We start from the raw sequence: 71,883 nt of genomic DNA, 5'->3' as shown, positions 1-71,883 counted from the left end.
TTCAATGGTGCCATAGACCCAACATGGCTCCTGTTTCAGGTCCCCACCAAGACTGGCTCTTGCTCATGGCACAGTCTGTCATCTCACAAAAGCTCTGTTATTGTTATCAAGGTATTTTTATCTTTCTAGGTCAAAGGCACGTTGGAGGTTCGCTGACAGCAGGTGACGACTGCGCATTGGTCGCCAGGCCCCCAGGTGGGAGGTGCGGTGCCAGCAGTTCTGGGAACAGGTAACTTGCCAGGGGCTGAAGCTGGCTGAAAACCCATCCCCCTGGCACAAATCTCTTTCAGCTTTCCCTGCTCCAGTATAAAACTTGGAAAAAGGGTCGTGGAGGGTCACCTTCGTATATGGTACAGCAACAGGCAACTGAAACAGAGACACAGCTTTTCTCTTTTTTGGTCCAAGCAGTGAATGCTTTGGGCATTTTGGCATTTTGACTTTTTCAGTCAGTAATTTGAATGACTTGGTTAGGCAACGCGCTACTCCAGCCAGGTACTTCTCAAGGAGAAAATCGTAATTAAGCCCAAAGCAATGACTTTTAAAGGAATTTTATTGCTCTGTAAACCAGTCTTATTTTGGGCAGAGGTTATTAGAAAATATTTGTCTTTAAATGGGGAAATAATCAAATACATTTGAATGTGTGTCCCTCCAATGCAAATATTGTTTCCACAGGAGGTGAGATTGACCATTTAGCCTCCATTTCCCGAAGATAGTGCAACTTTTAGCATAATCATGGCTACAGGTAGGCAGGAAATGTTTCTTCTCTAATTTGGAGGTAGTCCTGTGCTTACTCCTTCCTTTGCTTCGTAACCTGCATGTGCACACAAAAGGATTAACCTGTCAAAAAGATTAACCCATGGATGTGCATGCGAAGAGAGCTGTATCCACACTGAAGTCTGCTTTGCTGTGAGGTCACGGTTTTGTAGGAAAGGCACAACACCCCGCATGTTGACAGAGCTCTACCTGTCATCTCTCCTAGTTCGCCTAGTTTGTTCAACCCAGCTCCAGCCAAAAAACGTAAATGAGTAATTTAATGCAGCAAAGACCAGAAAAGATGCATCACCCATCAATTCAGCCACACATTATTCACACGTTTTTAAGGAGAGTGAATGGAACGAACCTACATCCTCCTTCTGCCACCTGATTAAGCAAATAAACACCACATATAGCCTTAATGGAAAAAAATATATAACCTGCTTTTCAAATCAACCCTACGAGGTATAAACGACTCTTAAGCCAAACACACCGACCACATTGCACTCATCTGAATTAAAATGTGACTCATTTTTCCCCCGATTATGCAGCTACCACCGGCTTCCTCAAGCCCTGCCGTCCTGCCGGCAGGACCCAGGTGTCAGGAAGCCTCCTAGCAGGACACCGGTGACACATCTACAGTTGTAGCAGGGAAATTTCTTTAAGGTTCTCTGCCCTTGGACTCCTCACACGTCTGGGAAATTTTGGAAAACGCGGGTCTGATGTACCCTCCACTTGCTGAACAAAACTTCTGTGAGTTATCCCATTTGAACTCCCCTTTTCCAGTACAATCGCTCCACTCTGATGACTTGCAGCGTGCTGACAACCACCACTGCCCAGAGTCAGAGGGACATCTTCTATCACTGCCTTTGTGCTCGTTTTGCAACCCAACAGCGTGTGTGGCAGCGGTGGGGAAGCAGCACCTCAACACTCAAGAGCAGATCAGAATTGACCCTGTGTGCGCCTTGCAAGCCGCCTCCTGGAGTACTGGCATATATCAAGAGCAATTCCAATGGGCTCAATGAATTCGCAGTGCTGAAGCTAAAGTGAGCGAGCAAAGGGGCAAAGCTGCTATGCCCAGGTGCAGGATTTCATCCAGCAGGCTGGAATTACTGGCCTGACTGTGGTCTGAACTTCATCCCATACGTTCATGCTTGCTACAGAAACACAGGCCAGAACTGTAAAACCATGGTGGCGTGTCTTCCTTTCCTCACTCACACCATTTCATTTGCCAGGGCTGTAAGACACTGTTCCTCTTGCAACCACCTGTGAATTCAAGGCCCTTGCTGTGCACCCTGGAGCACTCTGAGCAGGCAGAGAGCACCAGAGGGCAGAATAATGACTCGCGCTTTGCACAGAGAAGCAAGGCAATGGATGGTTCTTGCACCTTCCCCTCAACCACCCAGAAAGGCCAAGCTCCAGTCTGTGCCTACAACTTGCTTCATGTATTCAGGCTTACTGACACTTTAGGACTAGCAAGTTAATTCTCACTTTTCCCTCACTGCACTGTTGTGAGCAAGATAAAAGAAAGCAAATTAAAAAAAACAGTCCCAAAGATGTAATTATGTGTATGGTGCATAAGGCCCAAGCAAAGACTCAAGAGGAATTTCTATTATAAACTGAGTTGTTAATCTAGTTATGCATCTGATTATTCTGCTAGAGATATTTTCAAAAATAAGTTGGTGTGAAAGCAAGATTAGACTCTGGCAGCGCACAGCTGTGCAGACACCTCCCGTGCAGACTTGGCACCTGCAATAGAAGGTGAATGGGACTTCAGTACCTACGGGCTTTTTTGACCTCTCTGGACCTCAAGTTCCCTCATAAAATAGAAACATCACAACTTATTTACATTTTCAAAAGGCTGTAGGAAAAGTGCCCTTACTTGATCTCATGGCTTATTTAATTCAGTATGCTCTTTTCAACAGCAACGTGATCATCTTTCACAGCTAGAGCTGTGAACAAAGAGCCTTGCTTTCAATTGCATGAAGAAGTACGTGCGCGTCAGGTGTAAGAGTAGGCATGATCATTTTCGTGTGATTTTAAATGCATTTGGTGTTTACATCTGAAATGATCAATTGTTTATAGAGCAGCCCAAAAGAAGCCCTACCCTGTGGAAGAAGCAGGGCAGGCAGTCAGGAGTCAGGCTCAGCTTTTTTACCCTCCCCACGTGCCTCTGCATCCACAACAGAAGCCCTGTCAGTGCTTTGCTAAAGCTCCTACGGGAAATAGCAAGGACGATAAGAGTGGGGAGCAGACGGAGCAGCGGTCGCTCCTGCAGAACTGACCCCGCAGTTGCATCCGGGGACGGGACAGACACAAGTGGCTTTTAGATGCTGGGCAGCCAGCACCTGAAAGTGCTCCCACCACAGCCTCCAGTCAGTACGGGGGCAGTGCTGAAGGTAATATGTCCATATTTGAAAGGCAATGCCACTTTAAAGTTCCTTCACTAGACGTTCAAATCAAATTATAGCTCTGGGGAAATCCCTGCTTCATAATTTACAAGGATGCCTACGGGAACAGAGGAAATGGAGACAGATAAACAGTAAAGCACTTATACCCAATTAAACACAATATTCTAACATTTCCTTTTTTGTTTGTTTTAAAGGCATAGCTGTAGATAAGATCTATGTCTCTGAACATCACTTTCTGTCCTTTACTCTGAGCAGGACTACAGTCAGTATACTACAGCCTAGCCAAGAGTTTCTCCAGGATGGATCCAGAGCTGAATTGCTTTTCTTCCCAAGTCAAGGCTGTTATTCATTCTTTCCCCACTCAAAAATCTTGCAACTTTCGCAAGATCCTCCAGTAAAAGGTGGCAACACGCTGTTTGCACACAAACTGCCTCTCTTAATTCCACATATATTAACACTGGCCCAGCTGGAGAAAGTGAAAAAACCACCCTAAGCCCCCGCAAAAAAGAAAGGAACCAGGATGAAAGCCACCTGAATGGAAAGAGTCACTGGAAAGAGGGAGAGGAATTTTCCCTGTCCAGGTCAGGTCAGGCCAGGATCTAAAACTGCGGGGAGAAAGAAAAAAAGCCTCTAAAGCCAAAGCCAATGCAGCACTGCAGGGATGGCAGCAGGAGGCTGCAGCAGAATTCAAGAGCAGGCAAGATAATTGTTTTTAAAGGGTGGTCTTAAAGAGCTAATCCCAGGTTGTGGCAGGACATGACATTTTGGAGTCCCTCCTTCCTTACGATTTCTGTAACAGCTGCGCTGAAATCAGTCACGCTGGCTAAGGATCAGGCCTAGAAAGCTAAAATAACATTGCCCTAGCTTCTCGTGATACGCTGTGTAAAACCTCAGCCTGAGGCTTCACTGCGGGCTTTGTTGTTCCTCTTACTTGTTCTCCGCCCCGCGCCAAAACCAAATTCTCACTCCAGCCCGAGGGCAGGTCCCACTTCTCTTTTATGTAAGTGAGAGAACAAGTCAGCTGCACCAGTGAGCCAGCAAAACCCACTTAACACTTCCCAGCATGAAATCCACCTGCTAGCAGTTTCATGCCAGAACTGATAGCCTGCTATGACATTTTCCTAAACTAGAGTTTTCCCCCAGTAAAAATACTCCAGGGATGGCTCGGCATCACTTCCCCGAAGATCAAAGTATCGGCTTCAACACTCTGGTATCGTTTGATATTTCAACACTATTTAAAACAATCTGAAAGCTGAGTACTAGAGAAATGCTCCAACTCCCTCAGACTGCCAAACCCCACAGCAGAGGCCCTCCCAGGTGTGTTTGCAGCTCCCTTTCCCTGCGACACCCTCCATGGACCTGCAGAGCAGAGGGAAGAGCAGTTTTGGAACTTCAATAAATAGGAGATGCAAATGTTGCAGCTCTCCAACAGCCTGAGGAGAAATCTTCACCTCAGCTTCCTCTCCCAGTCCTCCCCTCCTCCCCTTGCTTTAAAATGAACAAATAGACAAAACTCTGAAACAGCGAGTGAGTGCTAAAGCTAAACCGCGTAGCTCGTGTCTGCTTCTCTCGCTCCTTTCTAAGAGAGGATATGAGGGCTCAGTGATGGTGAGTCTCCGGAAGACGTAATTGTTTTAATTTACCGATGAAGAAATCTGGTAGTTTCGCCGCACTGTTGCATGAAGACATGCTTCACCTTACTTCATGACATCTGAATTCTGGAGAAAGGAAAGTTTAACCTTAGCTCTGTGCTCACACAGGAGAAGCCACGAGGCCAGTGCTTCAACAACTCCTGAAGAGGATACGGGTGGCCATGGATTTGGCTGGTGCTGTTGTAACCCGGGGGATGCTGCACGCCAGTCCACGTGGTCCTATTCTTCTACCATCGTTTCATATGCTGGCCATAGAAGAGTCGTTCAACGTGTAGAAGTTCCTATTTTCCTAGCTAAACACACAACTGAGGAAGCTCAAGAAAACTCAGGGTCTTTGGGTTTGGTCTTTTTTGCAAAATCACAACTGATCGCTTGGTGCCTGGAGCAAAGAATTAGGGTTGTGGTGTTTTATACTTCTCCAGAAATTCCACTGTAGTTCATGCTGACGGAGAGCTCCAGTCACTTACTAGAAAGCAGCATTATCAGATAGGTTTAAAGACTCATCTAGGGGAATTTTGGACATTCTGTATGTGAAAACCACTGCTCCCCACAGCTGAATCACTAAGCGACGCTTCTTTGTGTTTTAAAGAGCAACTATAGTAGTTAAAGTGACTATGAACGAAGTTACTGTCTCACAACCGCAAACAGAAAACAACCTCCACTGGCAGGATCTTCCCCAATACCTTTGCTCTCTGCAGATTGGTGAAAAACGCCACCCCATTTTTCCCTCAGTTCAGCAGTTACTTACACTTCCTTTTATTAATTTTTCCCTGTAACCCCAACGGTGTGCTGCAGCCATGTCAGCCGAGTAATGCCCTGGAACATACTTTAAGCCTGCAGAGGACTGCAAAGGGTACTGTAGAGAAGACAACTTGTCTTACGGCAGCTTGGATGTTCCATGTAGAAATACCAGACACCCAGGTGGCTCAACAGTAACATCAGTGGCAACAGTCCAGGCAGTCATTTGCCCATTCTGACAACCTGAAGTAGAAAAACTGGTTGTGACTTGGGATGTGCACAGAAATGGCAAATCTCTGTTAATGAAAGAAAAGGCTAACGATGCTTGATGGCCTGCCTTCTCTTACTTATAAGTAAGAAAACACACAATAATGAAGGTGGCACTCTGTAAGAACTGCTTCAAGAGTCATTGGAGCATATAGATACCACATGGGAGCAGGATTCTGCCTTTGATAGATCATTCGTGAGGAAAACAGACTCGGCATTCTTTAAAAGGACACTGCTATGGAGCCAAGCACCTGGTCTGTTCATATTATATTTGTCTGGGATGCAATGAAAACAAAATAGTCACATCTTACGTATATAATGTATGCAGAAAAATAGATATCTCTACAGGCACATATACACACGCATATATCCAACATGTCTGTCTTCTCTCATGTACAGAAAGAATTTCAGAGCCAGGCAGAATTAATCATTAGAAAAACGAAGAATTCCAAGTTCATTTGTATGTGCAAGCATAGCAGCTGTAGACGCATTGGGCCACTATAAAGGGATCCAGATGTTCTTCCTTGACAGGGTGAGATGTGGGGGGCTGGAAGCGAACAGATGACAGACTGTGATCACCAGACTATGATCACCATGCATCAGCCCAGAAATCCTTCACTACAACACAATCATTTACGTTGAGCAAAGGCACAACAAAAAGGCACCAAAAGAGTTAATCTAAGGGCTGCTGGGCCCTAAAAAAAGCAACTTGCTGTCTATTTATTCTCACTCAGCCCTCGGTAACTGTAGTGCTGTTGATCACATCACGTTTTAAGACTTGGTGACTACAAAAGATAAAACCTATTTGCCTACTTGTCAAGGAAGTGTATTTGATCTAGAAATCCCTAAGAGACCATAAAAGAAACATCCCTTCATGTTTTCTTTCTATACCACATTCATATTACAAGAATGCTTTTAAAACATTTTCAGGTCCAAAAAGGTGGCTCCTACTTTTTGCTAACTTCTACGATTTTAAATAATGCATGATTTCCTATTTCAATAAATACTTTACTGAGGAAAATGCTGCAACTCTTGCTCTATGAAACAAGCGATATGAGCAGGTAGGGAGTTGCCCGGTTAGAGTTTCTCACTAATTGAAGCTCTCACTGGAGGTATGAGGGGGAATGGGAGAACCCTTACACTACCTGTGGACAATGTCTAACTAGAGGGGCAAAGGAAAATGGGAAATGAAAAAGGGGAGAAAAATCCAATTTCTTGTAGTTAAAACAATGGGAGATGATGGAACATGTTCATTCACCCCAGTGGTGGGTCTACGTGCTATGCGTTAGTTCAGTAAGTGCCACAGAAAAGTACAAGGCACAGAACATGGCCGAATATTCAAACATTCAATGTGTAAAGATCATCGGGAGCATGGAGGTGTTATTGGAGAACATTTTAAAGGGTGAACTCATACCTCTCATACCTTCTGCTGTAAGGTAAAAATACACACAAAATACTAGCAGCCTCTCTGTTCAGTTCTTAGCCTGCTTCAGCTTTTATTTTCACTCTCCCTGTCCTGCTTTTAACTGAGAGCTTTGGTTTAACCGAGCCCGGAGCCTTCAAACCCTCAGGCTACGTAAGGCAAACTCATGCGATCTTTCTTGTGCGCATTTGTTGTATCAGGACGTCTGGCTGCCAGTTCTGCAACAAGGGCAGACCCCCGCGCTGGCACAGACGGAGCACTCATTGAAGCACGGGTCTCGTCACGTTTGCTCAGGCTGATTAGTACCTTACTCTGCCAGTACTACCACCAAAACCAAGAGGAATGGGGAAGCAATAAAAAACTAGCGATAGAAGGCAGCAGGATTTGCCTCTAGAGAGGACACATATACTTTTGAGACAAATAGTTTGTCACATCTTCCAGCAGGCTAATCACCAGGCAAATATATCTATGGCACTACCCAAAGCAGAAACAGATCGGTAGCAAATAAGGAACCATCTCAAAACAGCAGCGAGCGGAAAAGAAAGCAGGAAGTCCCAGGAAAACTCTGCCCCCTTTATAGGGAATTAAAGCCAGGGGGGAAATGACAGCGCCTCATCTTCATTAAATGGATAACCTGTGTGCATTTCCGATGTAACCCCGGCCTGAATTTCCATCTCATATCAAGCTTTTGCAGAAAGATCTATCACATACAGGTGCCACTTCACCCCTAGCTGATGCAGAGTGCGCAGGTGCCCTAAAGCGTTGCACTTTCAAAATGAATGTTGCTGATGTTGCTGTTTTATTCTTTCGGTCCTCTATGACCTACTTATAAGCCTCTCCGATAGCCAGCGCTTCCAGCACCTTCTACATGGACACTATTTTTAGAAAGCACACTTTATACTTACACTTACATCTGTCATCAGGAGATCTATGGCCAACATCTTATTTATGCTACTGTACTTTGACACATTGTCAGGCCTGCATTTCAGCTGAAGTTTGATGCTACGTTGAAGGTCACATCTTCACTAGGATTTGGACAGGCACTCTTCTAACGTAGGCTCTGTACACTGATCCCACCCAAATCCAAGCGCACCGCCTAGGAAAGGAGCCACCGCTGCCTTCCCACCCTCCCAGCAGCAGAAGGGCAAGTGAAGGAGATGGCCAAGGGGTCTCTTTTAAACAGAAAAATGTGGTGGGAGAGGCCAGAGCAGCATGGCATGGAAGAGCTAGACCTGACTTTGGATTGCCTTTGAACCTTTAATCAGGACTGACCGGACATAAAGCTTTCTTTTTAATTAAAAGCATGTTTTAAAAATCCCAGAGGAAAAAAACCAAAAGCAACCCTAAGGAAAAGGGAAAAGTTACACAAAATTTGTCACTTTTAAGTAGAACGTTTTCCTTTCTGCAGAAAGTACAGTCCTTTCCAGAAGTCTCACAAGAGGCGGAGGGGGGCACTCGTCACAGCTAAGTGAGAGGCACAAATCTGACTTTCCTTCCAGTAAGACTAGCGCAGCGTGGCCATCCATTGTTATTTGTATAATTCAGAGAAGATCTGTGCTCTTCCCTTTATATTTTGCCTTGAGATTGGCACGTAAGGCTAGACATAAGCCAGCAGGTCATACAGAAACTGAGAGGGGTCTTTCATTTACTTCATCCCTGTAAGCAAACAGCTGAGCGCTGCTTTGAGACAAAGGGGTGCCTCCAGGAATGAGCTGTGCTCTCGCAAAGGGAAAATACAGGGTGCTGAGAGCAGATCCCTCTACTCCGAACCCAGCCTCTGGCACGCCTGTCACAGCCATCGCCTCCTCAGCCAGGAAAAGGAGCAGCAGCTCCAGATTCCTCCCATGGTGAGACACATCCCTCCTCCTGCAGCCACCGCGCTGACACCGCTGCTTTACACCCTTCTGAGGCCAGTAAATGTCCAGACAGTGCAACCTGCGACTGCTCCACCACAAGACATAGGCACAAACCAGAAAAAAGCGAGCTGCAGCTGGGACGAGGAGACTTTATGCCCTTTGGGGTGAAGAGGAGCTCTTCCAACTCCCGGTTTGAATGCAATAGCTTGTGTCAGGCCACGCAGGCTGACTCATCTGCTTGGGAAGGGCTGGCCATCAGGAAGCCTCTTCCCCTCACTTCTTAAGGACGTTTTTTTTCTTACTTTTTACTTTAAATACTTTGATTTATTCCCCCCCGCCCACCACCACCAAAGTACAAGATCAGCAAAGCATTTGCTGAGCTACGTAGTGGGATTTGGTACAATCAGATCTCTCTGGGATAAAAAAAGAGAAACAGAAATCAACTGAGCACCGGTGACACATGAGGGCTGTAAACCCTGATGAGAATGGGCAAGTCAGCCTACTTTGAGTATCATTTGGCATAGTGAGGAGAGAAAGTTCATGCCAAGCCCATGGCATGGTTGCATTTTAAACAAGACCGTATATCTTTCACTGAAATTGAATCCCCAGAAAGCAAGATGTTTTTAATGTGGATATCTGGGTGCCTGTATGTGTCTCCTGTCCATGACTCCTACCGTAGTATGGCCACTGAAGAAGGGGAGGATTACAGAAAACATCACTGAGCATTGGTCCTTTTGGAGGAGGGAAAAGGTGAGTCTTTACAGCTCTTTGCAGGTGCCACAGTCCCTTGTTTCAGGATTGTCTGTCTGATAGGGGGGTCTGGAAACCCAAACCTCATGTTTTCATGAAAAGCTAAAGCATCTTCCAGAGGAAATACCACTGCTTGCATCTTCACAGATGGGTAGATGAACCCAGGGGCTGCTCCGAGACCAGGAGAGCTGTCATTCTATGTTATGGGCTAGCAGGAGCACCAGCTGGACCTGGTTTAGGGTAAGCCTGGTATTTCCAGGGCAGGCAGGGACTCCAAGTGTGCTCAGACCATTAGAGGTCTTTCCTAGGGCCTTCTTTGATGAGCCCCAGTGCATTTCCTAACAGAACTCTGACGTGGTCCACGCCAAAGGACAGAGCAGAAGCAGGTCCTGGATCAAGCCTGGACCTGGGATAAGGAGTGCAGGCACAGGTTACCACGTCCCAAGAGCTTCCTGCAATGCAGAATGTGGCCAGAGCCTCAGCTGCAGAGCAGAGGCAGCCATTAGTCCTATTCCCCAGGGGAGGAAACTGGAGCAGAGAATGATGGTAAGAGCAGCCACCCTGGATGAGACCGAGTACCCATCTAGTTTTATTTGGTACCCCCTACATTTTTGGGTTTGGTAATTATAGGGCAGCAGTAAAACTAAAATAGGAGTTTTAACCATACTGATAATCCCAACTACAATTAGAAGGCTTAGAAATCAGTACAGAAAGGACACCAGGAACTGCCTCTAAGAGACTAGTTTTGTTGCATTGCCCAGGACTTCAGAATAAGTTCTGTAAAAATATGCAGACTTAATGCCCGCTCATTTCTATGCAGCTCTTTAATATTCCTCTATCCTGGGTACAGAAAAAACTAGACAGCACAACTCGAACCTGCAGCATAAACCACGCGCTTGGCGGTGCTGCTGTCTGGCGATTGGTGGATCCGGCTGAAGGAAAGCAGCAAGATTTGCCTCAAAGCACTTAGCCCTCTTCCCGGTTGTCACTGTCGAACCCTCGCCTCCCCCTCAAATGACAGGGTATGGAAACTATCATGCACAGGACCCTGTAGCCTGGGAGCTAGTGCGCGTGGCTGCTCTCCTGGTAGGGAATTTAACAGCTGTGGGATTACACGATGATCTTCGTGTAAATCATCCCGTGTATAAATAAGGGTGTTTCATCCAGTTTTTGGAAACAGCGCAGCCCATTTTAGCCATGACGATTGTTTGGATGGCTGAGAAGGTTTCTTGTGTTGGGCCCGTGGGTGGAAGTGTGGGCAGAGGTGGAATTACAGGGTATTGTTTCCACTGCTCCTGCCTGCAGCATAACCTCACCACGGACATCCCCCTGTGCATGGACACTTGGCTGAGCAGCATCCCATAGGAATCTCAGTTCGATGTCTCTGTAATGCTGATTAAATACAGCAAGCACACGTGCTGGATCAAACCAACTTTCCTTTGCTCCAGGCGGCCAGTCTTCAATCAAAATCCATTTCCCCCCAAAATTCACAGTCAGCATCTGCACACAGCAAACCACGTCCCTCCTCCATGCTCACACCTCAGCGTTCAGCCCCAGGGACAGCTTTTCCCCATTCTCTAAAGGACAAAATGTTCAGGTACCATCAGATCAGGAAAAAAAAAAAAAAAAAAGAAAAAAGAGAGAATGCCCAAGCTGAGCATAAAAACTGTATTAATGCTTGTTAAAACTTTTGCTCCTTCCCCCTTTCCATAGCATCCAGTCACATTTTGCAGGCAGGAGGAATTCATGTCATTGTAGCACCAGGCAGGATCCCATGAATTATTGCCCCTTTGTGACATCTTATGACACAATGCAAATGACATCATACCCCTGAGAAGCATTATATTTTCACCGATTCCTCTGTCTGCTTTGAAAGGCCAAACTATAAAAATATTCACTTGGAAGAGATGTCACGGGAGGGAAAGGCAAAATCTGCCTGCCTGGTTTAAAGCCTGGGTTTCCCTGGAGCTGGAAACCCTTTTTTTTTTTTAAATTGAATTGCATCATACTAGAAAATAAGCACCAGGGGATTCAAAGGCTACACAGGGCTACCAACTGAGATCCTTTTGTGAATCCCATAAAAACTATACAAAGTGGGCCAAACTTATTTGTCCTCTTCTGCTGTATGTCATTTCGCAGCTACATTACATCCCCAAATATCTACCAAAAGGCACTGAGGCTAAAAAGTCAAGCACTCAGAAAGTTGTTTGGAGGGAGAAATTAAGGTAATCTTGTCTACTTATAACAGAGTCTTTAATTAGATGATGCCATGCTATTTTTTTTTTTTTTCCTAGCCTCTGTTTTGTTCAATAAGGAGCTATTGAGGCAAACCTTCCTCTTCTCCCGCACACCACATGCCCCACATCCCAGCTGCCAAACGCTGCGGCTGTTCACCTGTGGTGCCCTGCACCAGGTCTCTTCACCGAGATTCCGGAGGACGCAAGCACCCAAGGAGATCTCTGCCCTTCAGCTGCAGAGGGGCACCGGTGGGTCACCCTGTGAGATCCGACGGGCAGAGGATGCCGAGGCCCAGGTCTTCGCGCTAGGCTCTGCAGCTGCTTTCTGGCAGCAGAGGACAAAGGCTCAGCCCCATTTCAGACCCTGTGGAGAACACGCTCCAGTGCTCAGGTCCCTCCACCCTGTTCTTTCCTGGCCTCTTTCTAGGGCAGGTCTCTTTACCCTCTGCCTCTCACTTGCTGACCCCTTGCTTATTCTGAATCTTTTTCCAGTCTCAGTTTTGCCCCAAAACACTCGTCTACCTCCCACACCCCTCCATTCCCTCCAAGTTCACCATTCCCGTGCCTTTGTCCTCCTTCCCTCGCTGCATCCCAGTCTCAGTGCCTTCCCCACCAGGTCCTCACCCCAGACTACCTCCACCAGTTTTCCCAGAGGAAATCTTTGCCCTCCCCTGAATTTACACTCAGACTATAGCTTTGGCTTATATAAAGAGAAAACAAAAAGTGTTTTCTCTTTATATCTCTTTTCCATCAGCGCGAGGTACGCACTAGGTGAATGCTTAGCACCTGGGGAATCTACCCGCCCTCCCAAAATTTAAAGCGTTTTCTAGCCTGTTTATATGGTATATTTCACTGAAGAAACATATGAAGTATTGGCTTTCCAGCCAATCACTTTTAACCGTCTTCATTGCTACAAAGCAGCTGCAAGGCATCTGTCTGGACTGTGCAAGCCCACACATCAGATGTTTGTCCAGCATCAATATAAACAGACATAATGTAAAAGCAGCAGTTGATGATTAGAAGGAGCATGTCACTGCAGACAACAGAGAACTTCCCTTAAGTGGACAGATCACATCCTTTTCTTTCTCCCTCTACTCATTTTCCTCATGCAGGCAGAAACAAAAGACCTCATTTCTCCAAGAATCAGTCTCACCTGCTTCTGGATTTGGCAGAACACGAGAGCAAGAACCTCCATAAGCAAACAGTCCATGTTTTTTTTTCCCAAGACTGATTTTATTTGGAGGTTTGATTTCCAAAGCCCCTACTGTACTCCCTGTAGGCTAGAGTGTCTTGGGAAAAACATATTGGGTTTTTTTTTTTTTTTTTTTTTTTTTTTTAAGAAACTTCTATAAGCATCTACAAAGTGTCTCTGTTGCAGTGCTCTCCTGCCAAGTTACCCAGAAAGAACCTGACAGCTTGTAGGTTGCCAACTGCCCTAGGTCCTCTGTGATGCTGAGTAGCACCGTTTCACTGTTTTCTTGTCATCTCCTGTGTGTCTTGGACCATTTCGTCCCAGACTGGAGAGTTTCTTGGGAGGGGAAGGTTCATCCACACAGCACCCGGCACTGCCACGCTCTGGGTAGGAAGCAGGCAGTGACATTACCTCTCTTTCCCAGGTTTTGCATGCCAAAACTATAAGGGAACATTGCAACTGTTCCTTACTGCGCAAGTGACGCCTCTCCATCAGGACGTTTCGTATTTCGTATTCAGTTCCACCCGAGAGCCCATTGGCACCGAGCAGCAGGTAACAAACCACTGTTCCCTCAGCATCAGATGGGGCAGCAGAGCCGGCTGGCTCCCGGGAGGCAAGCGTTCGGCCGAGCAGCTCCCACCTTACCTGCGCTTTGTCACCAGAGCTCTCTGCCGACACCGCACCTGCTGCTTCTAAAAAGTGGCGGAGGAAATCTTATGATATACCCGGCTATTGCATTACAACCCGCCTGGCATGTAGCAGAGAATCGCACAAAGCCCCCAGCGACAGATTGCAAAGTTATAAATAGGTGCAGGACCTACATAACTGGAGTGACTCGTAGCTGCAGAGCCGGCCTCCAAATTAATGACATTTATGAAGTTTCTTTCTCGCTGGCTGCCGAATAACTGGCTCTGCGGACTGGGCGGCGGCAGCTTCCCTCTAAGTGGCATCGGAGACAGCTAGCCACTGACAGGGACACCCAGTCAAGGAAACTTGGTGGAACACGTGCAAACAGGTGGGGGAAAATGATTTTATGTAGATGTCTCCACTTCCAGGGGGTGTTGTGTTCACAGCACAGCCTGTGTGCTATGCCTGTATTATTTGTCCACCTAAAGCCACGCAATGAGGTAGCCCCAAGAGCAATGTGAACAGAAAATGAAGGAGTTTGATCTATTTACTCAGTCCAATTACCACCTCATCTGCCTGCTCACGTGGTTCTGACTCCTCCTCATAAGTGATTTAATTAAGAAAAAAAAGAAAAGTGATTTCTCCATGAATTTTTAACCACTTTTATACCACTTTTTATAGCAGACTCCTGTTGAGGGCATGCATTCCCTGAACTGCTGCTCTGAGCCACAGCTCAGTACCCCCCATTCGATCACCCCCAGGAGAAGCGCATTCGTCACCCCCTGCACGGTGGCCGGGCTGGGAGGTCAAACCCATCCCCCGGACCCAGCTGGGAAGCCACCTACTCTAATCAACTGGTTTGTTTTCACTTGGAGAGTCATTAAAAACCGGGCAACAATTACACCCACTGGATTATTTATTTATCTTTTGCCAGAATGACGAAACCAGAATGTTGTTTTAAATATCAGTATTGTCACATCTCAGAGTTTACAACCTGCTAAAACAGGGATTATTTTATGCCTGATGAGCTGCCCCCAGCAGCCTGCGGGCTCCGACACAGGCAGTACAGCATGCTAACTGATCGGCAACAGCCATCCTTGGGCACGCTCTCACCTCAGACAGCACACAGTGACTGAACTAGGTTAACCCTCCCTTAAAAAAAAAAACAAAACCAAAACCAAAACACACACGCTCCTCCAAAACCCCACTAAACTAACTTAAACCAGCTTGTATTTGCTGTGAGACAACAGCAAGCCAGCAGATGGCTATGACAGATTAGCTGAGGAGAGGCAATCTGCGCTTTTCCAAACCTTATGTAACACGGCTTCACATTTTGGCTGAGGTTTTAACACCTTCCTAACTCCAAGAGTTTGCAACAGCATTTCCCCTTCATGGGACGCATCCCATGAAGCTAACTCTCTGCCCGGGGGAAGTAGAGGTTTTTACTGACATAGTACTGGAAACTCTCAGACGCAATTTGGTCACATTATGCTGTGTCCATATATCTTCATCTTCCCAGCTATAATCCATCTCTATATATTCTTTCCCTGAAATACTGATGGTCTAAATAGCATGCCAAATATACTCTGGTTTCAAAGAAAGTCTTTCTTAGGCATTTAGTTTTCACATACATCAGATAGGGGCTATAGATAGCTGAATCATGCACCGAGATTTCCCATATGCCATGGACACAGGCGCTGCAAAAGGCAGGTACGGGTACTTAAATCTCTCTAAGATTAGTGACCTGGTAACGACCTACTGCAGGAGCCTTTATGGCCCCTACCTATTTGTATCATATTTTATGCGATCATGGACATTACATCATACACATGCAGCCTGATCCTTTTTTTTTTTGGTTATCCCAAATTCTGGGCTGTGAGTCCCTCCTTTAGCAGGAAGTGCCCTACAATGGACCATGTCTTAAAAACAAATGTAACAGATTCTTGGTTTCCCAAGTAGGCAAATACTACAGAGGCTACAAACCAACTCAGTCTCGCGTCTCTGGTCCAGCAGAGATATTGTGCTTCTCTTCCTTTTCATAGCCTTTTCCCTTTTTCTCGTTTTTTGTCCTCTTATAACGTAAAATCCCTTCCTCCCTGTACCCTACTCGCCCACAGTTAATCCTTTTACCATCCTCTAGATCCTCCCAGCACCACCCCACCCTGTTTCTTTTTCTACTTCAAATTCAGGCTTAAATACCTGATCCTCTCTCTCTCTCTCTGTCTCTCCCTCCTTTCCGTTTTCCTCCTGGCTCCCCCAGAAATGTTTTTCTTCTTGATGGACCCCACTGCTTTCAGCTTCCCAATCACCTCCCGCCAACACCCCCACATCACATGTCTCCCGCCCTCCCCAACCCACCTGCCCTTGGCTGGGTGCGAAATACCTAGTAAAGGCCAGGACATGTTTTGTTGAGTATTTTGAGTTGCCTACCAACTTTGGCTGGGTCCAGCGGGTTGTGTGAGAGGAGGCGGAGCAGAGCTCATCATTGCATGCAGGAAGGGTGCCTGGAGGAGAGCTGTGCTGTGGGCACGCTTGTCCAGCCATCCCAGGAGCTGGGGACACCACGCCAAGTACATCACCGGGCTCGTGAAGCCAACACACCACCAGTCTTCAGAAAAGCTTAAATGCCTGCTGGAGAGCTGACAGGCTAAAGCTTGCAGCATTAATGGCAGGCCTAAAAATACTCCCCCCTGGGAATTCAGACTGCATGGCATGATCATTAGAACTTCTGATTTCCAATAAAGTCGGAAGGTGTTTTATCTGTAAAAAAACCCACCTGATCTCATGAAAGTTTTCGAAGAAATCTTCTGGCAGTTCCAGCTGCTACTGAAACACTTATATTATGTTTCGTACAGAAGGGAAGAATAGAAATATACAAACCCCAACCCTTTCCACGGAAATAACACCTGCGGTGTCCCATGACAAAAGTTGTCCTTCATCAGCCTCAGGTCTTCATTCAATTCCTGCGCATACAACAAAACCGCCAGTGATCAGGGACTGGGAGTCATGGAAACATCACACAAAACAATTTTTGGAGAGGTCAGGATGGGACAGAGAGTTTTGCATCCCGACTTTCCCTGCAGCTGGCAGCATCCAAGCACATCCTGCAATGGCTGGTCCTTTCGCTCCCTGGAGCTCCCTGGAAAGCAGCTCTCAGTAGCGCAACAAGGAGCTGAAGATGATGAAACTGTTGGGCGTACATTAGGTTAGAAAAATACCTTCTAGCCTGCTAAATCAATGTAAGGCATCAAGCAGCGTTTTAGACACTGGACATTTTAGACACTTGGCCCTATTTCCAGTTCTGACACACATCTCCTGTCTAAAGTTGCCCTCTCGGTGACACTTCTCTCTTAAAAGCCCTTCTCTTCTCTCTTAAAAGCCCTGAAGTGATGAGAGAAGTACGCAGTGAGATCTAGGGAGCTGCTAACTGGAACTAAGACCAGAAAGAAAGGAGTAAATATTCCTTTCATTACTATTTGCCCCACTGCTTTTAAGGCAACCTCATCTCACACACCTTGAAAAAGACGTAAAAAGACTGAAGTGAAATTGTTGTCTTAATCTGCAGCTAAACTATTTAGTGGGGAAAAAGCAGCTCTTTCAGCAGTGATTGCTGCTAAGATCTTAGTGAAATCTCAAGCAGATAAGCCCCAGTGAATAGCCCACCTCAAAAACATAAATTTATAATCGTTTGGGCCTCAGGCAATGTGGGCTAGAAATTTGGTAGCAAGAGCTGACAGAAAATGTCATGCTGCTCTGTGTAGGGAGGACAACTAAAAATAAAGTAGTATCAAAGCTGAGATGACTGCGTCATGCACTTTGGACATTATTTTGATCTTTCAGTGCACTGGAAGTAAGGCTTATAAATTATAGATGCTATTGGGAACGGCATGTAAATATCACAAGACAGAAACAGGTTATTAGAGGGAAAATAAGGAATAAAAAAGATGGAACAAATTTGAGACAGCCTGGGGAAAACAGCAAAATCTGTTCTTGGCTACAACTGTGTATACAGAGAGGTTTTAATTGGAAGAAGTAGCTTTTTCTGTCAACTACGGCCTTATGTTGTCATCGACATCCCAGCAACAAATACAAATATATGAGTCAATGCTCTGAAAAAATACAGGACAGATTAATGAGTCATTATCTCCTACAGACCTCCAAATCATGCAAGACAACAAGGTGATGAGCTCCTGAAACATCCCCCTCTAATACAGCTTTCTCATTCAGCATTATGACCAGGATTTCAGCGCGAGGATCTTGTTTTGGAGGCGTCAAACTGCCAGAACTAAAATACGCCTGTGTTTTTTTAATTATTGACAACAATTTCAACCATTTCCTGACTCAAAAAGGCTGTATCTTGACTCAATCTGGCAGATAACAAGGAAACACAAAACCAAAACAGAAACCAAGTGGTTGGCACATGCGAGTGCTTTGGCTATTCATTTTGAACATCACAAATGCATAGCCCAAACCACTGATCTAACTCTACTTCCTGCCATTTCACACAGCTAAAAGTATTTGACAGTGAGATGGAAAACAGACAGATAAAAACATGAGTTATCATTATTTAAGAGCATTTTACTAAATAGCCTAGAAACAAAGATACCATATTACCAAAAAAAAAAAAATTCACTAATTTTAAAAGCCCTTGCCTTAACACAAAGTGAGCAACTCTACACTTGAAACAACATCAAAACCCCAAGCTATAACACATAGCCAAGTGCAGAAGTTGTTAACTGATAATAGAAATTTCAATAGAAAATAACAGAAAATTGAAAAAAGAAACTGAATTTAGCGCTAAATAAAGAGGATTGGGTTTTTCTGAGGATGCTAAGAAAAGCAAACAATACAGAAACTGTGTAGTTATCAGTAGTAACAAAGAAAATGCTGTAGTAGTTGATAGATATTTCTGTGCTACAGAAATAGGTAAAAGAGCATCGGCTCGTACCATATGGTGATGAAATACCCTCTGTTATAAAAATAACAAGAAAAGGTTTAATGAAAGCTAATGTGGATTCAAGTTTTAAAAAGAGTCATCCAAAGGGTTGTTTAAAACACTGAAGCTGAATCTTTAACCCTTTGAATGTTGGAGAAGCTCCAGGAGAGTACAAGAACACGATATTGTACCAGAGACACCCAATTTTGGCCAAGACAAGAGGATGGCTGGTGCGGGACTTCATAAGAGAGGTAATATAGTTTTTACCCTTCTGCAATAGCTTGCCTTCTGGACCAAAAAATGACAACACGAATCCATGTGGCACATGCCAAGCGGCTCTCAACCTGGACAGTGGCGAGATCTTCAGCAGCAACAGTAAATAGGGGATCATTTCCAAAGACAGGTGGGTTTTTGCAGGTTTCTGTAGGAACCAGTCCTCGCTCAGTGTTATTTACCACTTTTTATCAGTGACCTGTCAGCACAAGAAAAATCACTCTTGATCCAGGGTTACAAATGGTAGAGAGATCTAAAGACTAGTAAGTAAGGTGGAGGACAGGTATTGATGCTTGGTGGCCTGAATTGCTGGTGAGCCGAGAATGAGGAAACACCTCCCACTCCAGGAGAGCCGACTGAGCGGCTCTGTACCCCTGAGGGAGGAAAACAGGCCACGCTCACCAGGGAACCAGCAACTTTTAAAAAAGGCTTATGTTTACAGCAATTATCAATCCACTGTGGCTTACCGTGATCAGTATATTTAAAGCATGCAAGCAGGGGAATATCAAGAAGCCAAACAACCTCTCATTTGGCTCTGTTGCAACTACTGCTGTGCTCCATTCTGGTATCCACATGCCTAGAAAGCATCTGAAAAACTGTAAAGGGATCAGCGAATAATGAAAACAGTTAAAGAATGAGGGATGTACGCAATTCGGTCTGTTTAATTTACGGAAAAGAACACTACAAATGTTTTCATCCCAGTTTAACTTCCACAATTGCCATAACTAATGGCTCTTACATTCAGCAACCAAAAATACAGTAGGAATCGACTGACAGAAGATGAAGCTAGAAAATTCATCCTAGAAATAAAACACAAAGCAAGAGTGGAATAACTGATCGCTGGGTTTGTGTATCCCATACCTTGTGATGGATCTTCCCTCACTGGGAATCTTAAATCAAGAAAAAAAAATAATCGTCGTCTGAAAGCTATGCTCCAGATCAACTCTGAAGTGGACTTTGAGTTATAGTTAATTCCAGGGAATTGTTATGACCTTTGCAGCACAAGAGCTCATCACTTACATCCCTGTCCATTCCCCAAACATATCTGCTTGTAACCCTGAAATTTAAAAATGGAAATCAGTATAATTCCCAAAAATATATATACTTTTAATCCATTTTGAGGCTTCTGTGCTACCCCATGACCTCACAGTAGCTCCATGTGGATAGATCTTTGTACATCTGTTACCCTGATTGCTGAAAGAGTAGTGCCTGGGAAGCAGCAGACACCAGCACTAGAATTCAATACTTGGCTCAACTCTACCTCAGCAACAACGTCTGAAAAGGCCAGGGCCTTACGACACATATAATAAAAACAGCCTTTCTATTAGTCTTCGATATGTTTTGAGGGCAAGTGGGGCAGATTTTTGAAAGCACCATGAAGACAAGAGACAGCTGTGCGTTTAAGGCCCCTCAACGAGCGAGAGACTTTGGTCCACGGCCAGCAGCTGGACTGTGCCGTGAACTTCAGCAGAGTTGTTCCCAGCGCCCTCCGAGCCGTCCTGTCCTGCCTCCCCACACCACCATGCCATGAAGCTGGGCGCTTGTGGCAGCACTGCTATCTATTCCCCTCGCTCTGGTAGGTTTCAACCACCGAAACAGCCACTGCCCACATCCCCATTGCTCCCTGGAAGGGTGCACTAGAGCATCTGAGCTGGTAGAGCCGTTTTGAGCTCTGAAACCCTCCTGCTTTTCTCTGTGGTGACAGACGAAGCATAAAGGGGGAGACACCCCACTTTGATTGTGGATTTTCCCAGGAAAATTATTTTTAAGGACAAAGATCTTTTGGTGACTGGGGAGCACAGGAACATCAAGCTGCGCACCTGAAAGCTAGGCTATATATTAACATCTTTGTTGTAGCCTGGTTGCACTTAATTTACAATCCATCAGACATGGTAACATCAGGGAAATGCTGGCAATAAAACTTCCTCGTTTCTGTCCCCTAGCCAGGCTGTGGTTTGTGCTGGGACATCTCCTTTCCTCCTGTGACAAAACCCCAACTGGCTTTATCGTGCCAGTCTGCCAAACTCAGATAGGTTCTGCTCCCTCAATAAATCTCTAAGATTTGATGCTTTCTTCTCCTGGGTACCTGAAGGAGACCCCTAAAGCTCACTTGAGACCTAAAACACACTCGGGGCACTTCTGAGAGGCTAAAGAAAGGCCCAGGGCTGCTGGGATTGATGCTCTGCCACCTCTTCAGCTCTGGCGAGCCGAACACTTGGCTCTCCCGCCAGCTGAACTCATCCTGTTGCACAATGCTCATTTTTTACCCCCGAGGTGAACAGCAGAGGAAAAACTGCTGCCTGTTGGTGGGAATTAGGGCACCCTAAACTTGGGCTGGCATAAAGGAACTGCAGGAGAACTCCAGTAGCCTCCTGCCAGCTGTATTGCTCACTCCTAGCATTTCCCTAAATAATCCACTTTGTGTCTGGCTTTAATAATCTCTGAAACACAACCAGAAGGTGCTGTGAGGCACAATGAAAGGCACGTATCAAAATGCTTAAGGCTGTCTGATGCACAAAGAGTTATCCAAATACAAAACACCCCTAGTTTTCCCCTAAATGCCTACACAATGCTGTGTACAACTCAAGGACTCTCAGCGAGAAGTTGTTGTAGAACTCTTGTCACCAACTGCCTCAATGACTGTAGTGTCAATAAGTCATTCAAAGCTAAGCATGAAATATTCAAACTGAAATATCTCGGAAACAGCAGTCTCTTTAAAACATCAACAGCAAAGCGGATCACGATAAAGACCACAGGAAGATAAATTTTCCTGGAAAGCATTGTCCTATTTAAACACCAGACTAGCAAGAAATCGGAGGCAAGAGAGATGGAAAGGAAAATGCCATTTTCTGCAGGACAAGCATGAGAGAAAGAAAAAAAAGCTCTGGGACAGCCCATAACACTACAGTCTGACTTCTAAAGAGACTTAAGCTGGCAAAAGCCTTTATTATTGTCTCTAATTATCATATAGTCTCTATATATTCTTCAGTGTGATGATGAAAAGGGCAATTTGATTTTGGAGCTTGAGAAAACGCTGTAGAAGTTTATCAAACCTTACCCATAATTGCTACTGTCCATAACCGTGGTTATTCTAAGGATGGGGTGAATAAACTACTTTGCAGAAGGAAAAGGACTCATCACCAGTCCACTGCAGGCAGACTGGCTGTGAGAAAGGCACATTGAAATGAGGATAACTTCGCAATTCCAGCCAGTCAATGCCCAGACTCAGGTTAGAGTCAAGATCCAGAAAGTACATGGAAAGCAAACGAGTCGGTGAGCACCTCTCCTCCAAAAGCGCCTCAAGGGCACTGCCAAGACAACGCTGCATTTCCACGGTTACAGATTGAAGGGTTTCTCCTTTTTGTCCCATGTCCCAGCCACGGTTTGCACCTCTTTGGGTCTGATTCTCTGCTGAAATAATTCAGCTGAGCATTTGTCTTTGAGTTGCTGCAGAAAATAAGAGACTAAAGCTACCGTATAACCGTAATCAGTGAAAAATAAAAGTTGTCAGGATTATTAATTGCCTCTAAAGGGATGACTGGACATGTTAAAAATCAAGGCTTAGCTGGCAGGAAAAACAATCTAGAAACCAAGACTGTAATTGCTTTACTTCCACGTGTTGAAGGGATAACAGTGTCTTTAAGGCAACCCTTTTTAGAGGGGTAGGTTCGCTGATATGTATATGCCTCACTGCTAGTGTGGGTTATGTACCTACAGTGTGAACAGCAAGGGTAGAGGTTTCGTGCACACACAGCTTACTACAGGAAAGACTTCGTGGACGGTGCAAATGGGAAGGGACAGGGTATATAAGTGACCACTGATCTCTTCTTGCCCTATTAATTCAAGATCATCCATCACATCGGGTGTTTTCTTTAAAAGAAAAAAGAAGTGCATATACTCATATATTTTATATGCCTAAGTATGCTGTTTCTTCTTAGCATGTTGAATGCCCGCCACTCGGTCACGGGCAGTGATTTGCCATGCAAGACCCAGCAGACATTTCTGTAGCCTGAAGGGAGAGAAACTTGCCAGAAGCTCGGGATCCCAGTCTCTGGTTCATAGTGGTGCTTCCGACATACAGAAGTGCTATATTATTTACTAATAGACTTTGAGGCCAAGTATTACAAGAGATGACCACGAGCAGGACTCTTATCCAAGTTTTCACGGAGTCCTCTCCTTGTTCTTGCTGCAAAACCAGAACAGCCACTGCCATTTTTCATACCCATTGTGTATCCTCTGATAGTTCGAGTGAATTAAGTGCCATTTTGGGCAAATGGCAAATACAGCAGTCAGAAAAAAAAAAAAAAAAAAAAAAGGAAGCTTGCGTCTTTATATAAAGCTTCATTTAACGTCCTTTGAAATCAACGTAAAGCCTTGCATTGACGTCAGTGAGCTTTCAGTCAGACTCATACCACTGTAAATGTAAATTCAAGCTTTCCAGTAGTAGAGCTCATGTAATAAAACACATTTTTGATGTATTGAACACTGCAATCAGACTTCCCTTTGATCATCCACAGCAATCTTCTTCTGTGGGTTTTAAAGTATGTTACAAAGGCAGGCAAGCATCATCAGCCTTAATTTACAAGCGAGAAAGAAGAGGCAGGAGGAGACGAAATGATTAGCAAGGCTGCCTAATACGTCAGTACAGAGATGAGAATATAGCACACGCTTCCCGACACCAACCCTGCGTCTTATCTAATAAGTCACACTGATAGAGGATCTAGTTTATTACTGAGATATCAAAACAATCCTTCCTCTATCTTCCCAGGCAGAGTTTTCAGAAGGAATGAGCTCCAAAAGCTTCAGACACAAATTCCAATCGGAACAGAGGTTAAAAAAAAAAAAACAAAAACACCCAACCAACCAAGGAAAAAAAAAAAAGACACTCAAAAGCCATAAACAAAAACTAAATGGTGCAAGGTCTCTGTAACGACCTCATGTGACCTCTGCACGATTCAAAAACAGGCTCAGGTCCTCAGTGAAGTTTCTTGTATAACCCTTACCTTTAACTGGGCAAAGGTTCACGAGGGCTATAATTTGGGTATCTCCTGGCTCCTTTCTCCTCCTGGGGGTAGGCTTCCTGACCGCATGACACCTTCCGCTACATACCACAATACCCCTTCCTGCCGAATGGGTCGTGTCCATGCCTCATCACACGTTCTCCCAAGAGGAGGTGGTCCCCAGTTCCAGCCAGCTGGCGCTGTAGGGCAGCCACAGCTCTAATTTCCACCCAGAGGTTAACTAAAAGTCAGGGTGGGCAACAGCTCTGTGCCCAGCTGTGGGGTCACCCATCCCCACGTCCACCTTCCCCAGCAATCAGTGGCTCCTCTGTGGGCTTGCCTGCATGATGGCCTTTGGGCACAAAAAACCTGCCAGGGGGCTAGCGAGCTACGTCAGCCCACCTCAGGGACTGAGGGCGTGCAGGGCCCTGGTAAAGTGGGGAAAATTGATAAACAAATAAAAGTAAACACCCGGCTTCACAGTTGAAGTTTTTCATGTTGCTGTGGTCAGATACAACACCACGTGCTGACCTTAACCGGTGCCTGGGTGGAAAAAAGGAGGGAAGTCTGATCGATATGTGTTAGGTTCAGCAAGCACATAATTATTCAGTTTAAAATAAAATAAATAATCAGATTAGTTCAAATAAAGCACCTATCTAACATTTTACACATCATTTCCCTTGCTCAAAACCCGCAGCACTGTCTTGCGCCACTCTTCGTCATTTGGAAGTTCGTTTGCTTTCCCTAAATTTCAATGGGCAGCACGAAGACAGCAATATCAGACTGCTTGCCAGAAACCCTCATCATTTATGCAGAGAAAAGCCTGATTAATTAATCAGTCTTTATTTAAGCACAGAACAGGAAGGGAAAGCGGAGATACAGAGCCACTCCAAAAGAGACTCTGTAAGGAAATGCTATTTTTAATATAAAAGATTGGCTCACGGTGCAGTGTTCAAAGTCGGAAGGACTTAAAAAACTGTTTTCTATTTCTGTTAAGCAGAGCAGTTGCAGTTAGGAAGGCTGGAGCCCACTGACGCTTGTGCATCAGCAACAAGCCTATTTATGTAAGCTGTCAAGTATTAATATCTAAAAAAAATTAAAAAAAAAATCACAGCGCACTTAGTTTGTAAACAGGCAGACAATGCCGGCGAGCCAGGGACACAAACACACACACGCTTCATCTCCTCCCCAGGCGGAGCGGGGAAACGCCGTGCCCTGAACTACCTGAACTCTACATGCAGAGGCGCCTCTGCCAGTCGAACCCGAAGCTGCCAGATAAATGTTCCCTGGGATGCATCCGCGCACATCGGCGTGACATCCTGTGGCAGGTTCGGTTAGTCTCAAGTGCTTGCTCTTACCTATGTTTCCCCCACGCAGCACCACAACTTTTGTCCTTCCCCCCCCACTCCCAAACCCTCTCCCAGCCCCAGGAGAATGGTGGATGCAGGTGGCTGCCTCGTCACATCATGCCATGCTCAAAGACAAAACGAGCGAGAGGGCTTTGTTTTCATCAGCTCCTGGGTTAATTAACACTCTTCTGTCTTTTCTCATTCGGTGGTCAGCGCTGCATCCCTTTTATCATCTCCTTTGCCAGGGGATGGAGGCAGCACCCTCAGCCCTCCCGTTATTTTCTCTTCCGTCCCTGTGAGAGCAGAGGTTTCTGCTGGGGGGACGTGGGGCACTGCCATGCTGCTCCCTGCACATCACGTTGCCTTTTAATATTTCAGGCACGGATCCAGAAACAGCAACGCATTTTTCTGTGTCACAGCAAATACACCACATGGCCAAGCTACTGTTACAGCGTTCGTCTCCAGCAATCTGTGTTTCTCTAGGGTGCTCTTATGTTTAATCTTCAAATCCAGTCCCTCTCCTTAGGTATTTCCCATTCATCTAGAGGGCCACAAGCAATACCTTTCCTCCACGTCAGAGAAAAACCTTTGGTTTAGGTTTTTTTGAGATGTGCCTTGCCCCAGAGGAGGTCTCAGGTGGCTTGGAGAGCCAGCCGGCAGCTTCACCAGCATGGAATACATGAAGATCCTTTCTGCAGGTGGCATCTAGGATAACCCAGTCGGGTTCACTAGGTCTTTCTTAAGACAGACAAAAATCTTAAACTATTTTAGAGCCTGTTGAGACGCAGCTAGTGAACTAGCAAAGTCTGGGGAGCAGGGCCGCGTCCCTTTCTCGCCAAGTGGTGGTGATAGGTCCTGTTCACACCTCACGGATGAACAGTTTTTCCATTAAAAACAAAATATAAAAGGCATCTGTATTTATTTGCAGCAGCACTTTCATAAGAGCTGCCTGAAGCAATATTAGGACTGCATCTCAATGGAATTGACTTAATCATACATAAAATACATACGCTCTTCTCCTGGGACTCGTTAACGGGGCTGGGGGCAGACGGGGCTGAGACCACGCTTCTCGATGGCTAGGTGGGAAAGGGAGCTTTGCCTACTGGAAAGGCTTGAGAATTGCTACCGTAACAGGCTGTGATTTAATGCTAGGAAAAAACTGTATCCCCTCAGTAGATGTACTTGGACTAGATTGTACGTAAGTAAATGCAGAAAAACCTTACTCACCCTCACGTCACTAATCCACACACCTCATAATTTGCACAGGGTGGGGGGAGGAGAGGAAAACCAGCACTCTGCTGCTTGCCAGCCAAAATGGTGATTTCTCACTACCCAGATTTCATTAATTTTCTACAAGACAGCAGCAGAGTATTTAGTAATGTACACAAAAGCACAGGCGGACCCCTGGAGGTATTTATTGCCTTTGCTCTTTGATATCTACTATGCATAACTAGATGCCTATGCACAGGCAGATGTAGAGGCACAGGCTTTACTGGCGTGCCACATTTGAACTGCCACAAATGAAGTGAAATTACACCAGTGGCCGTTATTTGGGGGCAACATCCCTCTTTTCCGTCTGGTTGAAGCTCAAATATTTAACAGATCAGCAAGTAGCGTCTTAATGTCAAGTCACTCTTTCTTTGTATCCTTGTGCATTCTCTGTTCTTGGAAAGACAGCACAGTCATTATCCCCTCCACTTTTCCATCCTTCCCTCTACCCACAAACACTTCAGAGGCAGCGAGTAATTCAGTCACTGCTTTCTCAGAGCTGCCTCCTTACCCGCTGTGAGAGTACACTTTAAATAAGAGCAAATAATGACAGAGAGCCTTTGAGGAGCTAAGGGAGCCTGAACGCACAAGGTGTAGGGTCCCTTGATTGGTAGGAATACACACACCAAGCCCCACGTACCCCAATGAACCTCAGATCATCCCAGTCACGTGCAGGGGCTTGGTAAGCTTCCACTTCATGAAGCAATGGATGTGCTTTAATCCCCCATTGGCAGTACCCAAAAGAGCATCCGCATAAGCAGAAAAAGAAAATTAATCAGTTGCTAAACCTTTCCCAGGAACCACATTACCCTCAGACTTAATGATCTCATCTGCTGGTTACTGGCTTTGGGGCTTTTCTTAACAGCTCCTGATTCTCTTGGTCCTCTTTCCCTGGGAACGCTGCTTTTTCCATACACAGGCACATAATTGTCAAGGCGAAATGGTAACACCACTCATGTTCAAAGTTATTGCTCCACAAGTACACCAACATGTTATGAAAAAGCCCCAGGACCCACAAATCTGTCTCGTTCCTCCTTAATTGGGCCCTACAAGACTTTAGAACTACAGATAGCAAGAAGGAACTGAATACACATATCCACTAAACAAGCCAAACCATAAATATTTACTAAAAAAAATTTTCTAAATGTTCTTGCCCTTGGAAATTTTGCTGCTGAGTAAACTTGTAGAATGAAAAAGATAGTGTCCTGACCTTAGTGCCCCTTCCCTTTGTGTTTGGTAGGAGGGTCTCCCTGCCTCTTCAGCCAAGAGCAGCCAACCACCCAAATTTTACTCGAGCGACCTCCCACGCGCAGAGATCCCTCCCACCAGCATCTGTCTCGCCCTACCCAGCGGTGGGAAGCGGCCCACACCGTCAGTCCTGACAGGTCCCGTTCAGAGCAGCACTTTACCACAACACAGACATCGGCATAACTGAAATGCCGTGGAGTCAGAGGCAACCTCGGCATTTCAGTTGGCAACAGCACCGCTCTGCTGCCACCAACAGCAGGATCTCCTCCCTCTCGGGAAGGGGGAAGAGGAAGAAAAGGACTCCTCACATCTCTGGTCATACTCTGTCGTAACCCTCGAGGAACACACAGTGTAAGCCTAGGGGAGCATTTCAGCCTGCACGTTTACCTATTTGGTCTTCACAAAGCTGAGGAAAATGTGGATTCGGGATCATGAGAACTTACAGGAACATGACCAACGCTCACAGCTCTACCCAGCCTCAGCCAAAACCTCATGTTTTGGATGAGAACAAGTCATTTTGGAGACCCTCCTGAGGAAGCCAGCTCATTGTTTTCTGAAAACAGGGCACCGGTCTATAATCAAAGCCCCAAACCCAGACGCTTGTGAGTATCCCACACCTTTCCGTCAGGTAGCTCTGAGAGAGATGCGTTTCGCCACAGCTGCTGCTTGAGCCACTTCTAGCCATGCATGAAAACTGACCCCAAGTTTCATGAGTTTTAGCCATGCTATAATTCACACTCTCCTGCAATTATTGTCATTTTATGACTTTTAATTGCGATGGTTTGATTCTATTACATCTCATTAGATAAGACATGATTTTATGATGAGTCTGTACTTCACACTGATCGCTGGCTACTTAGTTTTATGTGACATCTGACCTTTTAGGAATTTCAACTCCCTTTTAATTTCAGCTTTACTCCAGGTTCGTACCACATTTATAATGAAAGGCTGGATTCCCACACACCTTTGGGGGTCCCAGCCCGTGGGCTTGGGGAATGGCAGCCCCCTGAGAGCAGAGGGAGCTGCATCTCCCCATCCTTGTGTCACCAAGGTTCAAGTTAGGAGTGTCTGCAAACTTGCCCCAGGGACAGGAAGGAAAGCACAAGGCAACACAGATTTTTGTAAAGTCATACTTGCAATGAAACATGTCTCACCCTCCCTGAGCAGCTCCCTTTCTGAGGGGAAGCATTGGGAACAGCAGGATCTCTCGCGAAAGCTCACCGTTACGTTAGGATGGACTAGAACAAGTATCAGTGTTTGGTGCAGACGTTTTTCAGGCAAGGTACAGACGTCCTGGACTCAAGATCATTTCCAAGCCCCTTTTTAAGCACTGCATAACAATTGCATCAACACGTGGCTTCTTCTGATGGAAATTCTCATTCACGACTGCCTATTCCCACCCTTTCCAATCAGACAGAAAATGCTCTTTCTTGTGCAAGCCCAGTCCTAACCTATGTCCCCTTAACCAAATCCCTCCTTCATGATCAACCAGGACAGATGTGGAGAGAGGGCCGTGATTCCGCTTATTATCCAGAAAGCTACTTCTTTTTTAAATGTCTTAAATTTGCTTCATTCAAGATATCTAATGCAACCCCTTCTCACCCCAAATTGTATGCCACTCAGAAACACTGTTCAGCCCCGCCTGGTGGCAATTATTATGGCCCTAGTTTGTTTCAGGTTCATGAAAAGGCTTCTATAGATTCTGGCAGCAGATTTGTTTGTTATTTTTATGTAACATTCACAGACCACAAGCGATCACTAAGGGCGAGAGTGTTATTGCCAAAGAACTTCACCCAGGCTGGCGGTAGCACTCTATTACTTTAAAACAAATAAAAGGAGAGGTAGCTCAGTTTCCCTGCCTGTGCCCACAGACCAAGAACAACAACGTCTTTGAGTGAAAACTATGCAGACTGATCCGCCACTCATTAAATTGCTTACATAGTAAAAAAAAATAAAAAAAAATAATCAGGTTTTAATGGAGGTTCCAACCTACAATTGGGTTTCTCTGATGCTGAAACCCATTCACAACTAACTGATGCATTTCACGTATGCCACAGGTATCTCCCAGCTTTTGGAAAGTACCTGGCTGGACGGGATTTGATAAGTGACCTGACAATACAGATGGACTTACCCCATCACCTTTCTGCCAAGCCATTTGATTGCCAGAAACTCAAATTAGTTTCCTGAAGTAGAAACTTAAAGATCACGCAGTCCATTAGGAAGGGAGGAGATCACAGCAAGGCGATGCTTCAGGAATTGAATTTGTCAGGTCAGAGTAGCTTAGAAGCAAGGAATGAGGTTTACTTCTTTCCAATTTAGAAGTTAATTTAAGTTATTCACTGCAATTTCAAAACCCAGTGTTGCTATCAGAATTGTAATGCAGTAAGGATATAAAAACCTCAACACAATTACGGTAAAAAAGTGATGTAAAGTACATTAATAAAATAATTACATTAAATAATTATCCCCTTATTTGCATTCAAAAAAAAAAATCCTTTAAAGGATTACGGAAGAAGCTTGAAATAAAATTACTCAGTCAACCAGTTAGTATGTGGTTAGGATGACAGAAAGCAGGCTGGCTAATTGTTTATGGAAGGTTATTGCTGTGGCATTCAACCTCAGGGTCAGTTAAGGAGAAGATGATGAAGCAGCAAAGCTAAGCTAGAGCAAAATAAACCGCATGAGCTACCCGTAGTGGGAGAAATATGCTGTCAGGGGATTGAGGTGGATCAAATTTTAAGCGTGACTGATGGTCACCACCATCCACGGAGTCAGGAAGTAAGCAAGCAATAAAAACCTGGTGCTAAACATCACAAAGCTTGAAAATCTGGACTTATAAGTAGCCACTTTCAAATAGGTACACAGATTTTGGCTTGAACTGCCACAGTTAGTGTGTAATTTTAAAAGCATGGGTACAGAGAAGCAGACTTATTTTGTAATCACTCCAATATTGTGGTTTTGATAACTAGACTGGAATTTGAACTTTCACTGGTTTATTTTCTGGGTTAGAGTGGGGCTGATAAGGAAGAAAAAAGGACCATCTTTTCTGAGAAATATTGCATTCTGTCTGGTAACTGGGTGCTCAAAACATAATAACAAGTGGAGATCTAGAAAAAAAAAAAAAAAAAAGAGAGAGATATTTTTCTTTACAAGTTACCTTTAAGTTTCCATTTACAGAACACAACCAGAACCTGGAGAGAGGAGCAACAAGAACCAGGTGTGCGGAAGGAGCACCAAAGTCTCCGACCCCTCGAGAGCTTCAGGCAATGTTTGCAGGGCTCTTGAGAGGGTTTTACTTTGCAGGAGCTCAGAAGCTTTGGCGACTCCATCCCCAAGGCAGTAAAAAGGAAAAGAAGATGCTTAAAAGGAAGTTTGCAAACTCATGAGTCACCTGGACTTTGGTGGAGCCACGGAGCTGTAAATGGAGAAGCACCAGACTGTCTCTCTAGCTACACCACTGCTCACCACTGAGTTCCACTGGGGTGAGAAATCCTCTCTCTTGGAGAGCTGAGGGCGCCCGTGCTCCCTTCACTGGGTCACCAGCCCGGCAAAGCGGACACTGCAGCCGTAACCTCCATTTTCCTGGTTTCTGAACTTGCGTTTGCTCCACGCTGAATATTTGGATGAGTTTCCTCCAAGGGTTTCCTCCAAGAAACCACATACATCTTTCCTGAGGCCACTGTTCAAAAACAGGCAGAAAATGCCATGGCACAAGAACTGTGCGTCTCTCAACTTTCTTAAAAGTTTACTCAAACTGCTAATTGCGAGGACGCTTTTGAGGAAATTAGATTGCTAATGCTGTGATCACAGGTCTGTAAAAATTTTGCTAGTGACTTTCAAAAAAAAAAAGCTATAAAATTCTATAAAATAATTCAGAGGAGGCAATCCTAGTTCCATCCACGCAAAACCAGAACTGTCCAAACAAGACAAAATCCTGAAATCTACATTTCAATAGAGAACTGTTGCTGCAAAAATTATTTTAAATGATGCTTTTTACATTATCAGTGGAATTATCTGTATGAAATGAAACAAATGCTCTTCTGCAAGCAATATGCAGATGCTTTTCAAAGAAATAAGAGGGAAACTACCAACTAAAGAAAATATCTGAATTATTAAGATATTAAAATCCCTTTTTGGCATACTTTGCTTGCTTCTAACTTGACCTTAGATGGCAGCTTCTCCACAGGACTGGTTTCTTCATAATTATGAATGATTTTGTTCCTTTCAGCACATTTTCAGCTAATTTTCATATATCGTATTGCAGGTCTTTCTACCTGCCTTCACCACTTGTTCTCTTTTATCATAAAGAAACCAACTTCAACGTGGTGCTTTCTTCCTTTCACAATTTTCTTGACTACGCTAAACATCAAGCCTCCTTTAATTTAACACTAATCATCCCTAGTGAATACCTAAACCCTTTTGTTACGTCTCTGAATGACCCAGGATAATTATGCACAAAGTCACAGGGGTCATACAGCTGAAAAGACAACAGGAACGTTTTTCCCCCCCAAGATGAATTAAATGCTCTGAATTAGAAAGACACGTGTTGCCTTTATCTATAGCCTGGTATTCAGGCATACTTTGATTTCTTACTAGCATCTTGCAATTGGAAAATTATGCTTTCACTCAAGCTCAGAAGAGCATGGCACTTCAGGCACAAGGCTGTTGGCATGGCTGAGCACTAGGAAAGTGGAGCTGAACAAGTCAGTCGTGGGCAACGTGAGGCCCTTGGCTTTCAAGCGTATGAACTTTGATACTCCCTACTTCTTGGGTTGCTCTTTGGCAATTCGAAGCACTATGTCGACTTCAGTTGCATAATATTGTTTCAGAAACATACTAATGTTCCCGCTCTCGTTCATAAGCATTCCTATCCCGTTACCACATGCAGCAGCAAGTGCTCTTCAAGTGCTTTCAGAGTGAATCCGGAGAAGTGCACCGTCACTTGCTCCTTAAGCTACAGCTCCTCTCTGAGGACCCCCAACTAATTTCAAACTAACAATACTTTCTGCAAGGAGCACCGAACCCTGAGATGCAAGCGATTCCCTCTGCTCATTTTACAGGTGAGAATGCTGAGGATGAGAATTAAGATCACACTTCACCACATAAATGTCTACCTGCCTGGAAAGAGGATCAGAAACAAGGAAACCTCCCCGACACAGCTGTCAGATCAGATTCCAGATCAGGCTGACCAGTCCCTGCTGTAACCCTGCACTGACTGGTGGCCAGCCTCGGGTCAGGATGTGCTCCAGGAAAGGATCTCGCATCCCTCAGAGTGTGAATATGGCATCGCTACAGCCACAGCACCACCCTCAGCAGCATGGTTCTTGATGTTGCCTTGGAGTCGACAGTTTCCAGGGGTCCCAGCTGGTCTGGACCCTCACATGGAGATCCAACACTGAACGACCAACTCAAACACATGCCCAGAGTCAATAGCAAAGGAGGAGTTGCACTTCCCAAGACTATAGACTTCAAACTCCCGAAAGGCCTTCTCCTACTACTTTCAGGATATCAAGTGAAGGCTTTTCCCAGTAAATATAGCTGAGTGCTTCTAGTGCTAGTCTGAGTGGTCCAAAGGGAATCAGGCTAACAAACATTAGCAAGGAAGAAAAAAAATACTGGCATAGAGTATGTTGTTAGAAACTGTCATCTAGAAGGAAAGCTTCACTCCCCTCTAAGTTTGCCAGGCTCAGGAGACTGAAATAGTAGTTTGGGAAAGCTTGAAACTCTGGGGAGCCTCTGTAGGTCAATGTTGTTTTGTGTTTTTTTTGTTTTTTTTTTTTAAGATCTCTCATGAGTGTAAGAATATATCATTATTTTCTATAAGGAGAATTTCACCTTCACATTAAGATGCAACTCACGAATACACGTCTATTTGTCCCCCCTTTTCCAACCACATAGACTTGGTAGAACAAATACATTGTCAACACCTGCCCTCCAAGCTACTGACATGGACATTTTCCTTTCTCAGCCACAGTCCCATAAAGTCTGGTTTAGCAGTACCATGACCAGGAGCCCGCGCCGCAGCACAAACTGCCTGAAGACAATAAAAACAGGACGCAGGGGCCTCTTTCTGTTTTCTCTCTCCCATCAAGGCCAGGCCGGACCCTTCTCCAACCTGACTCCAACCACGAGTGAACACTTGGACTCACCTGGCAGAAGAACAGCCACGTTTCAGGATGTCAGCACACCACTCTGACGTCGTTAACAGAGCCGTGTCACACTCGTGATGCAGGCAGCGCAGGCAAGTGCTGGGCACCAGCGGTCCCACCGGTGACCCACACAGACCCTACGCCAGCCCCTGGGGAGGCACCTCCACAGCCTCAGGGTGCTTCAAAGTCTGTAAAACAAACGAGGCAGTCAGGAAACACCGCTCACTCTGTTCACATTTACTATTTGGGATTGCTATCCGCTGGGAAACACTGACATTCCTTATGAGAAGAAACACCATCATTTCAAAAACTGCCTGCACTGAGCAGGCATTTAAAAATGGTTCATTTGAAGATGACCAAAAAGTTTTTGACAAAAGTCAAAACACTTCTTTCCAACAGCAACTTTATTTCATCTTAGATATGCGTTCAGAAAATGAAGTCCTTTTTTGGGATAAGCAACTGAACCGTTTCATTGCTAAAAAGGTCAAAGTGACATGCTCTGACCTTATCAAAAAGGTTTCTTTCCAATTGTTTTCTAAGCAAAAAACCTTATTAGAATTATGCATTCGATGCAATGTCTTGCTGTTAATGAAATTAATCACTTTCCTAATGAAAATTATGTTATTTTAATTTTCCTAATGAATAAAATCAAAACATCTTATTCCAAAAATTCTCATCAGTTCAAGTTAAAAGAGAATTACCTAAGAGCACGACGGAAACAGAGTATGTCAGCTTCAGATGAGCACAAAGGGGTGCTTAGCCCTGACATCCACCCAGCATGGAAAATTCTCGCCCCAAATAGATCAAGTTCATCAAAGTTTTAAGGAACTGAAACCTGAGCTTTCTCATGATAAGTGCAAGGAAACCGCAATGAGGCTAACAGAGCCAGCAGGGTCGATGACAAAGTGCCCAAGTCCCCTCCGTAAGGCAACAGAATTTAACCTTCACAGCAATGGGTTGGAAGCCAAGATGGTTTTCCGGTGGGCGAAGCTGCCAACGGGCTGGATGTCCAGCCTTGTCTCCCAGCATTAGGATGCCAGTCGGACCCAATCGGCTTTCAGTCACCAGGATGCGGTTAATCCCAGGCCCTCCCTGGGAAGCTGAAGACTCCAGGAGGATCTCAAACCCTTGGACAGGCACACAAGGTCTCCATTGCTTTCTGCAGGCATCCTATCTCAACCCAGCTCTCCTCGCTGCCTAGAGCGGGGACTAAGGTGGGTGGGCTTTTGGCCTTGTAGAAGCTCCCTTTCTATCTGCCTCACCATTTCCATCTCGCTCAACCAAGTCAATAATATCATAAAGAACTGTGTGAAGCTAAATTATTGTTTTTCTCCAGCCCAGCTCCTGGGACACGTTCCTTTCCCTGCTCAACAGCTCATCTCAAGAGGTCCGGCTGCCAGAGGTGGTGTTCCTGATTCCCCACCACTCAGCAGAGATCTGGCATTGTCCCTCAAACCCAAGGGAGGAGGGACTCACTTCTGCACCCAGTTTTCCCCTGTGTGAGCCACCCTCTGTTTGGCATCCCCCACGCACGGTACTTTTCAGGAAGGCGGTTATGCCCTTTCCACCCTCCAATCATTAAAAGCCTTAAATTTTTTCACCATAAAGGTGAAAAAGAAAGCAAAGAGAAATACTATCTCCAGCTGAAGAAGAAAGGAAAATTTTAATAGGCAAAACATCACTATTCTGTGGGTGTAGGGCATGTGCCTGGAGTGCTACTGAAGGCATCTTGCAGACAGAAACATGGAATTGGAGAGGTTAAAGAAGCAAAAATACTATAGTATATTTCTGTGGGATCTTAGGATGATCCTTTTGCCCAGTTTCTCCATACGTGACCCTTAGTCTGACAGATTGCACTAAGTCATGGTTCCTCCGCTTCCTCATGTACAATGTGCGGTCATCCTAGCGAAAGCAAGGCAAAGGTAGCAGGAGCTTATTTACTTAATTCCTCAGTAGTTTATCTAGACATATCCAGCCCAGTCACCCCAGGAATTCACCAGGGAGGGACATTAGGTCCAGCAGACCCTGGATTTGCAAGGTGGTGAGTGGGAAAGGGCTCAGCTCTGCGGGAGCCTGTCTTGAACCAGGCTGGTGCTGATCAAACGGCTGCAGGGGGCTGCCGGCATCCAGCTGACATATCCCCACCACGTCGGGGTGCGCTGTAAGAAGCTGCTGTCTATCCGTTCGGTCCCCCAAGCCAATAGGACACGCACAAGCCAAATGAAGAAAATAGACGAGGAAAACATTCCTGGCTTTCAACAGGCATTGGCCTGTCCCAAAAACAAATCTCCCGCTTGCACAATACTTAGTGACCCGCGTATCATGTGGGTGCAGAAGGCCAAATCCCCATTTAGCAGCCAAAACAGCGGTACCGTCACTCCTGTGCTTGCCCTGTCACTATGGTCCCTGTCTTTGTACAACTTTCCCCCATCTTGCCACACCAGGTGGGCATCACTCCGCATCTCATGGTGCGCTGCACGGCCCCTGCCCCAGGCAGGAACATTTCCCGAGTCCCCGTCAGACCCCAACTTTGGCTTTCTTGTCCAGTGTAGTCCCTCGCTCCTACCGCGAGGATTTCAGGATGATTGCAACAGGACCGAGTGCTATTGAAGACTCAGGTTCCGTTTTCAAGAGCAGCTCACACCGCCTCTCAAGAGAAAGCTTCTGCAAACACAGCTTAGACTTGAAGTCACTGAGGACAGCAAGAAAACACAGACTTGGCTTGTTAGCAGCACTCTTTATAGCCCATGGGAAAGCTTGGTGCAGGTGTCCAAGAAGAAAGGGGCAGGGGGGGAAAGAAGGGAGAAGCACAATAGCGTGGTCCCTTTGCCCAACAGCTCTCTCTGAATTATGTCCTCTGGCTTTAAAGCCGAGGCTGTAGCAGAGTAAAGCCATTCCAGCCGCGTCCAGGGCTGGTGGGGTGATGGAGCACCGTTCCCACCACACAGGTGCTTGTGCTGCACAGCTGATGGTCACCGGCATGGGCAGCAGCTCCACCGCCCCCCTGAGCGACGAGAGATGCTGGCGCGATGGTTCACCGCTCACCAGCACAACCCCCCGTGCTGCAGGGCCTGCCAAAGCAGCTCTCCTGCTCAGCCCCAAGGTTGCACAGACATCTGCGTACACCCTCATAGTCTCCCAAATTGCTTCAAAGCCCCTCATGCCCTGGGTCGTCTCTGCCATGGAAAGGCAGCCCAGCCAAGTGGAAGTCCCTTTGGGGCTGTGCTGGAAGCTTGTCTTTTCCAAATACGTCGAAAACAGAAGGCCAGGGCTGGATGCAGGTTTGCTGAGATCAGGGCTATTCTGGTGCAGACAGGCTATGTGCTGCTGATAGGGAGGATTAATGAGCCGGGCTGCTCATCTGTTGCAATTAGAAACAACACTACAACTATTTTGGTGCCATTTCTCTGCAGAGTACTCAAACGGCTTATCAGGCCCTTCTATATCTCCACGTAATCGTGGCTTTGTTAAATATAGGATGGTACGCTGCTGTACACACACATTGCTCTTCGTTTAGAGCTGAGGTGCAGAGGACCGTCTGCTAATGCTCGTACAGCAGCAGAAAGGTGTTTCGTGAATGGCACTAATAAGACTTCAGTGTCACTTTTCTCAAGCTACAATTGCCCTGGCAATTTCAGTGCATGTAGGAGATTGGGACACAAGGAGGACCTAATCTGCTCCAGCTTCAAGAAGGGCCTCAGTGTCTGAAGGTGTAGCTAATCACCACGTTTATCAGCAACCAGCTGAAGCTTTAAGAGATGTTTTTGTGACATTAGTAAAGCAAGAGGAGTTGTAGCTCCTGGGCTCCGTTCCTCCCCTCTGCTCTGTGGCCATGGACGTCCCTCTCACCTGCCCCAGCCGCAAAATGGGAGGGACAACACCCATCTAAAGGATGAGGTCTTGCCTCCTGCTTCCATGGGGTTATTCACAAGCACAGGTCCTAACTAGGGACAGAGAGGAACTCCCAGAGAAACCCAATCCTGTCTTATAGCAAAGATGTGTTCAAGGCCAGGCTGGATGAGGCTTTGAGCAGCCTGGTCTGGTGGAAGGTGTCCCTGCCCAGGGCAGGGGGGTTGGAACGAAATGGTCTTTAGGGTCCCTTCCAACGCAAACCATTCTATGATACCGTGTTTCATACAGATCTTATAGAGCTATAAACATTTTATCTGCCTAGATCCCCTGACAAAGATAATTCATGACTCTGCACAAAAACTTAAATTACACATCAAAAATTCAGAGTAGCATCTGGGCTCTCATTTCAAGCCTTCTGAGATTGTTACTGATGCTCCACAGGCAGCCAAGTTCATCTGGCAGCAACAGCCCCCCCAGTGCACTGGAGTCTCCCTTTCAGGCAGTGCCAGGGACCCCAGCCCAGAAGAGACAAGCCCAGAAGGGTTTCTCCATAGGTCACACTCCAGCGGGAGCAACGTCTGAAGCGCAGCTGGACTTCACGCTGTGGCCTGATGGTCACCACAGCCCTCAATACCCAAGGAGCGCGGCTGAAAACCAAGGAGGGTTTGGAGGAAGAGCACAAGGTGTCAGTGTGCTCCTCAGCACCTGTTTGCCTCCGGCTGGAAACAAATCTTTATAAGGTCCTACCAGTACCTGAAAAAGTTTGGTCTCAGGTGACGGAGCAAAGCAACTCGATGCAGATGTGGAGCACGGCATCAACACTGGATGCCTTGAAAAGAGCTTTCAAATGGATGTTAGCAGGGCAAAGCTTTGTTTGGGTCTTTCAGATGGACCTCTGAAAACGTAAACGGCTCCAGGCAAGCTCCTCAGCCCAGATACCAATACCTCACAGTTTTTCACGCCAGCATCCTCTTCATCACCCCAATGGATTTTAGCAAATGACCAGGACATGCTCTTGGGGACACCACTGCCTGTGCCTCCGGCTAGGCATTTTGTATCTGCACGTGTCCTGGACCAGAGGGAGATCTTAGAAATCCAGTGGCTCTCTGTGCAGAGTCCCTGCAGCACAGACAAACCTCTGTCCATCCTTATAGCAAGTGACTGCTCTGCTCCACAATGCGATCTTCTTTAAACGCTCCACTGGCGTCTGCCAGAAGCGCAACTTGATATGAAGCCCCCAAGTGCCAGGCAGCTCCTTCATCTCTCCGTGACAAAAAAATCTTCATGATAAATCCATGTTCTCCAATGTCACCTCTTATATATAGACAATCAAAGAAGCTAAGGTACTTAAGCAGAAGTGTGAAGACAAGGCATATGAGTCAAATTACACATAACCCCTGGTTTAGTGCTTTTATCTATCAGAAATAGTTTGTTGCATATTTTAACTTTACTCCCTGATTCACGTTACATTTTTTTTTTTTAAATGTTTCTGTACTGTGGTGAGGTCTCCCCTTCACAGACGCTGCAATTCTGATCCCCAGGAATAAAACTTTGTTATTTTCCCTCGTCACTGAAATGAACCCAGCCCCGAGGCTCCGTGCTCCCTCTGACAAACTCACATCACAGCCGGGGAACACGCCGAACAGACGGGCATCTCACGGTGGAGGACTTAAGCCAGACTGGATCCAACCAAATTCAACAGGAGCTCAGACAGCTCCCGAGGCAAGGGACCATATCTCTACACCCTCCAGGATACCGGCTCCATAAAGATGCAAGAAGACGATCAGCCGCTGAGTCACCAGTGGGATTTCTGGCTGCACACTGGGTAATTCCTGCTACGTACAGCTCATTCCACACCTGACAGGCCTCCCCACCCTGGGCAGCACCAACTAGAGACTGGGACGCCACTCAGCAATGCGTTAATTTTGTCATCCCAACAGCATCCCTCGTTTCTAGTAACAAGGCGGTTGCAAGCAGGAATTGCTGCAGGAGAAGGTCTTGGACTCTGGCTTCCCTAGGAGAGATGCTGCCTGGATAAAACCTAAATCAACCCAGGAGCCCATCAGGATCCCGCTGCAGTACACCTTCAAAATGACTGGCTTTAAATTGCTTTCATCAGGGTTGGAAAAGATGCGGTAGACAGCTGAAGCAAGACAAGAAAGGAGCCTGCTCCTCCATTCCATGCTCCGCTGGGACAGAAGTCCAACCGAGGGAGTGGAGACGGCAGAAGAAAGAAACCCCTCAGCAAATGGAGCACCCAATTGAGCAGAGAGATTAATATTGCACCTGGCAGTGGGATGATGCCAGGGGCTGGCAGCACCCGGGACCACTCCTGGGAACACGGCATGGCTTGAACCACCTCCCTTTGCTGCCAGCAGCAGCACGCTCAGGGGGAAAACCAAGGGCTCTAATTATCGGCTACTGATGTCAGTGTGTGCTCAAACCATTTGAAACCTGCTCATCAGTAACCTCCTCTGCGGTACCTACAAGAGCAGCAGGCAAACATGCCACAGGAAAGCAGATACCTGCTAATGAGACAGCCATCAACCACTTGTTATCTCTCTTCGATTACCTCCTTAACTCAGTCAAGAGATAGCACGCTTTATTTTTGTCCTCCCTACTGAATCAGCATCTTCAGTTCCTAGAGGCTTTCCCATTTCTGGTACTGCACACGCTGGGAGCCATCTCCACCGTGGCCAAAAAAGCTCCCGCTCCGCTCGGCGCTTGCCCACACCCCTTGTGTCTCCCATCTACATCTTATCAGCTCCTGCCTGTGCTTTTGAACACACCCCCCTACAACGAGTCATTGGCAGATCTTGTGGCCATAAGGTACCAACGCGCTTCCTACGTGATTGCTTCATCTTGAAACACTCCTAGCCTGCATCCGTCAAGTGGGTGGGAGAGAGACCTTTGATTTGTCTTTCCCCAAAGGATGCTAGCGCAGCATTTGTGAAAGGTAAAGTCATAGGAAGCCTCAGAAAACCAACCGCCAAGAAAAAAAGTGGTATTTGGTTTGATCCCAAGTGTGACACAAAAGAACGAAGCATGCGAGAGACTTTGCACAGAAAGTTAAACCATCTCCTGGCTCTGAAAGTCCAACCTTAAAATCAGGATATCTTGCGAGACCAATGAATTGAACAGTTTAAGCTTTAACAGAAATTTACAGCAGGTCTTAAAGCTCTCGCACGCTGACAGTTCACCATTTGGTGGAGTTCCCAGTTCGTAAAGAGAAAGTGGATTTGCAACCAGAAGCGGCACTTGCTCCGAACACCCTGCCTGCCTTTGCAAGCTGGATCTCAGGGACCCACTCCCCAGAGCCGGGTCTTCAGGGTAATGCTCTCAGAAACACACACTCACGGGTCTACCCCAAGATCCCCAATGGGGAGAAGTGGAAAATAAGGTATGAGGTAATCTAATTTTCCAGGACAGTACCTATTTTAGCACACCCTGCACACATGCACGCAACGCTGACGCCGAGAGGGGAAAAGCAGGTCCCATCCTCGCTGATGCTCATGCGTGTGCCAAACATTATCAAATGATTTTCCTGATTTGTTTTGTTTTAACCATGCCCCATCTCGGAGAGGCCAGGAGCGTGCTACAGCCAGTGGTAAGAGCAGATCAGTGATCAAGCCTCAATTCTGGCCTTAAAGTCAAAAATAACCTTTCCGGAAAATTCTGCAACAGAGCAACGACAATGTCTGCTGAGATTCCTTCGTGGCTGTGGCTCCTACCCCTTCAGCCTTGTTTCCCCTCTTAGAAATGAGGGAAAATTCCTTTTTTTTTTTTTTTTTTCTCCTGGCTAGGAGCACGTGGTGCTCAGACAGGGGCTTCCTGCTGATACACAGGCACATATTCACCACGTATCACATCAGGTGCCAGCAAGGAGGCATCCCCAACACACGTGCACACAGGCAGGTCTCCATGCGTGCCAAACGCGAGAACTTACACGGCTGCGAACTTGATCCTGGTCTAAGGCAGCGTGTGGCAGCCGAGGCCACACCAGCGAGGACGCCGTGAGTCACGCCAGCGTGGCAGACCCTTGGGAGAGCTGTGTCCCACGTAGGCGGCTCACACGCTCCCCGTGCTGAGCAACCCGTTCCCCTGGCAAAGCGTCGGCACTATTACACAGCGCTGACGGCCACAAACACGGGCTGCGAGGACCAACCTTTCAGCCAGCCCTCAGTCCTGCTGCTGCTGCTTTTGCTTCTCTGGCACCAAAGAGGTTTTCTAACCTCCTCCCTGATGTCAAATGACCTGCACCTGCAGCTCATGGGGAGCAGCTGGAAGAGGTTGAGCCTAAATGCAAGGAAAGGGGTGGGGGGAGGAAGGGAGGGAGACCATCTCTGCTAAGGGACCTCCTTCCTCCTGGAGCATGAAGGCTCCCAACCAGCTTAAACGGTGACTTCTCTGTCCGGCCGCTCTCTCCTTAGCCCCAGGAGCAGTCACAGTCGCCCAGGTTTTGCCAGCTGGGCAACGCTCGCTGCCAAGAGCGTCTCAGCAAAAGGACCAATATTGAGCATAGAAAAGGGAAAAAAAAAAAAGAAAAAAAAAATCAATTCCAGTAGAAAAATAATTTAATAAAGGGATAAGTTTCAAGAAAATATCTGTATAGTAACAACATTTTAAGTAAAATGTCCACAAAAATATACATGTCTAATGTGATTATACATAATTTTTCCAACAGGTCCTGTTTTAAACTTGGTTCAGTCCATCTAGGCTTTCATCTAGGAAAAACCTTCCCTGCTACCAGACTTCCTGGGATATTATCAGTTTGCACAACAGAATCATATGAGAAATGTTTTCTATCTCAATTTAGGCTCATACAAATAAACCTTAGAGTTGGTAACAGTCCAGAAGAGATCAGGTTATTATCGTTGAATTTAATTATCATTAAAAAAAAAAAAAGTAAATACAAACAAAGAAAGCAAAAGTCAGCCACCTAAGGGATGCTGTTGGGCAGAAACACCAGCCCTACAATACACACCACACTTAACACTGACACAGCTGAAAAGGAGGGGGATGAAGGAAAGATGGGCAAGTGAGAGGGGAAAACCCCAGGAGGAGAACTCCCAGGAATCGTGGAACTGCTAAAGGAGCAGGCTATCGAGAGGCCAGGAAAAGCACACAAGAGACCAACATATTTCTAGAAACCAGACAATTTTGTAACATAGAAAATAAGTTAATTGGAGGAAGATTAAAAGGAATCAGTGGAGAATGGTTTTTTTCTTATTTTTCCAAATGGTTACTGAGCTGTAGAAATCACAGGTCTGTCCCAAAGAGCCCCCACCAATATTGCTAATCCAGCCGAACAGCTCCAAAACTGATGTACTTCCAGGAGAGAAAAAATCTGGTTACAGAAATTGAAGGATGCGAGAGTACAGTAGAAAATAAAGAAAACATGTTCCACCAGCAGAGGACAGGAACGAAACACTGAAGAGGAGATGCCAAACAAGAGATATCAGTTTTGTCAGAGAGAGATGTACACTGCCACAAAAAACCAAAACAAAAACAACAGAAGAAAACCCCATCCCACAGAAAGAAAACGTAAAATTGGTAAAGAAATAAAAGGACACACATTTTCCAAAAGATTTTGTTTTATAATCAATTTTTTTTTTACATAGACAACTGAAACACACCAATATTTTGTGCGAAAAATATTTTTAAATAAACTTTGCTCGTTCTCGATTTTTGTACATTCCGATATACATATGTAACAAGGTTTATGGCACTGTAACCAGGATCAAAATCATATAAAGGAACGAAATAATTGCTCTCATTTTTCCTTTCTGAACCAAGCCGGCTGCCGTTGCACTATTAGACTTTAAAAATTATTATCTTATTACTAGTGGGCAGCCAACTCTAATTGGTTTGAACACTCAAAACAAATCCCAAATTATTATTGCACAAGAAGCCAGTGAAGGCATATGGCATAGAATGATCAAAGTCCCTTACTGTTAAAACCTTACACCCCAAAATAGAAAAATAGAACTGGAACATGAAACACGCCAAATAAACTTCTTTTTTTTCTTCTTCTTTAGTTTGAGTCAGGAGTGTGAAAAGTGCCTTACAGACTTTTTAAGCTGCTCCAATTTCCTTTGCATCAGTGAGCGTTTTGCTAGGTTATCTTTAGCAAAGCCTTTGCAGAACGAAGGCCCTTATGTTTCAGGGAGGTTTCTTTCCTGCTTTGTTTTGGCTGTTTGTGTTTCATCTTCAACTTAGGTTTCTTCAGTCTATGAACCTGCACAGACTACTTAGCCATAAACTCTACAAGTAGCTGGAGAGGAGGGAAAAATAAAAAGAAAAAAAAGCCCAATATTTCTTTTTCTTCTTCTTGTTTTGATTTTAAAACATACTGCTTTTGCTCCGAAGCCTCCCTGCTCTGCCGGCATCCGGGAAGGAAATCACAACAGCATCCCAAACATGGCAAAGTTCTTGGATCTCTTTTAAAAACCTTTCCTTACAGAAAAAGAAGGTTTTTATTCACAAAAGGTTTGCCACAACCCCCCCCTCGAAAGCTAAAAAGAAAAACCCACAAACCCACCCGTCACTGCCCCAAATCAGGTGAAGAACAGGTTAACCCCTTCATTGACCACCTCCTCCCAGCTTCGCCGTCACACAACAGTCTCTACGCCGATCAGCTTTGGTGTGAGGATTCGTGGTGTAACACCATTGTTTAGATCTTCTTCAAACTCCAGTAACTGCCCCATAAAGTTAAGGTTAGGGGAAATGATTGGTCGTTTGCCTTTTACAAATTTATATGCATCCGTCATGGTCATGCGCGTGTGCTTCATTAAGTACGCAATAACTATGGTGGCAGATCGGGAGACACCAGCCTGGCAGTGGATGAGGAGACCTTTTCCACACTGATGAGCTTCCTCTGGAAACGAGAAAGACAGAAGAAAGTAAGACTTTTGCCAGTTCATAAATTGGAAAAAGCTCAGTGCAATTAAGAGTAACTTAATGTGAAATGTCTCTTTATTTGACTACAAGCACAACACCATCTCCTCCCCTTCCCCTCCAGACCATCTTCCTTTGGGGTTTCAGAGTTACTGAATGTGAAACACACAGGCCAGCCTAACAATGAAAATCTTCAGGTTCACTTGTATCTCTTCATTAGATGAACTGCACATCAAGAGACGCTGCTCGTGCACCTATTTAGGAGGTCAAGGCCCATGACAAGGCAGCTTGGGCTCCACCTCCACCTCTGTTGCAATGCCTCTGCGCTGTATCAGCATCTCAACCTCCCTGTCTTTCAAAGCAGGACACCACCTTTTCAAAAACAGGTATTTTCAGATTTAATTCATAATAACACATCTGTTTCAAAGCCCTATTCTTTGAGGCTTTTATGGAGCTACTTTTGAGATGAGCTTCAACGGGACACTCTGCTGTGGTGCCTCTGCAAAAGCAGGAGCTAGGTCCTGTTTATAACTCAGCAGGACTTCAGCTGTAAGAGACCTCAAATTCTGACTCGTTGCTTGCTGCGCATCAAGCTCTGCCTGTTCTGAGTCACCTTCTGTGGTGTGAAAAGGGCATTTGCCATCCCTGTCTCTTTGCGATTTGAGCCCAGCATCGCATTCTGCTCAACGCTTCCCCTCCAGAGCTTCTCACTGGGAGCAGTGGGGAAGGAGGGAAATGAAAACACACACCCACAATCACACACATGGACTCTCCACCAATACACATCACTTAGAGAGATGCAACCTGGGCAGGATTTAGGGAGGACAGAGCTTCTGGAACCATCTGCTAATATGACATGAGGAAGAGGAAAGTCACTACCACACCATCTTCATCTCCCACAGCTTGCTTTTTAAACAGGAGACAAAACTTTCAAGATGCGACACTTCAACATATTTCTTCTTGTTTTAATCCACAGGAGGAGCATGAATTTAGTTTTAAAGTTTTGGCATGAATCCAACCCCACCAACACTATGGTTCATCGTACCCGACATGTTCAACCTGTATTGTGAAAGCATACATGCAGCCAGCTTCCCTCTAGCCATTTTTGCCAGTTACTATTTCAGAAAGCTGAAACTCTCTAACACATTTTGGCACGCTTTCCCCAAAGAGTTTTTGATGATTTCACTTCCTATGGCTTTAGTCTTAGCTAAACCTGGGTTTGGTTGTGTTTTTTTCAAGACATATTTAAAGAAACACAGGCCAACAATCTGCTGTTTAAACGTTTCAAAGTCTCCTCAAATGCAATTTAAAGTTTACCCTGAAGAAGGGAAATCTTTGACTAGTTACTTCCCCGGCTGGCTAAATTTGCTACGGAGGAGGACTCCGAATGGAGAAATCTTTGTTTATTAAAAAGAAAGACAGACCCTCAACCTGTAATTATTAAAAAGGAAAGTAAAACAGGTTTTGAAACGCTTTCTAAACCTTTTCAGAGCAAGGCTGCTTTCTCTGTCCTTGGTAAAGTTAAAAGCCAAACACTATCTTTTAGTGGTTTCAAGAGCTCTAATGCTGCAGTTTGTAAGGATGCTGGGTGTAGAAATCTCCCTCCCACCCCCAAAGGACCTCAACGGAGCTTTGCAGTTTCTTTATGTAAGCTTAGCCTATTGCATCTCCCCATCGTGCAGAATTCAAAGTTTAAGGTTTTACTGGATTTCTTGACCCAGCTTTTCTTCCCAAAGGATCAAAGCAATGTTCCCTCACTGCTGCTCTCCGAGAGGGCTCTACCCAGTGTGCCCCAGTGGCCAAGAAGGCCAACAGCATCCTGGCCTGTATCAGGAACAGCGTGGCGAGCAGGACTACTGGGCACTGGTGAGGCCCCACCTCGAATATTGTGTTCAGTTTTGGGCCCCTCACCACAAGACAGACATTGAGATTCTGGAGCAAGACCAGAGAAGGGCAACGAAGCTGGTGAGGGGTCTGGAGGACAAGTCCTGTGAGGAGCGGCTGAGGGAACTGGGGTTGTTCAGCCTGGAGAAAAGGAGGCTGAGGGGAGACCTTATCGCTCTCTACAGCTACCTGAAAGGAGGCTGTAGCCAGGTGGGGGGTCAGTCTCTTCTCCCAAGTAACAGGCAATACAACAAGAGGAAACGGCCTCAAGTTGTGCCAGGGGAGGTTTAGACTAGATATTAAGAAAAATGTCTACGCCAAAAGGGTTATCAAACATTGGAACAGGCTGCCCAGGGAAGTGGTAGAATCTCCATCCCTGGAGGTATTTAAAAGACAGGTAGGCATGGTGCTTAGCGACATGGTTTAGCAATCATTTTGTCAGCGTCAGGTAGATGGTTGGACTAGATCTCAAAGGTCCCTTCTAACCTAGACAGTTCTACGATTCTGTGGTTCTACTCACATGCCACAAAAGCTGTGCCCACAGAGACATATAGAGGGGCAAAGGACTGTCCTCAAAAGCTTTCAGTATCGCATGCTGATGTCCTCACTGACCAGCCCTGCTTAAAGAGGCCATCTGGCTTTAGCCTAGATGACTAACCAGAGCTGAACACACCCCTACACTTGGCTGAGGGCTGTGCAGTGTGGATCGTAGTGAGGTTCAGAACAACGCAATATTGATGGGTAATTTCTTCAGCAACCTTCTCAAAAAGCTGCATGTCTGTGATGAGCTCTCTCACACAGCCTACAGGGTTTAGAGGCTTATTAATATAAGTTTTCATCACAATCTACTCATCCATACACACACTCTGAAGTTATAAATCTAACAATAGAAAAAACGAAGTATGAAAATTTGTCAGTTTTCTCAGGAAATTAAGTTAGGAAAGACTCAGGCACCATTAAGAACCATTAATACGGAAGATTGGCTGGAAGCCACTGGGGAAACTAGGAATGCAAAGGAATCAACAAGGGTGAATGACAAAAGTCTCAGTTTTCTGGGGTTTCCTGAATTTGGAAGCCTGGAGGTAGGCATCGCTATCAATGGATAAAAACTGTACCCCCAGGCTATTAACTGCATTTGCCGGAGATGAGAATGAGTAGAAACATGAGGTGCTCAGCATTTCTGACAACCTAAACAAGAGTAAATACAGCCTAACACAGCCTTCAGGGTAGTTAGCGAAGCATAACATTCACTACGGATTCTTACAACAGGTGAAAAAAACCACAACACAGGAGTATTTCCAGTCAAGGGTAATTACCAATGAACTCAAAAGCCTCTTCAAAATACTGCCTGAGATTCTGCTTGTTGCTGTCAGTGGCCGGGAGTCGCTTGTAGTTGAACAAGCCTTTCTCGTAATGGTACAGGGGCAGGTGGGTGGTCACATTGATTACGTAGCCTATGTTCATTCTCTGCATTTTCTCCAAGTCCTGAGCATCGTGCTCGTTTCCGAGGAAGAGGAAGGGCAGGATAGGGGTGAGCTCAGCGTTCTCGATGTCCGGCGTGGTGGGGATGGACTGAGGTAGCGTGGGGGGCACGGCAGACGCGCCGCCCCCTCCTCCCCCCTCCGGGCACTCTTGCAGCTGGAGGGAGTTATCGCAGAGGTTTTCATGGTTCTGCTTGAAACCACTGAGTCCTCCTGGCAAGAGAGACCAAGCAGATATTTTGGTTAGACATCCTAGGTCAGCAACGCTTTGGACCCACTTTTCTTCAGAGCCCGTGCTGGGGCCACCAGGACTGGAGCTGACTCTATTGTTCCCACCGCCACTGTCACGGTGACCAATGCTGGGCACGGCCGCCAACAGCAAGGGTAGCATGAATCAGCAGCACGCATTGTCCAGCCCTCCACGAGGCTGATGGTGCCAAGGAACGGGCTCACAGACAAACATGCCTCTGTGTAACATCAGCGCGCTGGGGCTGCCTCACCTACGAGCCCATGGGAGGAGGAAAGAAAAAAAGACAAAAGGCATTTTTCCAAGAAGGAAAAAATATCTCCAAAACTATGAGCAAAGGGGCTAGCAGCATGTCAAAACCGAGCGGTGAGCCAGCTGGGACAGTCTTTCAGCTTTACCTGCAGGGCATCCCCCCATCCAACACCCCCAAGCAGGGGAGGGCGCAGCTCAGGCCGACACCGCTCTGGGGAACGGTACAAACACATTTGTGCTGCCAAATAAAACAAAATTGCTCCTCATAACTTAACAGCAACCGAGGTGCTCACTTAACATGTGGCAAACAGCTCTCCTTTTTCTGCCCTGGTTGCCTGAAAATATCTAGTAAGAGTTATTTTTAGGACATTAACATGGATTGGGAAACAGATTTGAGGGGGGAAGGAGGAGTCACTTTTTGGCTCGTGCCTTCCCTGGCTCTACTGCACGTCTTGCTGGCTTTGTCAAGCAGCATTTTCCCCTTTTTTATTTTTTTTTTTTTAATTTTTTTTTCAGGAGGGCGGCTCCACAGAACCAGAGCAAGAAAAGCAGGACTTCTTTCTACACCTCATTCAGCAATTACATCAGCCCCAGGCTCCCCACCTGCCCAGTTTCCATAGCGATTACACAAAGCACACAATGACATCAGCTGGCATGACATCAGCTCTTTGAGCGCAAACAATACAAGAAGAACTACTTTGTGTAAGGCCTTTGGTAGGAGGCAGCGTTCCTGGGAGCCGCTGATGTAATGCTAACAGGTGGCTCCTCCAAAAGAAAAAGGCGGAAAGAGGAGAAATGCAAAGATATATTCCCCCCCCCCACACACACACACCCCGCCTCGCCCACAAAAGCGCACGTTTATGTTGTACCAGGATACTTAGAGTCATACACTGCATTGACACGGGCCAAGTGTTCAGAATCAATGGCACTTTGTTAAATGCAAGCCAAAAAAAGAAATAAAAGCCAACGCAGGAGGAGGGGAGCGCTACACTGAAGTTACTAGAAAGAGCTACACTAATAGAGCTACTAGAAAGAGACAAAATAAATGCTGAACATCACCATCCCAATAACGTTATTAAAAAAAAAGAAAAAACGTTATTTGTCTTTTCCATGCTCTGTCACAGTGATCTAGGGAAGGAGGATTTTAAAACAGAGCAAAACATGCTGTCACGCAGGCTCTGGATCAGACACAAAGAGCTTAAATGCCTGTGTCTTGAGTGCTGCATCTCCAAATATCCACACGCCTGCCCATAAGGTGGGACTCACCCAGGGACCATCTCAGTGCCCTACACAGTACGCAAGGGCACGAGGCACCCAGACTACACCATGACCATTTGAGCCCTTCTAATTCAAGTGCCCTTTCTACTGTCCAGACTTCTGTCCTTCACATGCTGCTAGTAACTTATTTTCCCAGAAATCCTTGAATTGCCCACAAAACATGGAGTATTTCCCCCACCTCAAAAGCATGCTTATCTTCAACTGTTTCCAGGACACAGAGCAAACAGATCTGCCTTAAAGATCTCGACTCACAGAGTTGTTCTAACAGGGGAGCAGGATGGAAGGAAGAGCACGGACAAAAATCCAAGCTCACTGCTGGCCTTGACAGGGTCTGAAAAGTCTTCTCAGCCCACACAAGAAAACAAATAAGACTATGGTCCCCAAGCTGAAGATGTCTGAAGTCTCATCCAAACCGACAGCCCCAGCCTAGAGTCTGGGCTAAGCCCTAACCCACATTCCCATCCTTCTGCATAGGTAAGCAAGCCATTCAGCTTAAACATTGCTTTTTAATCAATAACCAGTACATGCTGGATTCCCAAGAAAACCTCTGAAAAATAAGCTGCTTCAGTAACTCCAGAGCCAGTACTTGTTTTCCATCCCTCCTGCAGCCTTCTGGGAGTAGGCGGCCATAGGATCCCATTGCTTCATCACTCAGGTGTGGACACATCGATGGTGTGGCAGACACCATCCTGCTTCACCAGCCGCCTTGTAAGATACAGCAGAGCTGGAGAGTTTAGATCAAGCTTTCCCCACTGCCTATGTCTATGTTCTCCTTCTGGGGCTTCCACCTGCCCTGTTGGCCAGAAGACACTATTACTGCTCTTACCAACTCTTCCTCACTGCTGTCTGAGCTTGGCTCCAGCAAATGAGAACAGGAGAGTGAGGACAAGAGACAATTACATTGTGCAGAGCTCCTCCACTATCACCATACCCAGCAGAGACCAAGGGGTACAGGGCAAACCCCACCACTCCAGCGGGAGCATCAGGGGAAGGTAATCCCAAATATGCCATGTGGAAGATGCCCAAACAAGTGGGGTAGACAAACACACAATAGCTTCGCTCACAATTTCTTTCCTGACATTCACCAGTAAAGAGATCACCTTTCTTAATGTCAGTCCTCGCCTCCCCTCTCCTCATTCTCTTACCTCGTGGGTAGGGAGTTAAAAAGTCAGTTCAAGCGCTATTTAAAGTGCCATACCCAAGCAACTCTCAGAGCAAACATCCCTGAAATGATACGTTACTGGGGAGAGGATTAATAAACCGAACCAGCTCAGACATGTAGGCAAGGGAGGACTGGACAAGAATAGTGGTGCCCAGAAAGGATGCAGCAAGATGCAGTCACAGAGAGAAGCTGAATTCCAAAATCAGCAGTAGGAGCTTAGCTTGGATTTGCACCGCCATATGCATCACATGGGTCCCAAAACATGATCCAGGCACCTTATGAGCCCTGTACCCTTCCCTTAATCCACTCTCTCCCCATGCTTGTCACATGTGATCCTTGCTCCTAGTTGCTTTATGAGGCACTAGTGTAACTGAAGTGGAGCTCATGCACACACAATGCTCAGGTTTTTTGAACGTTTACGAGACTACTTCCCAACAAAAGTTAGACCAGTCAAAAGAGTCAAAGAGTGATGGACCTTCCACATGAAGGTAAATACAACATACAGGGTATTCAGATGCATCTGTATTCCTGTCAAACAGGTGCTATTTCAGCATTTGAAGTCTTTGTGCAGTGGGGGAGAGGAGGTGGGAGACAAGAGGCCATACTCGGAGAAGCCACCAACCAAGTAAGCCTGGTCTAAGAGTCGATTTGCTCAACACAGCAAGGGCCAAGACATAACACTGCTACTGACAGCAACTCCAGGTCACGAGGAAGCTCAAGGCACAGATGCAGAGACTCCACTCATGGCTGTAACAGAAGCTGTTTGTGACTGAAGCTGCTCAAGCCTCCCCAAACCTGGGACAAGGAGGAAACGTTATGGAGGGCACTAACAGGGAGCCTGAGGGAGAAGCAAAACCTGGCATAAGCCTCTCACCAGCACAGGAGTAAACTGTATTTTAAAAACAACTTTTCAGCTGCCATTTGCAATATGCAAAAAGCCTTCATCATATACAGGCAGTCTAAGCAGAGAGGCAATATAATATGTCCAACGAGGAAAGGCCATTAGCTTGCATAGCAGTGCAGTTTGAACAAGGGCCATGAAGCCTGGACTCAGCTGTGTAACCACCTTCAATGACAAACCAAAATGCCAGCCGCTAGATAAGCCACCACCATTCACTTTTACAGAATGTCATGCTTGTAACCTGTCTTTTCTAGCTTTAAACACATCACAGAGCTTTAATGACCAAAGTACAGCAGAAAGCCTGAACCGCCCAGCCAGTCTGACACAGCCCACGCATGGATGCAGAGAACATCTCAAGTGCTTTTGTGCACACTCTGCTCCAAAACAGCTGCTGAGCAGGCTTTCAGGGGGGCTGAACCTACCCAAACAGAGATGAAGAAGGGTATGCAGGGATGCCCAGCACGCTGGGGAACCCACAATATTTCTTCCATAAGGAAATGAGTCAACAAAGCAGGAGCCTCCACAGTAGGTGGCCTTGTCTGCTACCTAGTGAAAGACAACAGAAGACCGAGGGCTCTTGCTTGCCACCAATGTGAAGAGCCAGAGATTTTTGCAGTTATCACTGCATGACATGTTCCATCATCCTGCCCTGCCAGAACAGTTAGTGAGCAACAACAGACTTTGGATTGTCTGAGACCTCAAAACTTTTCGGAAGTTTCAAGTCAGCACTGTACAAGCTCCAGCTATTCATACTTGTTTGTTCAAGTTCTTTGCAGCCATCTGCCCATAAACATCTCGCTTAACGCTTCTCAAGATCCCCCGCCGAGCAGCACCCGGGCAGCAGCTGCACACAGATTTCCCAGCTCCGAAGCCACCCAGGAGCCCAGGGCTCGCACCCAGCGCTACGAGGCCAGGTGAGCAGCTGGACAGGAGCCAGAGCAGCTCTGAACAAATAAAATTAAACAGAGACAAGCAGCATGGCACTTGCATAAAAATCGCTCCAAACATGGTGTCTGTCATTTGCCATCAGAAGAGGGCAAATAAGATGCAAAACAGGCATAAGAGGTACGGCAGGAACTAGGCAACCAGCTTTTACGAGGGACCATGACCTTGCAATAGAAACAATCATCTTCAAAGAAAGCAAGAAAAAATAAATCTTACCTGCACACATTTTATACAAGGTTTTTTTTGGTGTTCTTTTTGGTTGTGGGTTGTTTTTTTTTTTTTTAAAGAGAGATTGAGAATTAAAGTACAAGGAGCACAGTAACAGCTGCCCTCCTTCTCTGTGTCTTCTTTGGCACCTCCTTCAACCATCACACACTAGGATGCGAGTTCACAATATGTTTTGGTAGATTTGCAATGTGTTTTCTGTCTGGAAACAGACTCTTACCCACAGTAATGAGAGTAAGTGAACTCGTTCCCTCTAGAGTGAGGGAGCTTATAGAGGCAGTTACCATGAAACACCCTCACCATAAAGCAATACCTTTGCATTACCTCATCGGCATGGCCATGCTTTGTTGTGAGCGACGCAGGTACCGGGTGTTCCTGCTACGATTACAAACAGGAACATATTTTTATACATAACAGATTGCAGATGCAGGATCCACATTTAGACAGAACACGTGGTCCCGGGAGACAAACAGACCTTTTATACGGCTTTCAAAGCTGTCCAGGCAGATTTCTGAATCCACTCATCCTCGATGACAATACCACAAAGCCATCTCAAAAAAAAAATAAAACCAACGCATACACATACACGCATGCAACAAGAGCAGAAATCCCAGGACACTGTGAAGTATCAGCAGAAGAGATGTTTGGTCTGTAACTTCCCCTCCTCTGGAGTTGCTGGGCTCTCACAGGGAGGCAGCGGAGAATTCAGCAATAGCGGGGTTGTGGCCACCAAAAGCTTTACTCGCTCAGGAACGAAGCCAAGTTTTAAAACACCCACTCAGCATGTGCCCTGTCAGTACCGACACAGCACATCGAGCCCCTGCGGCTGCGTTTGAGTGCATTTAAGGTCAAAATGTTACAGTGAGCATTTGGGGTGCAGGACAGAGATATTCAGACATTTGGTGCATATCTGTTTAAGATTACGCTTTGAATTTGTGCAAGTACAGCCTGTTCCTTTAAACCTGTGACCTCATTTATTTACATTACTGCAGAAAATCACTGCCAGAAGCAACAGCTAATGACAGTCTCATGTATTTTTCCACTAAGACAACAATTAAACTGCTCCTGTGTTATTAATGAACAGATGACTTTGTGTCAAGTTGATTCGAAGTGCAGGATGCCTCAAGGTTAAGCAAACGTGATTCCAGAATGTAAAAATAGAGGCCAGGTCCTGCCAGCCGCTTCACCCACCTGGTGCTGCACCCCTTCACCATCCAGGCAGGAGGGTTTGGTCCCCAGGGCCACCCTTGTGCCATGCTGCCGGAGGTGCCCCGATGTCCTACTGCGGGGTGGCACGCTGGTGTCGAGCCACCACTGCTCTACGGCTTGTGTTCAGATCCACTCGTGTACCACAGGTAGGGCATGCTGTGGACTGTAATGCCACGCTTGAATGAGCCACACTTACCTTTGAGCACCAAGCTTGCTTATCTAATTTTCCTTACTGTCACATATCCCTCCCTTTTGGCTCAGGCTACAGCCCGCACTGGCTTCAGCAGGTAGGTAGCATCACTTCTCTTGTGCTGACCTTCACATGACAGGTTTATGGAGGGCCAAGGCTGGCTGAGCTTGTTTGGAGGCAGTGGCTTGTCCCCAGGTCACAGGTACATGGCAGATGTGCTCTCCCACGCAAGGGGAACCAGCGAGCTCCAGCGCAGAGGCACCCTGAGGGACACTGTTCCCCATCCAACACGGGTTCACTTTTAGCAACAAATCCATCACAGGTAGCTTGCTTCCACCAAGGAAAAAGGAGCTGTACAGGCTGAAGTAGAATTCGGCCAGCATAGGCCAAATCCACCCCCAGGATGTAGACAACCACCTAGACCACCTCTTCATACCACCAACCAACACAGCCATCTCCACAGAAATTTATGGTTGCACACAAAGGATCTTGTATCTGGGCCATAACCAAACTAAAGGCCCACCGCCTTATCTCCAAACACCACCAGATGACATGGAAAGAGTAAAAGCATGGGAAAAGCACCTAACTCTCCATACTTCTTCTCCAGCACTCCCTTAGCCTCAAGCAGGGGTAGATCTACTGGGTACCAAAGGCGCTAGTAGGGAAGGCATGGATGCACTGGGGGTGCACCCACAGAGCACAAGAGCTAAAACTACCTTGTAGTGGAAGATCTGGCCATCACTTTCTCACAGCTATTGAGGGCAACATTTTAGCCACATCAAAGACGGTTCGCAGCACATACTGGGGATGCTTCTCTGCTCACCCTGAGGTACTGAAAGAAGGGACGTACAAATTTCCTAAACAACACGAGACAGCCACTTTCCTTGTCCAAACAGGGCTCCGCTCACTGTGGTGAAGAACTGTGCTTCCCACACCTCTTCCAGAGCAACGGGGCTAATCCAAGCAGGTCATCACAGGAGTGTTCCTACTCTCCAAGACAGATGTCCTTCTCCTCACCACAGCTGACATGGTTGAAAATATTGTATTTGCCCCATACAGCGTGAAGCCAAGATGAGAAGGGCAACTCCCTTCTGTCAAAAGGGGTGGGGACCTCTCAGACCACAGTCACCTAAGCGACATTAGGAGTTGCTCATTTGATTTCAAGGAAATTACAGTTTGGTTTTTTGTTTTCAAAACACTGGAGGGAGACTGATGTGAGGTCAAGCCCACAGCAGCGGTGAGCCCATCCTTTTGCAGTACAAGGAGACCACAGCGATACCAGGACTGCTTTACACATTACCTGCTGTTAAAGAAGCAGGAGGGGGTCCTTTTACAAAATAAGTATCCACAGTTACCTCAACAACCCACACTGACCCCCTATTTTCCCAAATCAAAGGCATAACTGAAGGTTTTTCTAATTCTACTTGCTACTAGCAAGTAGAATAGGTCTGACTTTCTGGTCCTGCGAGCATATTTCTCACCTGTCCGCAGAAGGTTCAAAAGACCCATTGCAGGGTTTCTTTCCCTGTTGCCCACATGGCATTCAGCATCAGCCTTGCTGCAAAAGATTAAGCTTTAAACAAACATAAAAAAAGTAAAAGTAAACATAGTTCACAACGAACAGCTTCCACCTCAAAACACTCAATCTAATCTAGTCTCTCCCCATAATCGAGCTGCCAACAACACTTCAAAAAAAAAAAAAAGGCAAAACGCTGCATTCCAGAGAACTTGCAAGGTCAGGTTTTTTCCATGTGGGAACTATCCCGAGAGGTCAGTTTGTACACAAATTCTGTCCGAGTTACAAGCACATCCTTGCCACAACCGCTTTGAGGTCCCTTTAGAAGTCAAGACCGTGTCACTAGATAAAGAGGAAAGGTTTCCCCTCAGCATCGAGGCACATGTGTGCAAATTTGCATGTTCTTTCTAATTTCACCTCAGTGCGGCCCACGCCCCCCACCACAGCACATCCTCTCCCTTTGCAGTCCCTGGTCTCATCTACTTTTATTCTGTACTTTGACACCAGGCAGAGCGCAGCTGGCTGTCCTAGGGATACATGCCAGGGAAGCAGGAGAGAGGTCACCAAACGCCCCTTCCCCTCCTGGGCTGGGCTGGAGGTGCTGGCTCTGCCCAGCTTCACTCTTGGCTCCTCCCATCCCACCACCACCTGCTCTCAACCACGTTGTCACCCCCAATGCCTCCCACACCTCAACACATGACTCGCTTCTTTCCACTGTCAGCTCTCACCCCTCTGCTTTCCTTCTTCTGAGGACCACTACATCATCCAAAGTAGCTCCAATTAGAAACAAAAGAATTTTTATTTTTTTTTATCCCCCCACCAGGGAATCACCTTTCTTGGGATTTCCATTAGGGATTTGGTTTTTTGCCTTAAACTTATTTTTCTCCTTGGACCCTAAGTTTTGGGCCCAGGTCACCCATGCATGTTCCACAAGTCCCTTCCCTACCTTACTAGCCACCTTTTCCAAGAGATGCCACTAACCTCTGGACTACTCAGTCTGTCCAGAAGCCGCTGTGAATACTTCTGGACCACTTCTCTGAATTCAAGATAGTGGTTCCAGCTTGTAACTGGAATTTCCCCTATGCTGGGTGAGTACAGAGTCCACCCATTTGAAAGAAAAAAAAAAAAAAGCATTCACAAGAAAATAAGCCACATGACAGCATCCTTCAAAGCGCTGTTGGGGAGCGGTCAGGAAGGTGAAAGAGGAGAAGGCCTGCTCTCAATTTTGGTACAAGGATTAAGCTATACAAGAATGCAGTTACGATCAAGACAAGAAACCCCACATCCCAAACACACTATGGTGACAATTCTGCAGCCACAAATGAGGATTGGACTTAGCCTCCCTAGAGGGCAAGCGTTTATAGGAGAAACTCAAAATTAGACACATTACAACCTCTCATAGCAAAAGTATGCGTTCCCTTGGGGATGTATGCTAACATGAAGTTCAATTAAATAATCACTGGAAATGTCAGCGTAAACCCTGAAGGAATACATACTTCTACTGTGAAATGCTCCCACTGGAAATCATATTAACAGAAAGGTCATCACGAAATGCTAAAGCTATGTACAAAGGAGCTAGGGGAAGTGAGAGGGGAAGGAACAGAAACTATTTAATGCAATAAAAGATACCACAAATGGTTTTATATTGACAAAGAGCCACAAGCATGTTTTCACAAACAGAGGTAGAGCAGACCAGATTCACCCAAAACTCCTGGTTTTGTTTGTTTTGTTTTTTAACCCATTACCAGTTCTCTCCCTGCTCATCACCACATGCATCCCTCACGCACCTGGTCTGCTTAGCCTGGAGGCAGCCAGCAGCCGCCATGGTCACACACAAGCACGATGCGGAGAGAGGGATTTGGCTCAGCAGGTCTGAAGAATGAGAAAGGTCCCAGCACCGAGTCAGACATCTGTAATCCTCCACACATAGGAGTGGACATTTCTGTTTAATTCACATGTTCTGGAGAACACTGACATTTTCATGGTTCAGCCCTCCATTTGCTCACTTTACCCTTTTAAGGGCAACCTCTTCAGGACAGCTTCTTTCTAACAACAGAGCAGGCTGCTGTATTTCTCCCAAGGATGAACATATGCTCTTTTCCAGTCCAAACCACTGCTCCTCCACATCAGAAATGCTAGCTACATTTGCATGAATACGAAAGGAAAATAGGATGCTGATATACCACACCAGCATTTGGGAGTACCATCCGTTCCTACTGGATCTAAACTCTTTTTAAAGTGAAGAGTTTGTATCCTTTTGGCTAGAAATAATACTGCTAACTGGCTCCAATTTGACACTTCCCAGCAAGGTATTTCAAAGCACTTAAAGAAAACTCAGAGAAAATAAAGGGTGCTGTCTTGACATATCCCAGCATATCCCAGTTCCACACTGTCCACAAATAAAAGCAGTAAACTACTGGAACTAGCATGGTGCAAGCCAGCCCCTACTCTGACACAAAACTTCAGCGCCAGCCCTGACAGCACTTAAATCCCAATCCTAATGGTCAGGGAGGCAAGGATAGACCCTAAAAACCCCAAAGGGCAAGGGAAAGTTGACCCAGTTTGCATCCATGTACTCCAACGTCAAGGGAATAAGGGGCGGGGGCGAGGACATATTTACAGAATCCAGAGCTAAACAGCAATCCAACAAGGAATCGCTTCAGCCAGATCACAACCAACCCAGGTCTCCTTGTCTCCACAGGTGAGTTAACACTACGTTTTCCCAGGAAGCACATGCACTGTGTTATCCCTCAGCAGAGATATCATGCTGCCTCGCAGGACTAACAAACACCTACGAACCTAAGATTAACCTCATGTTAAATGGTCACATTTAGTGGTTTTGTACCTAAAATATGCCAGCAAATTCTAAGCAGCAGCAAAAGGCTTATTCTTAGTTTCCATCAATTAAACAGACAGAGCCCCATTATCTTAGCAGAGACCATGAAGAATTAGAGCCCATCACCAACACAGTATAGGTCAACTACTCTAACTGCAGCCTTAGCTTTAAAACATTATTGGTCAGCTGCTTACATAAGGCTTAATATCCCACTTTGACATAATAAACTGGAGACATCCAATATGACTGATATGACAAAAGCTTGCAAGTGATCTACTGCTTTCCACATCTCTAAGCCATTGAAGAGAAAAAAGCCTCATATATATAATTCACGTGTAGACAAGAACTAACATTTGTTCTTCTTTTTATTACCTTTAATTAGAAGCAGATCTTCTCTGTTGCAGTAAATCAAGTGGGAATTAACCCTGGCATGCTGTAGACTTTTTAAAGCTAGAGCATAGTAAAAGAGTTGGAACCAAAGTGTTCACATGACTTTATTATTTTCTTCTTAATTTTTTTTTCTAGTTTCCTCCTTCAAAGACATTATCTCAGAAACATAGTCATGCATACATGCAAAGCAGCATCTAACCATAGTGAAATCAGTGGCTCCCAAGCCCTCCCCCCAACTGAGCGCATTCATGTCCCCCCAGCCGTGAGTGATGACAGATTTAGTGTCACCCCAACGGCGCTAACCCCTGAGCCCTCCGGTGAGGACAGCCCACTGCAGGGACACATGCGTGAGCTGTGGGTATAGTTGAGCTAGACAAGCCTAGCATTGCCCCAGGCAGCAGCAATCCAGAGGCTCATTCCTTCAGGACAAGAGGGATTAGGCGGCACCCAGACCGACAAGGTCCCAGTTGCTCCCCACAGACCTGCTGGCTCAGGTCTCTCTGCAAACTCCCCTGGGACGTGCTCTTAGGGGTATCACCAAAACAAGTGCCAGGAGATCATAAGCTTGCACCCCTCCTGGATCTCGGTCTCTTCCCTGGGAGTGGAGCTTTCCTTTAGAAAGGAGGTAAGCTGCTCACCCAAGCAGAGAAAGGCATGAAAACAAGCCTCTGATTTTTAAAAGAACATAACTCCCTTAGAGGCAAGTCAGAGCCTACAGTTTATCACTTCAGCAAACCCGTAACTGCTAAAGGAGGAGGGGAAGGCGGTGCTTTCAAGCCTCTTTCCAACAGGCAGCCGTGTTGTTCCAGGGCACCACTGTGACAGTGGATGAACTTGGATGAGACACACTTAACGCTGATGGCAACAAGAGAGATGAGCTCAGTGCCACAAACGGTGCTGAGGACAGAAAAAGAAAACACAGACAAATTAAAATCACTTGTCCAAGGCCCCACAGCAAGTCTGTTGTGTGTTCTTAGTCACAGAGCAGGAGAATGACCATTGCACAGGCTTGGTCAGAGCTCCCCTGAACCCAGGACTGCCCTGCTATCTAGGCACAGATACCCCTCCAGACACACTACCCCCTTTCTGCACCACACAGAAGAGACACTTCTCCCATTTCCTCCCTCCTCTCCTCCAAGCACCGAAATGCTGCTGTACAGGTCCAGAAACAAGTCACAGAACACCTTCTGGAGGGACACATGCTCCTGGGGAACCAAAAGCTTTCACAGCAGGGGAGGACACACCAAAGCCAACCTCCAGTGGGCTGAGATGCTTCCAGATGTGAGGTTGCCTTAATCATAGATATTAATTGAAACAAAGAGTTTCCTGTAGTAAAAAGTCACAAGGCATTAAAAAAAACCCAACCTGCAGCTTCACTGCACACAGAAACCACGAGCACCCCAGGACCTTCCAACTGCAGAAATAACCCTGCTGAACCACTCCATGCCTCCTGCTCAAGGCAGCCCCCCGTTCTGCCTCCACAGAGGGTGTGGTGAGAGGCACAGCCAGGACTGGTGGCTGAACCGAACGGCAGTGCTGCACGGCTGAGCTTTACCACCATAACCATCAACATTCACTGGATCAAGACCAGGTGAAAAGCAGCCACCTGAAAGACTTGCCAGCTGCAGCAAGCTCAAGACAGCACCTTTATCCAGCCTCCTCTCAACAGGACTCTTGGCCAGCTCTGACTTTTAGGGGAGGAAGGGAAAGGTGACACCCACGATATTTCACCACTCTCCTTTAAGTCATGGCTTACCAAACACCTTTGTGATAACAAGAATCTCAAAAGAAAGTTTAACTCTTACAGTACAGAGGTGTTTAAAAAACACTGAAGACAGATTCAGGTGAGCACCTAGAAACAAAGCTCCAGGCAAACAAGTGCTCACGATAATTCAGGTCAGCCTTGTGATTTCTGAAGCCAGCAATCTCCCAGGCCCACCAGAGACTTCCCAACAAGGCCAAGGATCCACACATAATCTTATCTTATGTGCAAAGGGACAATGCATTAGGTCATCTTCACAGATTACCATAATTTATTTCTTTAAACAGTGTGACTTTTATAGCCCTGCAAGCCCATCCTGAATATCTGAAAAATATTTCCCTCCTGGTTGGCTGGTAAACATGCAAACCAGACAAATTTTAAGACTGTACATGTTGCTCCTATTTATGGCATTTCTTCACTTCAGAGTTGCTTGCATAAGTAAAAAAAAAAATCACTATAACGTGGCTTTTCACAGAGTAAAGGAAGTGTGATAGCCTAAGGACAAGTGGCTGATCCCCCACTTCAAATGCACTGTAATGCCAAGGTAATCTCACTAAAAACTTTTGTGCTCATAAGTGTAGTAAAAACATCGGCTGCTGCTTTGGAAGGAAAACAACTCATGTACAGCTCCAGAAAAAAAAACCAAAAAAACAAAGTCTAAAGTTAACATCCAGAGACCACTCAAGCCTCAAATACAGCCACTCTTCCACCCTCAGCCTCTCAAAAAGCCTGTGCTCACCTTAAGAGCAAAAAGCCAGAAGACAGCAAGCAATTCCGTAAAGATTTTACTAGTATAGCATCTCACCTCCAACAGGGTGAGGGCAGCACATGAAGCATTCGGCTAATTATAACCCAACATCTACCTACCAGGAACATTGCAGCGGATGTCCCCCCAGTTTAAACACAGATGGAGCCAGAATTTTCTTTACAAGCATCAGAGATATTTGCCTAATGTAAGTTTGCTTCTTGACTCTTAGTTTGGTTTCTAAAGGTACGAGAAGCTGCAGCGCTAAAAAAAAGTACAAATAAAATCAAGTCTCCTGCCTGTTCCTCTCTTTCCAAGGCAGTGTTATTGCCTCTTTCCCCACCAAGGACCGGCACTGCGCAAGCCAGCACTTTGACCTCTCAGATGCCCTCATCTGGGAGGAAAGGCTACACTTTCCATGACTGTTGAAGAGGCAAAGTTCAGAGGTACAGTCCTCTGCAGAAGCATCTCCTCAAAGCACAGAAAATACTGTGATCTCCAATCATGCTACTGCCCCAATTTATCTATACGCAAAAGGTATAGGCACACACAACTGATTTTCAAGTGTTAGGGCCAATAAGATTATCTATTCCAGTGGAGACAGAGATAGTTTTTTGAGCTCCTGCAATCACAGTCTGAAAACTGAAGGCGAAATCTCAGCCCTAATACATCCAGCAGAAGTTTCTTCCCCAGGGACTGATGGGGCCAGATTTCCTCTGCAGCACAGAGGGAACACACTTCAGTTTTAAACACACTGGCCGCTTCACAGGCATTACTTAACACCTAAAAATACACATTTCCCTATTACAACCATGACCTAATAATTATTCAGTGGAGATCTCCAATGGAAATAAGTGCCAGGCATGTGTTTTGTTGGTCAGCTGGATTTGTTGACCATTGTGTCAAGTTTTACTCTCACATACACTTGTGCAGTGTAATCTAGTCAGGGTTTAAAGTAACACTAGCACTGTTAGATTTTATAATTAATAATAAATAATATATTTGCAACCGATTATGACCAGGTCAGGTATTCTAAAAGCAGATGATCATAGTATTTTACAGAAACATGGGACAACATAAACCAGGTACTTATTCCTTTTATAGGTGTCTTGGTCCCTCGGTAGTTGTTTCAACTTCCCTGATAAGTGACTTCAGTGCAGTAAGAGACCTGAAGCTATTCTTAGAACGTGGCAGAAAGCATGAAGTGGTTTGCTGGCAGGTCTTACCCTCCCCGCTATAATGAGAGCAAGTCACTTCATTTATTTCCCTGTTAGATGAACAGTGAGAAGACTGAAAGCCAGAGCATAAATAAGCTCCTCAGACCAGGAACAAGAACAGAGAAGCAACCAGTTGCTATCACCAGAAGCCAGTTCCTCCCCAGCCCCCTTGCAGCAGTCCAGACATCATCAGTCTACGGCACGCGGTGGGGAAAAAATGGATTATTCACCAAGTTACATTTTGCACCTTTGCTTTTCAGTTTGTTTTTTCCTCCCACAGTCAAACACGTAAGTCTTTAAGAACTAAACACAAGACTTGAGCGGATTCACAAGGCTGGAAGGCAGAGAAAGAAGGGCAGGATGAAGACAACCCCGCTAGACGCTGGCCAGGGAGACAAAGGCAACTCCTCTTGTGTTTGAATCATAGAATCGCTTGGGCTGGAAGGGACCTTTAAAGGTCATCTAGTCCAACCTCCCCTGCAATGAGCTGTTGAAATGCGTTGGCACAGATGCTTCAATTTTTCATTTTTGTTTCACTTGTAGATTTAATTTAAATTGGAAAAAAAAAAGAGATGCTCAATTCCAAACCTGAACACTTCATTCTGGGTAAAGTAATACTTTTCATCTGAATGCAAATGAATTTCCCACTTCCTATTTTTAGGTCCTAGTAGCAAACTCAAGCACACAAACCCCCAAGACTCCAGGCCACTTTCACTATGAGCCGAGGCGCTCAGGGAAGGCAGGGATGCCTTGCCGTTGGGTTTGCAGGAGAAAAAGGGGCACAACCCTGCCAAGGAGGACCAGGGCTGCGGAGCCAGCCCCCCGGGGCCGCACCACCATGTTTTCCCTCCTTGAAGTCAGCAACAGCTTTGCCACTGGCCTCAAGCAGAAGGGACGCTGGGCTCACATCACTGGTTTTTCCTCCTCTCCTGCCCAATGTTAAGCAAAAAAAAAAAAAAAAAACCACAAAAGAAAAAAATTTAAGAAAATGCATCCACAAAAAATGAGGCCTTCAGGTTTCAGTAAGCATCCAATACCATGGTCTAGTACAAAGGTGTGCAGGTGCCCAGGAGAAAACATGACTTCTTCCTATTTTGTATACAAACAGGCTGAGCAGCAGCTTCAGCCCTGCTAAAGCCCCTGTAGCAGCACTGTGAAGTACATGAGGTTGTTTTTTTTTTTTTTAAAAGATAGGTGATTTATGCCTGTTCTCAAGTCCTGCTGTGCCTTGTGAACAAAGAAATAAGCAAATCTTTGCTTCTAAATAGGTTAAATCAAAATTATGCTAGTATTACATTTATGAACAAAAAAATTAAAAATGTTCCATGTTAAATGAAGCAGCAAAGAGAGGCACGGATAGGAAGGAACAGAAGTCTTAAAATCCCCCCATCCCACAGCATACATAAAACCCCAATGGTCTCTTGCCACAGTGCGAGTTTATATATTGGTCTGCTACGTTAAAAATAAATCAGGCCACCTCTTTTTAACTTGAGCCTCATAAGGTGCCCCATACATACGTTTATCTATAGCTCACCGCCTGGCCTTTGTCAACAGCACAGAGTTTCTCTGCCGCTTAAAAAGACTCAGGCACCTAAATCCCAAATGCTCAGAGGGCCACGTCGCTACCCCGGTGCGCTGTAAACCAAAGCTGTAACTCAAACCCTCGGCTTTGCCGGTCAGATTCGCCCCACAATGTGACACCGCACCACGAAAACGGCAACGGGGCAGCAGGCTGACAGGCAGCACCAAACATGGAGAAGGTGGCACCGGATCAGGGGGACATAAACTTGGCCGTCCGGGCTAGCAACCAGTGTTTGCAAACAAAACACGGGGGGATCAGATGGGCCGGCAATAAATTAGGACGGGATTGCAGCAAGAGAAATCGCTCGAAATAACAGAGGGAGGCAGAGAGGGCTCTCCAGCTACCCCCAGTTTCACATTGGTGCCTGAGCCCAGGGGCACGCGTGCACCAGCTACCGGGCTAATGAAGAATGATAGAAAAAACCCTCTCCAACAAGTGAAACTAAGTATTGAGCGCGTCCAGCACCGCTCCTCCAGCTCAGAAACTTAATCACAGCCTTCCTAAAGGCTGCTTTATCCTACACCTGGCTCCACCTGACCCCAGTTTGAGTGCCACTTCAAAGGAGGGGAGAGGAGTTAGGGTGATGGAGAGAAGCTCCTCGTTACACACTTCCCCAGGTGAGGTATGCTCTGGCCCAACTGATCACTACATCCAAAGAGAAAAGGATTTGGGCTTCTTCTGTCTTCTAGCACACTTCCAGATCTATTGGCAGAACAATTTAGGGAGGGGACTTCTGCTAAGCAGGTCTTTGAGGCAGATGCTAACATTTCTCAGGGGCTGAAAACCAAAAATGGTCTAAGCAATCCCACAAGCACTCAGTTAAACCCAAGGGCAGCAACTAGCCTTGGAAGGTGGGAGAAGGGGCTGCCCACAGGACCCGACAGCTCGGTGCTGCCCAACTACAGCTCTGAGGCTCTACCACAGACAGGGGCTCTTATTTCAGGTTCTGGAAAACTGCTAGTTTGAGGTTCACAGAAGCTTCAGCATTTTCAGAGAAACACAGAGGAAAAACACCTTCAGCATCCCACTTTTCTAAGGATAGGAAGGCTTGTGGACTACAGCCATGTATCCAGTTGTAAGGGCTGTACAACAGAATGACTACTGCAAGAAACAGAGGACTTCAACAGTAACCTCACCCTCTAAAGCATCTCCTCCCCCCCTTTTTTTTTTTTAATAGATGAAGATCATTAGAACACTGGGAACCTGCAGCAAATGTCAACGTAAACCCAGCATGACCCTACACTTGCTGGGTGCAAGAAGAAAGTTCAGCACAGTTTTAAGCTTCCACAAGATACATCCATAGAGGATTATCTCACAGGACCCTTAGCTCCTATAAAGCTCTGAAACTAAACAGAGGAAAGGGGATAAACTATCAACCCAATCCACTCTCCTGCCACATTGTACAGGTTAAAAGTATTAAGTTGTACAGAAAAATCAAGTGAATTAAAGACATACAGTATGAGCTAAGCAACAAATCCTTCCATAGTTTCTCAGTGGCACAGCCAGTCTCTGCCAACCATGCCTCCGAATGGCATAAACGCCCAAGGGAAAGGAGATTCAATGTAGAGGGCAGCATTGTTATAAATAGGAGCCACAGAATCAAGTAAAGAAAGGGAAGTGCCCTTGGATGCTGCCTTAATTGGTGGGGCTCATTTCCCCTAGAGCATTAAGGGACAGACCAACCACCACATTAAAACAGGATCCTTTACAGGAAAGCCGTATACACATATAAGCATGGATACACGTAAACACAACACTTTCAGATCCCTTTTCAGATAAAGTATCTCCCTCTGTCCACTATTCTGACCCCATACAACCAAAACAAGGCTGGACCGCTCCTCAAGTTTTGCTGACTGGCCCATGATGCAATGCCTCAGACCAAGTGGCCTCCCTCTCTCCTCCTCCCTTCTTCTGCTCTCCCACTGCTCATCTCCAGCACCCATGAGTTCAGTTTTATACGGACTAAAATAAGGCTGCTAAGTAAAGGTCAGTCTGACGAGCTAAAAGAGAAGTATACCCTCCTGGACCTCTGCCCCTTGGTCTATAAATACTCAGAGCAAGCACTGGGGGAAATTCTTTGTCTGCACAGACAGACACCAGGAAGCACGCTTCCTCCTCCTTCCAGTTCCCACCCTCTCCGCTACTGAAGGACAACAGTCAGAGAAAAACAAGCATCTCCCTGCTATGCTCATGGAAGACACTTGCTTTGCCATCAGTGACTCCAGGAACACAGGCCTTCCTAGAAATAAACAATGCTTTGGAAGTTCAACCATCAGCAAGACTGATAGCAGAAGGCATGCACTGCAAAGCAAACCTCGAGGTTATGTGTGGGCAAAGAGAATTACCTTTTAGGACTAGGGGTTCCTTGCCTTCTCGCTTGAGTGACTCCAGCACTATGTGGAGCGGCTGGGAAGGCATTACTCTGCTTGGCTCATTGGTATTCTCATCATAAACTATGATTTCTTTGGAAAAGATCCTCTTGAAGGAGTCCTTGCCTTCCCGGCAAGAGATCAAGTCCAAGACAGTGATCTTGCCCTGCTGGAGCCTTCTCCGGCTGATCTTGTCGGAACAGTTAATGTGGACAGCCCCTTGAATGTGGCTCTTATTATACTCCATGAAGGGCCTGCAGTCGATGATGACAGGCCCTTGGTTTTGTTGGTGGCTCTTGCTGCATTTGGTCATCTTCTTTGCCAGATCATTGGGGTAAATGATTTTGATGCTAGCGAGTTGCTTGGTGGTGCCCGAGACCGGGCTCCCCACTCCGCCCAGGGGGCTCAGACTGCCGGCGTTCTCATTGCTGTTGACCATTTGGTTGGCAGGGCAGGCGGTGGAGGCTCCGGCGCTGGTGCTCGCTTGAGTTTGGGCCTGAGTGTCCTTGTCGTACGTTGCCACAGTGCAGCAACTGGCACTGCTGCATCCACAACTCAGGGAGCGTGCAGAGCCGTTAGATGAGGGCATATACGTGAGATTAGCAGTCTTTAGGGACACGACAGCTGCGCCGAGCAGACTGGAGTGGCTCTCACTGGCAGAAGAGGCAGATTCAAGATAGCTGGAGTCTAAACAAAGGTTGAGATCCTGAGGTCTCACTGGCCTCGAAAGTGCCACTACTACCCTGTCGTCTAAAGGAGATGGAGGCATGAGGAGGCTGAGCACTAGCAAGTTAAGAAGAACTCAAGATCACCCTGCAAGAGGAAAAAAAAAAGGGAGGGGGAATAGGAAGAAAAAAAGGTGATGAAAGCAGATCATGAAATCCCATAAGCCTACAGATACAGCAGCTTAGTTTGCCAACACCCCATTACCCACAGGTAACAGCCTAACAACCCCTTCTGACACTTACCACCTCACAGTAGTTGCTAAAAAACCTTTTCCAGTCCCGCAGCAAATACTTCAGCTATCTGCACGTGTGCGCATGGCACGCAGAATACACACGACCAGCCCGCACTCTGCAGCTACACCCAGGAGGAGGCATTTGTCTACACGCAGATGGTGCTGAGCTATTCTGAAACCCCAGGCTGCGAGGCACGCAACCGATAATGACAGAGGGGCACGTTCTCTTGTTCCCATTGCTGACTGCAAGAGAAGCAACCACTGGGCTGACTCTACTACTGGGAGGAAAACGCGGGAGCCGAGTGTGTCAGTGGTGAGATACAACTTTTCCGGCAAGCTACAAAAAAAAATTAGCTCATGAATAAATTCCCCAAGGCGGCTGTAAACTTAAAGCACATAAAGCTAAACAAAAGTCACACAAAGCTAAACAGAAAAATCAAGAAAATTGGGTTCTGGAAATCTGGAAATCTTTACAAGAAGGAAGTATGTGCCTTGCCCCCATTAGAGAGGTTAATCCAGCCCCCGTCAAGCCCCCAGGCCCGGGAAGGCTGCTGTTCTCCAGCAGTCCCGGAGCAGTGGTTCCCTCCTCCCCAGCACCTTTCGCACCTTCTAGAAAGAGGGGTCCCCTCCACTCCAGCCAAGGTCACAGCCCGCCCAACCTCGGGCTCGCCATTCCCTAAGAGACAGCACGCAGGTTTAGGAAAACAACCCCAACCCCTTCCACTTGGGAGGGGAGGAAAACAAGAGCAAAACAAGCTAAGAGAGCCCAGACGGTGCCTCCTCTTCCCCAGCAACTTCAGGAGCAGCTGCGGCTCTCCTTGGAAAACGCATCCTTAAGGACAGTAACTTCACCAACTCCGCCAACCCCCCCCCCAAAACCCAGCGAGCGCTCGCGACGCGGCTTCGCCTCCCCAGACAGCTTCGGGCCGGGCCCCTCGGCAAGGGGATGCCCCATCCCGAACAGTCGGCCCCCCGCCCGGGGCCGGCCCCGCAAGACGCTGCCGCGTGTGTGCGTGTCCCCGTTCCGGCCCCGACGTCCCCCGGAGCAAACCCGCCGGAGCGGGGGGAAGGTGCCGCTGACGACGGCGGTCCCGGGGCCGGGCGGAGCGGCCCCGGCGCCTCTCCCGGGAGGTTCCCCGTCCCACTTCTCGTCTTCCCAAACCCCCTCACCCTTTCGGCTGTTCAGAAAAAGGATAAACAAACCCTGAGCGCCTTCGCCTGATACAATTCATAATAAAAGAATCACTAAATAAACGCGGGAGATAACTCGGCTCCTCAGAGAAAAAAGCCCCGGAGGAGCGGAACGCTGAAGTTTTACGTCCGAGCGCGAAGAGCCGGGACCGCCGCCACCACCCGCCCGGCGGGCCGGGCCGGTGCTCCCCGCCACGGCCAGCCGGCCGCCCTCCCCGGGCTCCCGCTGCCCCCGGCCCCTGCCTCCTGGGGAAGCTCCGCTCCTCACTCACTCACCGGCGCGGCGCGCTCCGGCCCGGTGCGTCGCGGCCCCGCGCGGCCGCCGTTGCCTCTCGCGCCCGCTGCCCCGCGCGCGCCGCCCGCCCCGCTGCCCCGCGCGCGCCGCCCCGCACCATCCTCGTTACTTTCTCTTTTGGCTACCGCGTAAATGTACGGCGCGGCGGGGGCGGGGCGGGCGGCGACGGGCGGGCCCGCCGGCCAATGGCGGGGCGGCGGCGGGCGGCGGGGGCGGGGCCGGGGGCGGGGCCGGGCGGGGCGGTGATGTCATCGACAGCCAATGGGGAGGGCGCGGCCCCGGGGCAGCAGCTGCTCCCCGTTGACAGGCGCAGGCGCCCCCCCCCCCCTCCGCCCCGCCAGCGCAGCGCCCCCTGCAGGACGGGGTGCGCGCAGGCGGCCCCCGCTACCGGCGCTGCGGGAGGGGAGGGAGCACCGGCCGCACCGCTTCTACCGGCAGAGCCGTTTACCGGGAAGGGCCCAGCAGGGCACCCACCGCCCGCCCGCCATCCAAGCGGGGAAGGGCGAGCAAAGCCCCCACCCCTCCTCCCCGCGGTTGCCGGGGTTTGGGGGCGGCACGGCGTGCCCCCCCCGACCCCGCAACCGCAGTTCGGTGATGTACAAGGGGTGTCGAAGGGAGGAGGCGGCTTTTTTAGATGCTTTTTCGAACAACCCCCACCTAACAGAGGTACTTCCAGTAGAAAAACAGTAACTTTCCCGCACAGCAGCCAGAAATCACAGGAGGGCAGGAGATGACCCCCCCGGCGACGGCAGCCAGAAATCACGGGGAGGGCAGCAGACATCCCCCCGCACGCCGCGGAGGGTTGGTGGGTCTCTGCCTGCCCCACCTCCGTGTTAAAAGATGGACCCAGTTGCTCCCCGTTAACGGGCGTCCAGATGGAGCCCAGCCTCTGGCGCGCTGCCAGCCTGTCCCCGTCCGGCAAAGACCAGTGGTGTTCAGATTAGACCGGACTCTCCCAGTGGAAGAAGGAAAGCGGTAACAGGCTTGGGGACAAGGCTTTAGGGACCAAGATTAGACATCAGGAAGAAGTTCTTTACAATGAGGGTGGTGAGGCACTGGCACAGGTTGCCCAGAGAGGTGGTGGAGGCCCCATCCCTGGAGACATTCAAGGCCAGGCTGGATGAGGCTCTGAGCAACCTGATCGAGTTGAAGATGTCCCTGCTTACTGCAGGGGGGTTGGACTAGATGACCTTTAAAGGTCCCTTCCAACCCAACACATTCTATGATTCTATTCTAAATTACGAGGACAAGAACAAACCCCTTCCATCCTTTCTGTCAGACCTTGGCATAGGTGACATGATGAGCTCTCACCCTTGCCACAGGTGTGCTACAAGGCAAAAGGTGAAAATTGATTTTAGAGCCATATGGATCTACTCATCAAACACTGGGAAGGTACCTGGCAGCAGCACCAGACTTCCTCGCACCCCTTCCTTCCCCGCTGTGCAAAATCCATGTTAGTATTTCCCGGTTCAGCAACCGCATCTTATCACCCATCCATCCGTCACCTATCAATCCATCACCTCAGAGACGGGGGAAGTGGCGTCGCCCAGAAGGAAGCAACCCAGCATGTCCTTACGGACAGAGGGAGTGCCGGAGAGCTTCAGTGACAGCCAGGAATGCAAACCCTTTGAGCCAGAGGAGGACGGGTGAAGTTAAAGCAGATAAGATGTTGTCAATATGATAACATTGAACCTAAATTAGCCCCCAGAGATTTTGGTTCTGGGGTGAACACGGAGCATTCATTTTTCAACTGGGATTTTCAAGCTGTGACTACCAATCCAACCATGAAAATTACCAAAAATAGTGTAAAATGCAGTAATACCAGCATTCATCAATTTAGAGTAAAAAATAAATAATCATGAAAACTAGTAGCAAGATTTCAGAAGCACTGAACACTTAGGTTTTTTGATGAATAGTTCTAACTTAAACAGCAAGTCGAGTCGTTCTCCTCACAGCCATCCCTTAAACAATCAGTTTCTTTCCCCTAAACGCTCCTCACAGGACAGTGACTCACCCAGAACCAACTCAGGCTTTTGGTTTCCAGCCTTGCGATGCCACAGAAGGGCACCAGTTCTCCTGCACGCCGGAGGGGAAAGGGGAGCCGGGGCCAGGCTCTCCCATGCAACAGCTTCACCTTCAGCGATCTGCTCCAGCTGAGAGCAAACACAAGGACAAAGCCTTTGAGCAAGTAAGTCATGGAGTGGCTTCAATCTCATACTGGCAAAGACCACAGTCTGGAGGTATTACCTTCTGAAGGCTTATAAAATGGAAGTCACCATGATACCCAGCATAAAGGCAAGTTGGGCTTCTAATACTAGCATGGAGTCACTGCATTAGCAGTTGCCCTCGCCAACGAGACAGCGAACAGA

General features: G+C 46.7%; 1 protein-coding gene across 2 annotated transcripts; it reads right to left on the bottom strand.

Annotated features, from left to right (window-relative positions):
• Nucleotides 1-43,558: 43,558 nt before the first annotated feature.
• On the bottom strand, nucleotides 43,559-69,619 carry DUSP10 (dual specificity phosphatase 10). Of its 2 annotated transcripts, none has more exons than XM_063328248.1 (4): nucleotides 69,496-69,619; nucleotides 67,047-67,883; nucleotides 48,080-48,457; nucleotides 43,559-44,859 (listed from the first exon to the last, which is right to left on the bottom strand). In XM_063328248.1, the coding sequence occupies exons 2-4, from the start codon at nucleotides 67,837-67,839 to the stop codon at nucleotides 44,594-44,596; spliced, it is 1,437 nt and encodes a 478-aa protein (XP_063184318.1). In that variant the 5' UTR covers nucleotides 67,840-67,883; nucleotides 69,496-69,619; the 3' UTR covers nucleotides 43,559-44,593. The 2 variants fall into 2 exon arrangements, with proteins under 2 accessions (XP_063184318.1, XP_063184317.1); XM_063328247.1 differs by lacking the exon at nucleotides 69,496-69,619 and adding an exon at nucleotides 68,039-68,368.
• Nucleotides 69,620-71,883: the final 2,264 nt, after the last annotated feature.

Source organism: Chroicocephalus ridibundus, chromosome 3 (genome assembly GCF_963924245.1).
Source record: "Chroicocephalus ridibundus chromosome 3, bChrRid1.1, whole genome shotgun sequence".
NCBI lineage: Eukaryota > Metazoa > Chordata > Aves > Charadriiformes > Laridae > Chroicocephalus > Chroicocephalus ridibundus.
Note: the sequence above shows the minus strand (reverse complement) of the source record. Positions and strands in the feature narration are given on the sequence as shown.

What these genes read in the sequence shown, in the direction of transcription:
- DUSP10 (XM_063328248.1), bottom strand. Translation starts at nt 67,839, where the DNA reads ATGCCTCCATCTCCTTTAGACGACAGGGTAGTAGTGGCACTTTCGAGG. An exon ending in GGAACCCCTAGTCCTAAAAG is followed by an intron (nt 48,458 to 67,046) that starts GTAATTCTCTTT and finishes CTCTCTTGCCAG; the next exon opens with GAGGACTCAGTGGTTTCAAG. An exon ending in AGAGGCTTTTGAGTTCATTG is followed by an intron (nt 44,860 to 48,079) that starts GTAATTACCCTT and finishes TCTCGTTTCCAG; the next exon opens with AGGAAGCTCATCAGTGTGGA.